This window comes from Molothrus ater, chromosome 23 (genome assembly GCF_012460135.2).
Source record: "Molothrus ater isolate BHLD 08-10-18 breed brown headed cowbird chromosome 23, BPBGC_Mater_1.1, whole genome shotgun sequence".
In the NCBI taxonomy this organism is placed as follows: Eukaryota; Metazoa; Chordata; class Aves; order Passeriformes; family Icteridae; genus Molothrus; species Molothrus ater.
In genome coordinates, this window is record NC_050500.2 from 5512719 (window position 1) to 5575033 (window position 62315).

Sequence of the window (62315 nt, forward strand, 5' to 3'; positions counted from 1 at the left end):
AAGAAAAGCATGCAATGCATTTGTAACCCAAACCAAAGGTCTCCAGGCCTGCCTGCAGCTGGAGCTGACAGACCCTGGGCTGCTGTAACTCTTGGACACAATAAATTGCGTTTTGAGGAGCCCCCGGCTCCCGCATCCCTCCCCAGCCGCTCCCATGGCCGCCGCCGCCTCGCCCCCCGCATCACCCCGGTGCTGCCGCCCCGCCGGCTCAGCCGCAGCCGCCGCCGGTCCCGCCGGGCCCCGGGGCTTCGTTAGGGCTCATTAACGAAGATCCCGTCTCGCTTTTCCAGGCTGTCAGCGCCCATTACCGTCCGGGACCCCTCGGCCCGTCCCGCGGGCTGGGAACGGGACGGCAGCGGGAGGATCAAAAGCCGCGGGTGTCCCGCTCCAGCGGGGCAGAATAATTTAATAGAGAAGCTGATAATTTATTTTTACAAGGGGTTTTTTCTTGCTCTTACGAGTTTGTTTTTTTTTATTTTCTTTGCAATTACCAGTCTCGATTCAGCCCGTAAATCTCTCTGCCAGCCCTGTCCGCTCCCATTCCACCTCCACCGCCAGGAAAACTGGGGTGTTGTTTTTTTTTTTTTTAATTAAGCCCCAAAGTTTTTTGGCAAATTCCACTTTTTCTCTTTCCAGGGAAGTGAAGATTTACTGGAAAGGCCGGGATGGGCAGGAGGGAGGTGGCAGGAGGCCGGTGTGTTACCACTGCTCTCTGCTGGACCCGCTGCATTTCCCGCAGCCAGAGCCAGGCACTTCCCGGCTGGAGCGAGGCAGGAGGAGGAGGAGGAGAAGGAAAAAAAACCATGGTGATGAGGCAACACCTTCCCAAGCATCCCCAGCCAGGGAAAATCAGGTGGTGGGGAGATCCATGGCCCTGGGGACAGCAGTGCAGTGCCCAGAGGTGCCACCCTCTCCTCGGCTTTGCCACCCTCTGCACACAAGTGCCAGCCTTTCCCCGGCACGCTCCCTCTCCCTGGCCTTGGCACTCCTTCCCCCTCGCCACCATTTCCATCCTCTCCCCGCCATTCCCACCCTCTCCTCGGTGCTGACACCCTGTCCTTGGCATTGCCACCTTCTTGCCAACATTCCCACCCTCTCTGCAGTGCTGCCACCCTCTCTGCAGTGCTGCCACCCTCTCCCAGTGCCATCACCCTCTCCCCAGTGCCATCACCCTCTCCTCAGCATTCCCACCCTCTCCCCAGCATTCTCATTCTCTCCCCAGCATTCCCATCCTCTCCCCAGCATTCCCATCCTCTCTCTGACATTCCCATCCTCTCCTCAGCATTCCCATCCTCTCCCCAGCATTCCCATCCTCTCCCCAGCATTCCCATCCTCTCTCTGGCATTCCCACCCTCTCCCTGACACTGCCACCCCCTCCCCTGCATTCCCACCCCGTCCCTGGTTCCCTGTGTGCTCCCAGGCTCAGGTTCCACTGGGGAAGGTTTATTTGTACTCAAAGGACTGGACTGGGTGCACTGGGAGCAGCTCCACAGGGTGAGAGTCCAGCTCAGCCAGAGCTGGGATTTCTCTGGGAGTCTGGGTCCAAGTGAAAATCCCTCAAGAGAAAATCCCTCAAATGCAAATCCCTCATGTCTGTGAACTCCTGGGGCCTCTCTGAGGCCACACTGGGGCCTCAGGGGCTGCTCTGCTGTGCAGCATCCAGGGAGCAACAGGACCTGAAAGGATATTAAATACACTGATATTTAGTGCCCCAGCCCTAAATATCCCAGAGCTAAACACCCTCATGTTTAATGCCCCAGCCCTAAACACCCCAATGTTAAATACCCCAACAGCAAAAAAAAACCCAAAAACCCAAGCTAAACACCCTGACATTTAATGGCCCAGCCCTAAATACCCAGTGCAGTGCCTCAGTTTTTAATACTCTAACACTGTGTACCCCAAAGCAAAACATCCCCATGTTTAATGCCCCTAAGCTGAATACCCCAATGTTTAATGCCCCAAAACAAAACACCCCAGAGCCAAACACCCCAATGGTTTCATAACCCAGCATTAAATACCCCAGAGTCAAACACCCCCATGTTTCATAACCCAAAGCTGAGCATCAGATGTTTAATACCCCAGAGCTGAATTCCCCAATGTCCAATGCCCCAACCTTAAATATCCCAGAGCTAAACCCTCTGATATTTAATGCCCCAACCATAAACACCCCAGAGCCAAACACCCTCATGTTTAACGCCCCAGCCCTAAATACTCTCAGCTAAACACCCTGATATTCAACACCCAGAGTTGAACACCAAAGGTTTGATATCTCAGAGCTAAGCTCCCCAGTGTGTAATGCTCCAATTCCAAAGAACCCACACCTAAACATGCCCATGTTTAATGCCCCAGCACCAAATGCCCCAGAGCTAAATTCATTAATGTTTTAAGCATTGATCTGAACGCCCCAGTGCTCAATGCCCCAACAATAAATAAAGTTACTTGTCCCAGTGTTTAGCACCCCAACACTGAATGCCCTGATGTTAAATACCCCAGAGCTAAATTCCCCTTTATGCACCCATCTAAATACCCCAATGTTAAATGAGCTGGTGCTAATTACACCAACTCTTAATGGCTCAGTGCTAAATGCTCCAATATTTCATGTACTGATGTTTAATGTCACAGAACTAAACACCCTCATGTTTAATGTCCCAGAGCCAAGTGCCCCAGTGCAACATTCACCAGCATTTTAAACACTGAGGGTAAATACCCCGGGATTAAACACACCAGTGTTAGTGACTGATGTTTTCATGCTGCAGCACCAAATGCCTGGGGCTAAATTCCCCCATTTTAATGCCCCAGAGCTCAATGCCCTATTGCCAATGCCCCAACCCTAAAAGCCCCAGGGCTGAATGCTCCAATGCTTCATATTCCAGTGCCAAAAGCCCCAACACCAAGAGCCCCAGAGCTAAACTGATGATTTCTGTGTTGATCAAAAGGCCCCAGTGCTCAGTGTCCCAACCCTAAATGCCCCAGAGCTGATTGTCCCCGTGTTTAATGCCCCAGTGCCAAATGCACCCACTCTAAAAGTCCATTCCCCAAATGCTCCAATGTTTTATGGACTGATGCTGAACGTCCCAGCCCTAAACACCCCGGAGCTGAACACAGCAATGTTTAACACCCCAACCCTAAATACTCAGAGCTATACATGCTGATATTTGATGCCTCAGCCCTACATACCCCAGAGCTAAATACCCCATTGTCTATTGCCCGGTGTTCCCTGGTGCTTTCTGCACGGATGCTGAATGCCCCAGGGTGAGAATGTCGCAGTGTAAGACATCCCAGAGCTGAATATCCCGCCAGGAAACACCAATTCCCAACTGGGAAGCACCAATTCCAAACTGGGAAACTCCCCAATTCCGAAGTCTTTTGCTGAAAGCCCCCGCCCTAAATGCTGCAGGCACTAAATCCTCCAGACATCGACACTAAACCCCCAGAGCTCAGTGCCTCGGGGTTTAATGTCCCAGGGCTCAGTGCCCTGCTGGTAAATGTCCCGATCCTTAGTGCCCTTTTCCTGAACGTCCCGGTGACAAATTCCCCAGGCACTAAATTCCCCAAACCCTAAATACCCCGGAGCTAAATGTCCCAGAGCCAAATGCCCCGATGCCAAATTCCCAAGGCACTAAATTCCCTGGTATTTACAGTATATTTACTGTTGGGACAGTAAATATTCCAGAGCTCAATGCCCCAGAGCTCAGTGTCCCGATGCCAAATTCCCCGATGACTCAATGCACCGATGTTTAATGCACCAACATCAAACATCCCGGAGTCAAATGCTCTGATGCCAAATTCCCCAGGCACCAAATTCCCCAGGCACTAAATACCCCAGGCACTAAATACCCCAAACTCTAAATACCCCAATGCTAAATTCCCCAGGGACTAATTGCCCCAGAGCTCAAAGCACCGATATTTTATGCACCAACATGAAATATCCCGGGGGCAAATGCCCCGATGCCAAATTCCCCAGGCACTGAATTCCCCGAAAACCAAACACCCCAATGCTAAATGTCCCGGAGCTGAATGTCCCAGAGCCAAATTTCCTGATGCCAAATTCCCCAGGCACTGAATTCCTCAGGCACCAAATTCCCCAGGCACTAAATTCCCCGGAGCTAAATTCCCTGGTGTTTAATGCACCGACAGGAAATACCCTGCAGCCAAAAACCTCGGTGCCAAATTCCCCAGGCACTAAATTCCCTGAACGCTAAATGCCCCGACATTAAATTCCCCGAAGTTAAACGTCCCAGATGTTTAATGCCCCAGAGCTAAATACCCCAACGCTAAATTCCTCAGGCACTGAATTCCCAACGCTGAATTCCTCAGGCACTAAATATTCCAGGCTCTGAATTCCCAATGCTGAATTCCTCAGGCACTGAATTCCCAATGCTGAATTCCTCAGGCACTGAATATTCCAGGCACTGAATTCCCAATGTTAAATTCCTCAGGCTCTGAATTCCCAACACTAAATTCCTCAGGCACTAAATATTCCAGGCTCTGAATTCCCAATACTACATTCCTCAGGCACTGAATATTCCAGGCACTGAATTCCCAATGTTAAATTCCTCAGGCACTGAATTCCCAGCACTAAATTCCTCAGGCACTAAATATTCCAGGCACTGAATTCCCCGGAGCTCAATGCCCCAGTAACTTTCTGCTCATCCTGCTTCAAACCAGTGAAAAAATTCCCAGCACAACAAAAAGCAGAAGTTCCATTTGGGGATATCCCCCCCATCCCAGAGTTTAATCAATTTTCAGGTTAATTGGGGGGGTTTAATTAACCCAATGATGGTTTGAAGCTGTACAAGGTAGGGACAAGGTGCATTCCCAGGGCTGGTTTGGAACCCAGTGGGATTTGTGCTGAATTCCTGGATGGAACCCACAGGATAATAATGAGCTGATAAATATAACAAAAAATAAAAATAATTTTAAATAATTCTTATTATTGAATTTAAAATAATCTTTTTTAATGCTGCTAAATCAAGGATTTCAGCTGCAGGGAAGTGAATGGATCCACCAAAGCAGCCAGTGCTGGTGGGGCTGGGGTGGTTTGGGATGGACGGACGGATGGTGGGGCTGGAGCTGACACCAAGTGGATGGAAATTGTAATTCCTGCTCTGGGAGCAGAAAATGGAAGATTTGGGGGAAAAACGAGGGGCAATCACAAAAAAAAAACCAAAACAAAAAGAAAACCCAAACAAACAAAAAAAAACCCAAAACCCAGAAAAACCCAACAACAAACAAAACCAAAAAACTCTTCAGACCAGAAAAAAAATTGTGCCAAAAAGGCCAATTTTGAGCATCCAGAAGAACAGGGTGGGGGGGTGAGAGGGGGCTGGGATGGGATGGGACAAAGAGCCCACGTCAGCACGAGATTTCCTCTGGAAAAATACCCAAATCCACAGCAAATAAACGGAATAAAGCCCCAATATTGCCTTGGAATATTTGTGTAACCTTGGCCTTGTCTTTTGTGACCGTTCCTGGCTTGGAACGGGGGTGCTGGCGATGGGGAAGGGGCTCTGGGCGTGTTTGGGGTCGTGGCAGTGGCCTTGGTGTGCCTGGGAGGGACAGAGGGGACCCTGTGGGTGACGCTGCCAGGGAGGGGACACGGTGACACTGGGGATGGCACCCCGGGGATGCACCGAGGATCTGCAGCCCCTATCTCAGAAAAAATCAGAATTTTGGGCCCCAAAAAACACCTTTGTACCCCCAAAAAAGCCTCTTTTTCTCAGAAAAGGGCATTTTTTTCCTGAAAAAAAAAGGCCTTTTCTTTCCTCCAAAAGCAGCATTTTTTCCTGAAAAAAGGCATTTCTCTCCAAAAAAGGCACATTTTTCCCTCCAGAAAATCACCTCTTCTTCCTCAAAGCATGTTTTATTCCAAAAAGCCCATATTCCTGCAAAGAAAACACTTTTTTTTCCCCACAAAAGGTTTTTTCCCCAAAAAAGTACTTCTTACCCCAAAACTTTTCTCAAAAACAATTTTATTTAAAAAAAAATAAAGCTCTTTCCCCCCCAGTTTTTCCCATTAAAGCCTTTTTTGGCTTTATTTTTCTCACCAAACCCCATGTTTTTGTCTCCAGAAAGACCTTTTTTCCCAAGAAAAAGCTGTTGTAAAAAACAAAAACAAACAAACAAAAAAAAAACCCTACTTTTTTTTAAAAAAGCTCTTTTTTTTTTCTGAAAAAACCACTTTCTTTACTCAAGAAAAAGGGGTTTTGTCTCTCAAGAAAAGCGTCTTTTCCAAAAAACCCTCTTAAATTCCGAAAAAAGCCCTTTTTATTTCCAAACCCATTTTTTCTTGTAGAATGCAGAGAATTTCTTTGTAGAGCTCTAAAGTCCCATTTTCAGCCTTTTCTTTTTCCTGTAATAAAACGGCTCTTTTGGTTTTTTGTAAAAGCACTTGTTTTTTCCAGAAAGTCTGTTTTTTCCAAGAATAATAATAAAAAAGCCTCTTTCTCCCCCAAAGTTTTTTCTTAACAAAGTCCACTTAAAAAAAGAGTAATATTTTTTCCTCTCAAAAAAGTGCCTTTTTCTAAAAAAGAAAAAAACAAACCTTCTTTTTAAAAAAATAAAAGCACCTTCTCTTTTTCCTGAACCCCCTTTTTCCCCTCAAAAGGTTTTTTTGTTTTTTTAAGGAACCTTATTCCAGGGAAAGGTCATAATTTTTTCTACAAAATTCCTTTTCTCTAGGAAAAAAAAGCATATTTTTCCTCTGAAAAAAGTGCCTTTTTCTAAAAAAAAAACAAAACAAAACAAAACAAAACAAAACAGAAAACCCTCTTTTTTAAAAAATAAAATCACCTTCTCTTTTTCCTAAACCCCCCTTTTTCCCCTCAAAAGCTTTTTTTTTTAAGGTTTTCCCCTCAAAGGCCTTTCTTCTTTTAAGGGACCTTATTCCAGGGAAAGATCTTTTTTTTTTTCCTACAAAACTCCTTTTCCATAAGAAAAAAACCCTTTTTTTCTCCAAAAAGGGGGAAATTAAAAACAAATTAAATAAATTTAATAGAATTTAATTTAAATTTCATTTAATTAATTCCGCAAATTTAAAAAAAAAATCTTTTCATAGAAAATTCGATTTTTTAATAGACTTTTTATAGAAAATCCGAATTTTTTCCTTTAAAAAAAAATAAATAAAAATGTCTTTTTGCCTGGAGGGGCCGGGCAGGCCGGATATGATCCGGCTCCGCTCACATCAGAAAATATCCGGCCCCATTGTTCGGGGCAGCCGCGCCGCGTCCGCGCTTTGTTCCCTCGGGACCCCTTGGGATCCACATAAATATTTGGAGAGCCCCAAACGCTCGGGAAGAAGGACGAGAAATTTTTTTTTTATTATTATTTTCTCTCCCCTCCACCACCCCCCCCCCCCCTTTCCAAACCTTTATTTTTTTTTTGGGGGGGGGGGGGCAAATGTGACTTTTTGTACCTTGGGACGGAAATTTCCGGCTGGAAACCCAACCCTGCTGCCTGGTGGGAGGTTGAATGGGAGCCCTGCTGGGTGGGAACAATATGGATTTGGGATCAAAAGCTTTTCCCGGCCGCTTCCCCGGAGCGAAGCGGATCCGCCGTGGCGCGGGGCCCGCGGGATGCGCGGAGAGCGGCGCTCCCGGGATTTCGGGGGGTTCCATGGGGAGAAATGTGGGATTCACGCTCTGATTCCCACCCTCTGGAGCTGGGAGAAGCAGGGGAAAGGATGACAGGATAATGAGGTTGGGAGAGACCTCTAAGATCATCAAATCCTATGCCCTAACACCTCATGGTCTTGTAGCACAAAGTGCCGTGTCCAGGATTTTCTAAAAAACTTCCAGAGATGTGTTTAAACCTTCAAAATAATTCTTGTCTCATTTGCTGCGCCTGTGTTTGTTCACAAGTGGAATTGTTTACCTGAAGGGAATTGATCAATTACCTGAAAAGAATTGATTAGTTACCCGAAGAGAATTAATAACTGGATTCTGATTCCAATTATCCAATGGATAATTGGATTCTGTGTGAGTGTTTTGATTCACCGGCCAATTAAATCCAGGTGTGTGGGTCGGGACTGTCGGCTGACGGTCACGAGATTCAGTTTAGATGTAATGGGATATAGTATAGAATAATAGAGTGTAATCAAGTAATTAATTAGCCCTCTGATATCCACGGAGTCCTCCTCATCATTTCTCCCTGCCACGGGGTCGCCTTGCTCCGATACAGAGCTGCCCCCTGATGGGGCTGGGATGCAGGACAGGGCATAAACCCCACCCCAAAATGTTTGGGATCCAGGGATGAGGGGCAGGACATGGAATGGGGGATCTATCCACCAAGGATAGGGATGCAGGAGTGAGGGGGGGAATGGGAAATGGGGATCCAGCCCATCCGTGGGGAATGGGAAATGAGGATCCATCCCATCCATGGGGAATGGGAAATGGGGATCCATCCCATCCAGGGGGAATTTGAAATGGGATCCATCTCATCCAGGAGGAATGTGAAATGGGGATCCATCCCATCCATGGGGAATGGGAAATGGGGATCCATCCCATCCTGGGGGAATGTGAAATGGGGATCCATCCCATGCTGGGGGAATGTGAAACTGGGATCCATCCCATCCAGGGGAATGGGAAATGGGGATCCATCCCATCCCAAAGGAATGGGAAATGGGGATCCATCCTATGCTGGGGGAATTTGAAATGGGGATCCATCCCATCCAGGGGGAATGGGAAATGGGGATCCATCCCATCCAGGGGGAAGGGGAAATGGGGATCCATCCCATCCAGGGGGAAGGGGAAATGGGGATCCATCCCATCCAGGGGGAAGGGGAAATGGGGATCCATCTCATCCAGGAGGAATGTGACATGGGGATCCATCCAGGGGGAATGTGAAACTGGGATCCATCCCATCCAGGGAGAAGGGGAAATGGGGATCCATCCCATGCTGAGGGAATTTGAAATGGGGATCCATCCCATCCAGGGGAATGGGAAATGGGGAACCATCCCATCCCAAAGGAATGTGAAATGGGGATCCATCTCATCCAGGGGGAATGTGAAACGGGGATCCATCCCACCCCAAAGGAAGCCTCAGCTCCAGGATGAGGGATGCCAGTGATCCATGGCCTCGAACCATGGTGGCTCCCAAGCTCTGTCCCAGGGGTCACCAGCCATGGCTTTTTTTGGGTTGGAAAGGGCAGGATTTTGTTGTGGACAGGGGTGGTGGGGTGGGGTCTGGGGATCTGGGATCCTACAGGGTCCTGGGGCAGAAAAAGGAAAAAAAACAAAAAAAAAAGAGGGGGGTGCAAAGAGAAAACAAAGAGGGGAAGGGGGAAAAAAGCAAAAAGAGGGAAAATAGTAGGGAATGAGGGAAAAGGGGGAAAAACAGGGGATAAAGGGAGGGAGAAGGGGAGAAGAGAATTGAGGGAGAGAGGAAAAGGGGGGAAAGAAGGAAAATGCGGGAAATGGGAAAAGCAAGGGAGAAGGGGGAAGATGGGAAAAGTGGAAGTAAAATATAGGGAAGGGGAATAAAGGGAGGAAAATGGGGAGGAAGAGGGGAAAACCAGGGGAAAAGTGGGAGGAAAATGAAAAAAGCTGGGAGAGGATAAAGGGGAGGAAGAGAGATAAAGCAGGAAAAGAGGAAAAATAAGAAACGAGGGAAAGGGGTGGAAGGGAGGAAAAAAAAGCGGGAGAAACAGAGGAAAAACAAGGGAAAGAAGGAAAAGCGGATGATAGGAAGGAAAAACGGGAGAAAACCGGAAGAACGGGGGAAAGGGGGGGAAAGAGATGAAGCTGGGGGCAACAGAGAGAAACAGGAGAAACGGGGGAGACAGAGAAAAAGCAGGGGGAAATAGAGGGGGGGAAAAGGGCAAATGGGGGAAAGGAGAGGAATCTGGAAGGAAATCCGTGGGGAAACAGGGAGAGCAGGGGTAAAGAGGCAAAGCGAGGCGGGCGGGACCGGCGGGGTCCGGGATCCGCCCTGCCCGAGCCCCGGCGCCTCCTCGCGGCAGCGGCCGGGCAGCCCCCGAGGGGCCGGGACGTGTCCCCAGAGCCCCCAGGGCCACCCCAGAGCCCCCAGGGCCACCCCAGAGCCACCCCCGTATCCCCACAGCTCCTCAGTATCCCCAGAGCCCCCAGTGCCACCCCATAGCCCCCCAGTGCCCCCATAGCCCCCCAGTGGCCCCATACCCCACATTACCCCCATTTCCCCCCAATAACCCACGCAGTGCCCCTATAGACCCCAGTGGCCCCATAAGTGCTCTCGGTGCCCCCATATCCCCCCAGCACCCCCATATCCCCCAATAGCCCACCCAGTACCCTCATACCCCCCCAGTGCCCCCATAGCCCCCCCAGTGCAGCCCCTGAGTGCCCCCCTGACCCCTCCCAGTGCTCCCAGTGGGCTTCCTCGGGGTCCCCCACACAGCCATCACAGCCCAGTGCCCCCTATGTCCCCCAGTTCCTCTCCTTAGCCCTTACAGCCCCCCAGTCTGCCCCAGTGCCTCCACAGAGCCCCCACAGCCCCCTCATAGGCCTTAGAGGCCCCCCTGACTGCTCAGTGTCCCCCCATATCCCCCCCAGTGTCCCCCACATTGCACACAGGGAATGTCCCCCCATATCCCCCCCAGTGTCCCCAGCATTGCACACAGGGAATGTCCCCCCATATCCCCTCAGTGTCCCCACATTGCACACAGGGAATGTCCCCCCATATCCCCCCCTCAGTGTCCCCAGCATGGCACACAGGGAATGTCCCCCCATATCCCCCCCAGTGTCCCCCACATTGCACACAGGGAATGTCCCCCCATATCCCCCCAGTGTCCCCAGCATTGCACACAGGGGAATGTCCTGGGGGGGACGGACCCCAGCTCGGACGGGCTTTGGTGGCCACGAGTGACCCACAAGTGACACCCGAGGGGACCGGCACCGGTGCCACCTCCCCCCGCAGTGCCGACCATGCCCGGGGTGACACGGGACACACCGGGCACCGGGGCCAGCACCCCCGTACAGCAGGTACGCTGGTCCCTCGCGGTGACCCCGGGTGACCGCAGGAAGCACCGGGGATCGGTGCCACCCCGTCCCCGACAGCTCCGGGGCCGGTTCTATCCGGTACCTCCTGCCGGCACCGGGGACCGCCGGACCGGCCTCGGGAAACACCGGGGACGGTGTCAGCACCCCCGCCAAGCCATCCGGCCGGTGTGTGCCCTCGGCATCCCCGCAGGAAACACCGGGCACCGGTGGCACCGGCCGGTGTGTGCCCTCAGCATCCCCGCAGGAAACACCGGGCACCGGTGGCACCGGCCGGTGTGTGCCCTCAGCATCCCCGGGTGACCCCCGGTGGCGGCGGGGGCCGGTGCCATCATCCCTCCAGCGCCGGTGCCGGTCCTGGGGCAGCCCCGAGGTGACTCCGAGCAGCAGCGGGGACTCTGGTCACCGTCCCCCGCTGCCCCATCCCGGCCATCCCGGCCCCGGCACTTTCCGGGGTGACTCCTGGAAGCACCGGGGAGCAGCGGCACCGTCCCCACGCTGCGGCATCCCGCCGGTACCGACCCTCGGGGTGACTCGGTGTGGCACAGGGGACAGGCACCACCACGCCTGTGTCGCTGCGTCCCCCCGGTAGCGGCGCTCAGCATCCCCAGGGTGACCCCGGGTGACCCCGGCGGCGGCAGGGACCGGTGCCACCACTGTCCCCAGGCTGCCGCATCCCGCCCTGCGCAGCGCCGGGCTGACTCGAACGACCCCATGCGACAGCGGCGACCGCTGCCACCAACTCCACGCTGCGTCTTCTTGCCCCAGCCGGATCTCAGCGTCCTCGGGGTGACCCCGGGCGACCCCGGGGACCGCCGCCAGCATCCCTAGGCCGCAGCGTCCTGCCGGGCCTGACTCGGGGCAGCCCTGGGATGGCTCCTGGAAGCACGGACGAGCGGATCTCCGTGGTTCTCCGCTGCCGAGCCCCGCCGGTCCCAGTCCCGGCCCGCTCCCCTCGGGCCCATCCGCGCCCCCCCCCCCTCCCCGTTGTCATGGCGACCCCGCTCACGGCCCCCCCTCCCCACCGGGGTTGCCATGGCGAGCGCGAGCAGCGGGCGCGCGGCGCGGTGGGCGGGGCACGCGGGGCGGGCGGGGCGGCGATTGGCCGGGCGGCGCCACGTGACGCGCGCAGGAATGCAAATGAGCGATGGCCTCGCGCCGCCGCCGCGCCGCCGCCTGAGGGAGGGAGGAGGGAGCGGGCCCGGCCCGGCCCCGCCGGGACCCCCGGGACCCCCGCAACCCCCGCTCCGGGACCCCCCGGCGCCCCCCGGGCCATGGCACAGCCCGCCCGCCGCCTCCGCCTCGCCCGGCCCGGCCCGCAGGTACCGCGCGTGCCGCCGCTACCGGGCCCCGGCGGCTTTGTCTGGGCCGGGGGGTGGGGGGGGGGCGGCTGAGGGGAGGGGGGGGCCGCGCATGCGCACCCGCCGTGCCTCAGTTTCCCCACCCGGGGCCGTGGCCCCCGCCGCTCCCCGCCTCTCGTGGAGCCCCCATTTCCCACCCCATCCGTGTCTCCCCTCCTTCCCTTTCTCCTGAGCCCCCTCCTCTGGTTCTGGACTCCCTTGTTATTATTATTACTGCTATTATTGCCCACTGCCCACCATCATATTCCAGTGCCCCCCCAGTGTTATCTCTGGCCCCCTATACTATATCTGACCCCCTTGTCTTCTATCCCACCCCTTGTCATCATATCCCACTCCCCATCTTCCACCCTCTTTTCTGATTTTGCACCGTTAGTATTATTCCCACCCCCCACCATCATGTTCCAGTCCCTGCTGTTTTATCTGACTCCCCTTTTATTAAATCTGGCCCTCTCTTTTCTTTTCTATCCCACCCCACTAGTGTTTTCCACCCCTCACCAGGCTCTTGCATCCCCTCTCTTATTCTGCACCTCTTTATCATTCCCTATGTCATATCCTGCTGCTCCCCATCCTGCACCCCTTTATTATTATTTTTGTCCACCCCCAATCATATTCTTGCTGTTACCTCTGACCCCCTATATTGTATCTGCCCCCCCAGTGTAATATCTGACCTCCCTCACTTCTATCCAACCCTCCACACACCAACATTTGTGTTTTCCCCTCTTTCCCATTATTTTCCACCCTCTCCTCTGCTTTTGCTTCCTCTTATTATTCCCACCCCATCATCATTTTCCAATCCCTACTCTCTGATCCCTCTCTTTTCTATCCCAACTTCCCACCATATCCCACCCTTCACCAGCACCTTGCATCTCCCCTTATTCTGAACCCCCATATTATTCCCCCTATATTGCTCCATGCTGCTGCTTACTGTCCCATCTTCCCCCTCTAGATCCCATACTGCCCCCACAACTTGTCTGTGTCCCCATTCCATCCCACTCCTCCAGGAATTCCTTACCCCCTCATCATTTGCCACCCCCATTTTGGGCTCAGCTCAGGGAATTCCAGCTCTTTCTGTCCTGGCTGTGGGACCCCCCATGTTCCCCCATCCCAGTGGGTCCCAGCACTACTCAAAATCTTCCCTTTTTTTGTTATTTTGGGTGGGTGGAATGGTTTGGAGGTTTGACCTCTGGGTCAAAAGTGAGCTGTCCCCATCTGACACCCCAAATTCCCTGGTGGGGTTTGGTGTGGGTGAGGACAGGCTTGGACCCACAGTGGGTGGGAGCTGTGGGGGGCTTTGCCCACCCCTGGGGGGTTGACTCCAGATGGGCCTGGTGTGATCCCTCTGTGTCAGTGACCCCGTGTCACCTCGATGCCACCAGAGCAGGAAAACCAGGTCTGTGGCTGTTGGGTGGGAAAAGGGTTCCTAAAGCCCCTGCAGCTGATGGTGAACGTGCCCTGGATGCAGACCCGAGGGTGGGCAGTGTCACAGGCCACATGCACTGCCACACCCGTGGGCACGTGGCTGTCCCACCCTGTGCTCTGCCACAGTGGCATCTCAGGGGACAAAGCCCCGTGGGCTGCACGAGGCCAGGACATCACTGCTGCCACATCGCTCCTGTGCCAGGCTGGGATGGCCTGTGGGGCCGTGCTCTGGCATGGTCACCAAGGCCACCCTCAGTGGCTGCTGTCCATAGTCTCCAGTGTCCCACACTGTTGTCCCTGGTCCCGCTGTGGTGGCACTGCAGGGGCTGTCGGGTGACACGGGTGGAGCGTGGTGGCCGTGGGTGGCTGTCGGTGACCATGGAGTGGCTGTGGTGACAGACGTGCCACCCACAACCCCCCCTCTCTGGCCCCCACAGCACTGTCCCCATCCTCCTCCTGTTCTGTCATGCTGTCTGTCCCCCTCCTGCCATCCATTCATCGCTCTTCCTCCTTCCATCTGCCTTTCCCCTCATCCATTTCCTCTGTCCATTCTTCCCTGCATCCCTCTCCAGTGTCCATCCAGCCTTTCTTCCATCCCTTCCTCCCTTTTGTGTCTTTTCATCTGTCCATACTTCCTCCCTCCTGTCTGCTCTGTTCTTCCCTCCATCCCTTGGTCCCTCACTTTCCTGCTTTTTTTCAGCATTTCCTTCTATCCTTGCATCCTTTCCTCATTCTGTCCATCTTTCTGTCCATCCATCATTCCTTCCTTACGTTCATAGAGCCATCATTCCTTCTGTCTGTCATTTATTCTGTCCTCTTGTCCATCCTTCCATCCTTGACCCCTCCTTGTCCATGCCTTCCATCCTTGACCTCTCCTTCCTTTTGTCTTTCCTGTCCTTCTTGTCTCTTCTTCCTTACTTCTATCTGTCCTTATGTCCATCCTCCCTCCTCCTCTCCATTTTCCTTTCTGCCCATCCATCGTTCCATTTGTCCATCCCTTTCCTTCTCCTGTTTGTCATTCTCTCTTTCCTTCCATTCTTCATCCCTTTCCTGCTTCTACTCTTTCCTAGTTCCATAACTCCCTTGGTTTCTCTCTTTCCTCTCTTTCCCTCATTTCCTTCTCTCCATCCATCTCTTTCCTACTTCCCTCCGTTCCTCATTTCCTTTTGTCTGTCTGTCCTTTCATCCCTCTCTTCCTCCATTCCATCCTTCTATCCATCCCTACCTCCTCACCTCCATCTCTCTGCCTTCCACCCTTCCTCCTGTCCTTTCCTTCCCTCTGTCCATGCTCCCTTTCCCCATTTTCCCTGGGGCACTGACCCCAGTTTAGCAGAGGCGGATGAGCCACAGGGTCTCCCATCATTCTTCCTCTACCCCACCTTCCTCCTCCTCTGTGCTTCCAGCATCCAGGCACGATGGATCCCCCCTCACTGTGTTCCTCCTCCCCAGCTCTAGTCTGACCCTCTTCCACCATCCCGGCCCGGCCCCACCATGGAGAATGAGCAGCTCCCGGCCCCAGCTCCCGCCAGCAGCGCCGGCGGCACGGCCCCAGCGCCCGCCAGCAGCGCGGCCCGCGCGCCCGCCCGGGCCCCAGATCTCTGTCTACAGCGGCATCCCCGACCGCCAGACCGTGCAGGTACGGGGCTGGGGGCACCCGAGGGTTGGGGGCCAGCGGGGGGGTCGTGGCCACATTTCCTCCCCAAAGGTGATCCAGCAGGCGCTGCACCGGCAGCCCAACACGGCGGCGCAGTACCTGCAGCAGATGTACGCGGCTCAGCAGCAGCACCTCATGCTGCAGACGGCTGCCCTCCAGCAGCAGCACCTGACCAGCGCCCAGCTGCAGAGCCTGGCCGCCGTCCAGCAGGTACGGGCACCCCGCGGGCACGGGGGGTGGCTCGGGGCTGGCACGCCCCTCACCCGCGGCTCTCCCCCAAGGCCAGCCTGGCGGCGAACCGGCAAAGCAGCTCCTCGGGGGGCAACGGCACCCAGCCCGCCCCGGCACAGCAGCCCACGGTGAGTCCCTCAGCCTCCGGGCACCCACCCGCCCGCCCGTGCCCACCCGTGCCAGCGCCCCGACCTTGTCCTGGTGCCCCGTTCCAGATCAACCTGGCGACGTCGCCGGCGGCGGCGCAGCTGCTGAACCGGGCGCAGAGCGTGGGGCCCGGCGCGTCGGGCATCGCTCAGCAGGCCGTGCTGCTGGGCAACACTGCCTCGCCCGCCCTCACCGCCAGCCAGGCCCAGATGTACCTGCGGGCACAGATGGTAAGGGTGGGGCTGGACCCAGGACCATTGGGGTGCCCACCATCCTGCTGTGGGCTGATGGGACCCACAAAGTGCCCATGGCCATGCTATGACACTGTAGGGGTGCTCATTGCTCTGTGTGGCATGCCTGGGACCCATGGGGAATCCATAGGGTGTTCAGAGTCTATGGGGTGCCCCCCACCCTCCTGGGGGTCCGAGGACCCCACAGGGTGCCTGTCACCCTGCTGTGAGGTGTGTAGACCTCGTGAGGTGCCTTCACTCAGCTGAGGGAGCCTGGCCCCCATATAGGGTGAACCCCATCCCACTGGGATGCCCAGACCCCACAGGGCACCCAGAGCTCTGTTGGGGGTACCCAAGCAGGTGCTCTTTGCCTTTGGGGGGGCGTTGGGGCCCCCTAGGGTTCCCTCCCCCACAGTGGGCGTGCCTGTTCCTACCCTACATAGATAGAGAGATACCCATGTGCCACCCTGTAGGGACACAAAGGAGGGACACACACAGGGTGTGCCGCCCCTGACATGGTGAGCCGTGCACCCACTCTCCCTGTCCCCAGCTCATCTTCACACCCACGGGCCCCGTCAGCGCTGTCCGGCCCGAGAGCCCCGCGCCGGCCCCTCCGCCGGCCCCGCCACCTGCCCCACCACCCACCACCCCTCAGGTGAGTGTCCCCACCCCTGCCAGCCCCCCGCAGTCTGCCCGGGCACCCCTGACCCGCTGCCGTTGCAGGTGCACAGCCTGGCCCTGCGCCCTGCCGGCCCCCACCTCCCTGCCCTGGCCATGAAGCCCCCCGGGGGTGCCCCTCCCCGGGCTGGCCCCCCCCGGGGGCCCCCGCCCGACCCCCCCCGCCGAGCACCTCAAAAAGGCTGAGGGGCACGAGGGCCGCGCCCATGCCCTGGCCCGCACCACCGCCCCCGCTGCCACCCACCCGCTCGTCACCCCAGGTAAGGGGCTGCTCCGGGGGGGGACACCCCTGGGTGCTGGGGAGTCACGGGCTGTTCACTCTGAAACCAGTGATGGCCCACACTGGTGTGTCCTGCAGCTGTCACCTGCCTCTGTTTGGGACCTTGTGGGTCCATCCCCTCACTGGGCCCTGCTTGGGAGGGTCTCAGCACCCATGGGATCCCAGGGTCCTGTGGGGTGCAGGGGGCTGGGGCAGTGAGGGTGTGAGCCAGGGGACTCTGTGGAGTGCTGGAGCCTGGGGTGCTGCACTGGCATGGCTCCCAAAATTGGAGACCCCCCCCCCAGGACAGCCTGAGCACAGCTTCCCACATCAGCAGCAGGAGCTGGCAGAGCTGATTGTCCGAGGGCACCAGAGGGAACAGACACAGAGTGAGCAGCAGCCTCCTGGGGGTGGGTCCCATGGGGCTGAGGTGCTGGTGCTCAGGGGGGGATCTCTGTCCCCGTTGCTGTCCCCACAGCCTACGCCCCGCTGCAGCCCCCCCAGTTCCTGCAGCAGCCGCCGAAGCCGATGCAGCCACAGCCGCAGCAGCAGCAGCAGCAGCAGTTCGTCATCCAGCAGCAGCAGCAGCAGCTGGGCCCCCGTGGGCAGCCCCCCTCGGGCCCCCCCAGCACCCCCCAGCTCCAGCCCCTGCCCCCTGCCAGCCCCGGCCCGGGCCCCCAGCCCAAAGCAGGGGTCCCACAGGGAGCAGGGGGCGAGGGTGGCCCCCCCAACGGGCACCCCGGCTGCCACGCTGCCCCCCGCAAGTTCCAGCACGCCTCGGCTGTCATCCTGCAGCTGCAGCCCGCCGGCCCCACGGTGAGGGGCCCCCACACCTCCCCACAAACCTTCAGCAGGAGGGGCCCCCACAGCTCCCCCAAAGCCTCCCCCCAAACCCTCACAGTGAGGGGCCCCCAAGCCCCTCGGTGGGAGGAGGGAAAGAGGAATGGGGGCACTGGAGTGGGAGTGGGGGATGCTGGGGAGTCAGTTGTGTGCACACGCGCGTGGGTGTGCAAGTGCACAGTCCCTGCACACGGGTGTGTGCGTGTGTGGTCCTGAACTGTGCATGGGGGCCCAGCTGTCACATCAGTGTGCAGGTGTACAGGTGTGCACGCTCAGGCCACGCTGCATGTGTGTACCTGCTCCATGCACACCTGTGCATGGGACTGCCCCATCCATGGCACTTTCATGGCTGTGTGTGCCTGGTCCTGTGACATGGAGAGCATGTGGCTGATCCGTGTGTGTGTGCATGTGTTTGAGCTCATATGTCTGACCGTGCATGTGTGTCCTGGACCCACACAAGTGTGTGTGTGTGTGCACAGCTTTGCCAGATGCATGCACATGCATGTGTGCATATGTGCATGTGTCTGCTCCCTGCATGTGTGTGCACACTCAGCTCCACGCACATGAGTGCAGACGTGCTTGCCTGGCCCATGTGTGTGCACCTGTGCTTGACCCATGTGTGTCTGGCCTGTGCATGTGTGTGACACTCATGCCAGCCCCGTGCACGTGTGTGTTTGTGGGGTGTGTACAGGCTCCTTGCACACATGTGCGTGCCAGATCAGGTGTGTCTGGACACGTGTGCCCATCTGTGACACACGTGTGTGCATGTGCATGCCCGCTCCAGGCACATGCTTGTGTGTGACCCATGCACGGATGTGCACGCTCCAGTCGTGCAGGTGCACGTCCCTGTGCCACCCGCACACGCACCTGCCCCGCGCCCTGCACGTGCGTGTGCACACTTTACCCCTGCCCATGTGTGTGCACACCTGACCCTGCCCCACACGTGTCCCTGCCACCACAGCCGTCCCTCGGGGTCCCCGAGGGCGCCCGCCGGGACCCGCTGCCCGTGCCGAGGAGCGCCGAGAGCCCGCCTGCCGCCCCGCCGCAGCCCCCCGCCCTGTCGCCGCCCGCCGCCCCCCCGGGCCCCGACACCCCCGAGGGCGAGCGGCCCCTCACGCACGGTAAGCGCCCGCCCCGCTCCCACAGGCACCCACTCGCGGGGTGCTGCACCCCAAGCCCTGATGCAGCAGCGGCCGGTGAGGCCGGGCAGCGCTGCGGGGAGCTCGGGCAGCGCTGCGGGGAGCTCGGGCAGCGCTGCGGGGAGCTCGCTCAGCCCGGGGCTGCGGGCCGGGTGCGGCGCCCGCCGCTGCCGCAAGGGGGGGCGCGCACGCCTCGCTCACGCACGGAGGGCACCCGAGGGGCGGGGCCGTGACCACGCCCCTTTCTGTAGGCGCGGTTGTGGCGCGCGGCAGGGGAGGCGTGGCCACATCTGGAGGCTCCCCCCCGACTGTGTGGTGGTGCAACGGGGTGGGGGCGTGGCCACGCCCGTGCAGTCACGCCCCTTGTGGAGCGAGGCTCCGCCCCCGATGGCGGGGGCGCGGGAGGCGGGGCCTTGTTCAGGAGGGCGTGTCCGAGGCTCTGGGCGCGCGCGGCGGCAGCACCCGCCAATGGGCGCGCGGGGGCGTGTCCGCGGCAGGCCCCGCCCCCGCCGCCGCCTTTGTCCCCGCTCGGCCCTGGCCCCGCTCCCGGCGCCGCTCCCGCCGCAGCCCCGGCCCGGGCCCCCCGCCATGGCCCCCCCCGACCCCCTGAGCGCCCGGTGAGTGAGCGCCGACCGCGGCGGCCAGGCCCGGCCCGGGGCGGCGGCGGCGGCGGCTCTGACCTCACTTCCGCATCCGCCCCCGGCCCCGGTCCGGCCCCGCGGCCCGGGCGAGGGAGGGGCGGGGGCAGCGGGAGCCGCCGCCGCCGCCGGACAAAGGTGATGGGGGTGCCGGGGCCTGTGCGGCCCGAGGCGGCCTGGAGAGGAGCGGGGCCGGGGCCCGTGGGCCCCGAGGGGCTGTGCTGGGGCTTTGCCGAGTGCGCTGGGGCTCGCTGGGATCTCACGGGCGCAGATCGGGCCCTGCCGCGGCGGTACCGGGATGTGCCGCGGCCTGAGGGGGTGGTTCGGGCCTCTCCGGGGCCTCACTGGGCCGTGCTGGGGCAGATCGGCGCTTTCCGGGTTGGATCGAGCCCTGTTGGGGCCTTTCTGGGGCAGATCGGGGCTTTCCGCCGTACACGGAGCCCCGCCGGGGCAGACGCGGCCTTGCCGGTGCCTCACAGCGCCGCGCCGGGGCTGTCCCGCTCCCCCTGCGCTCTGCGGCTGTGTCCCGACTTCTCCGGGTATTTTGGGGGCCCTTTCCCCCCTTTGGCACCCCCCGGGGCCGGCTGGGCGGCGCTGGGAGCGGCAGCAGCTGCTCCCCGTTCCAGCTGTATGGAAATCGCGGCCCCGCGTCAGCGCGGCGTCAGCGCCCGCCCCTCACCGCGTGTGCCCCGCTGTCCCCAGAGCCCCCCGAGCGCCTCCATGCGCAGCCCCGCATTCCCGGGATGACCTCGGGCTCCGGCAGCGCTGCCGCCACCGTCGCCGGCGCCGCCCCCCACAATGGTGAGAACAAACCGCCCCAGGCCATCGTGAAACCCCAGATCCTCACGCACGTCATCGAGGGCTTCGTCATCCAGGAGGGCGCCGAGCCCTTCCCGGTAACGTATCCCGCTCTGCCGGGGCTGGGCTCGGGGGGAATGGGGGGCACGGTCAGGCGTGAACCCCCAAATCCATCCCCTGCTTCGTCATCCGGGAAGGGGCTGAGCTGTTCCCGGTGCTCCCTGTGGGTTTATCCCGTTACCGGGTGTTTTGTCATTCGGGAAGGGGCTGAGCCCTTCCCGGTAACGGATCCCAATGTCCCTGCCCTTGTTGCTGAATTTGGGCGGTTGGGAATGGAGCACCCACCATCGTGAAGCCCCAAATCCTCACCCGTTTCATCGAGGACGTCATCCAGGAAGGGGCAGAACCATTCCCAGTAATGTATATCTCTCTCTGCATCCTTATCCCTGAATTTGGGGGTTTTGGGAATGGCGCATCCAAACAATCATCACCCCCCCACTCCCCCAAATCCTCCACCCACGTGTTGAGGGCTTCATGACTGAGAAAGGGGCAAAAATGTTCCTGGTATGATATCTCCCCCTCCCCACCCCCTCTTTCTGGGACAGAGGGATGTTGGGAATGGGCATCCAGGCCTTTGTGAACCCCCAAATCTTCCCCACGTTATTGGGTTTTTCATCATTCAGGAAGGGGCTGAGCCGTTCTGGTAACGTATCCACCCATCCATATCCTTATCCCTGGATCTGTGTGTGTGACAGGGGGGCTTCTGGATTTGGGGGGTTGGGAATGAGGCACCCAGACAATTGTGAACCCCCAGATGTTACACACGTTAGTTATTCTGTAATTCATTGTCCAGGAAGGGGCAGAACCATTCCTGGTGATGCTTTCCCCTCTCCCTGTCCTTGCTTCTGGGTTTGGGGGCTTGGGAATGGGGCAACCACACCACTGTGAATCCCCAAGTCTTCACATCTGTGAGTTCCTTATTGTGCAGGGAATGGGCTGAGCCATTCCCAGTAATGTATCCCCCTCCACCTGTCCTTGTTCCTGGATGTGGGAAATTGGGGGAAGGGCTCCTGCATTTGGGGGGCTGGGAATGGGATGCCCAGACAATCATGAGCCCCCACATCCTCACCCATCTTACTGAGCATTTCCATCATCTGGGAAGAGACAGAGCTGTTCCAGTAACATACCTGATGTCCTTCCTGGAGCTGAGGGGTTGGGATTTGGGGGGGTTGGGATTTGGGGGGGTTGGGATTGGGTCACTTTGACAATGATGAACCCCCAAACCCTTGCCTGTGTTACTGAGCACTTCAGCAGCCAGGAAGGGATAGAATCATTCCTGGTAACGTATCCTCTTCTCCTTATCCTTGCTCCTGGATTCGAGGGGTCAGGATTGGGTCACTCCAAGAATAGCTGGACCCCAAATCCCCACCCTTGTCACCATCTGCCCCCAGGGAGGTGCAGAGCTGGTAACATCCCCGTGGGTGTGCGGGGTTGGGATGGGCCCTGGCAGCCCCGTGGGCACACCCAGGGGTCGCTGGGGCACAGGTGCAGCCGGGTGTGTTGCACAGGTGGGCCGCTCCTCGCTGCTGGTGGGGGCCCTGCACAAGCAGTATGCACAGGAGCTGCTGCCAGACAAGCTCCCAGCACAGGACAACACCACCACCACCGACTCGGACATGGAGGAGCCGTACCTGCAAGGTAGCGCCCGGGCCCTGGGATCCCCCCGAGCCCCCCGGGACCCCCCCCGAGTGCCCCCCCGGCTGAGCTGGCTGGTTTCTCTCTCTGGGTGTCCCTCCACGCCCCCCAGAATCCAAAGAGGAGGGGAACCCCCCCAAGTTGAAGTGTGAGCTCTGTGGCCGCGTTGACTTCGCCTACAAGTTCAAGCGCTCCAAGCGCTTCTGCTCCATGGCCTGTGCCAAGAGGTAACCCCAAAATCCACCCAACCCCTCCTTGGTGTGGTAGAAATAACCCCAAAACCCATGCTGTCCCTCCATGGCAAGGTAGAGGTAACCCCTAAAATCCACCCAGCCCCTCCTTGCTGTGTAGAGGTAACCCCAAAACCCACCCAACCCCTCCTTGATAGGATAGAGGTAACCCCAAAACCCACCCATCCCTCCATGGCAGGGTAGATGTAGCCCCAAAACCCACCCAACCCCTCCACGGTAGGGTAGAGGTGACCCCAAAATCCACACAGGCCCCTCTACAGCTGGATGGAGGTAGCCCCAAAATCCATTCAAGCAGGGTAGAGGCAACCCCAAAACCCACCTGACAGAGCAGATGTAACACCAAAACCCATTTGGACCCTCTTCAGTGGGGTAGAGGTACCCCAAAACCCACTTGGCAAGAGTAGAGGTAGCCCCAGAAATCACCTGCCAGGGTAAAGGTAACCTGAAAATCCTTTCAGCATGGGAGGGGTAACCCCAAAATCTGCCTGCTTGGGGTTGGGGTAACCCCAAAACCCACCCTTCCCCTCTTCTTTGGTGGGGTAGAGGTATCCCCAAAGTTCCCCCGGTGGGGTGGGGACCCCTCCATGACCCGTGGCTCTGTGCAGGTACAACGTGGGCTGCACCAAGAGGGTGGGGCTGTTCCACCCGGATCGCAGCAAACTCCAGAAACCGGGAGGGCCCCCCCACGGGCGGCGCCGCAGCTGCAAAGGGACCCTGCCCCCCCTGAGCAAGGACAGCAAGAAACAGGTGAGGGGACACGGGGCGGGCACTGAGGACAGGGTTGGTCCCCGGCTGGGTTTGGCCTCGGGGCTGGGATTTGTTCCCAGATTTGGGAATGTGGGGCAGGCTCCAAGCCTTGGGTTTGTCCCTGACTTTGGGGGCACAGGGTGGGCACTGAGCACAGGATTTACCCCCAGTGATGGGGACACGGGGTGGGCACTGAGGCCAGGGTTTGGTCTCAAATGGGGGGACATGGGGTGGGTGCCAAGCCTGGGGTGTGTCTCTGAATTTTGGGAACGTGGGGTGGGCGCTGAGGCTGGGGATTGTCCCTGAATTTGGGGGCACGGGGTGGGTGCTGAGGCTGGGGTTTGTCCCTGAGTTTTGGGAACATGGGGCAGGTGCTGAGGCTGGGGTTTGTCCCTGAGTTTTGGTGACACGGGGTGGGCACTGAGGCTGGGGTTTGTCCCTGAATTTTGGTGATACGGGGTGGGCGCTGAGGCTGGGGTTTGTCCCTGACTTTGGGGGCACGGGGCGGGTGCTGAGCCTGGGGTTTGTCCCTGAGTTTTGGTGACACGGGGCAGGTGCTGAGGCCAGCACTGCCCCCGCAGCCCCCGGGGTCTGTCCCAGCGGGGTCGGTGACGGCGTCCTTGCAGCTCAACCACAGCCAGGAGGATTCCAGCCGCTGCTCGGACAACTCCAGCTACGAGGAGCCGCTGTCGCCCATCTCCGCCAGCTCCTCCACATCGCGGCGCCGGCAGGGGGAGCGGGAGCTGGAGCTGCGGGACATGGAGCTGCCCGACCGCGACCTGCCCGGCCTCGGCCACCGCTTCCTGCCCAGCGAGCCCAGCAAGTGGAACGTGGAGGACGTTTACGAGTTCATCCGCTCGCTGCCGGGTGAGGAATGTCCTGGCATGGACGGGGAGATACCCACAGACACCCAGCACTGTGGTGATCTACTCAAGGATAACCCCAACATTGTGGTTTTGGGGAGAGATTTATTCACAGAGAACCCCATAGATATATTTTTGAGTGGGATTTACACACAGATAATCCCATAAATATATTTTTGGGGGATGACTTACTCACAGATAACCCCATCAATATTTTTTGGGAGGATGGATTCTAGTCACAAACCCATTAATATTTTGGGGGGAGCATGGGGACTTACAAATAAACCTCAAGGATAATTGGAGGAAGCCATTTACATGTAACTCCCTAAATAAGATTTTTCAGGGGATTCAAGCACAGAGAGGCCCCTGAGTGTATTTTTGGGGTCTGTGAGAGGCTTTGCTGATGCTGCCCCTCCCCACAGGCTGCCAGGAGATCGCAGAGGAGTTCAGGACACAGGAGATCGACGGGCAGGCGCTGCTGCTGCTCAAGGAGGATCATCTCATGAGCACCATGAACATCAAGCTGGGCCCTGCCCTCAAGATCTACGCCCGCATCAACATGCTCAAGGACTCCTGAGGGGGGGGCACGGGACCCCACTCCCCCCACGGGACCCCTGACCCCCCCCATGGCCCCGGGGAGGGGGTGAGGGGGGGGGGGAGACACTTGTGAGCACACCCCGGCCCCCCTGCCCCCCCGGGGGGTGTAAATAGCCCGTAGCTCTAGAGCCCCCCACACCCCCCCAGCTTTGGGGGGTCACCCCCCCTTCTCCAGCAGGGAGGGGGGTCCCCACGTGTCCCCCCCGTGTCCCCCCAGGTCAGCAGAGCCAAGCAGGACGGTTGCCTTAACGTGTGCTCCCTCCCCCAGCTGGGATTGGGGCCCCCAGGGAGGTTTGGACTCCCCCCAAAGGGGGTCAGGGAGAGGTGGGGGGCGCGGAGGAGGCGTCACCCCCCATTCACACACACCCCCCACACGCTGGGCTGGGTTTGGGGGCACCCAAGCAGAGGACAGTGGTGGGCGTCCCCCCCCCAGGCAGGTAAGGACCCCCCCACTCCCCCCTCAGCCAGCACGATCTTTTTAAGAAAAGAAAAGGAAAAAAAAATGGAAAAAAACACATGGTCCCACCCCCCCTTTTCCTGTTTTTTGTTTTTATTTTTAATAAACACTGAAAAAAAAAAACAACCAAACCTGGGACTTTCCCAGTTTTCTTCACTTCCCACCTCCAAATTTCTTCCCCCTGAAACTAAGGCAGGAACTCAGGGCTGTCTCCAAGTGCCACCAAGGCTGGTGGGACTTCTGTGGGCAGTGGGGACAGGGCTCATTCTGTGTCACCTGTGTGCCCTGGGCATCCCTCCTGCCCCCCAGCTGGAAGGTGGGGACATCACTGTGGTGACAGTGGCACCCTCCACACCTCCAGGTGACCCCCAGGTCCCAGTGCTTAGGGGGACACAGGGTCCCCAGGTCGGGGAGGTGGTGGCATGTCCCTGGAGATGTCCTGGCACTGTGACACATCCCGGGAGCTGAGGGGCCTGGAGAGGGGGCCCTGGCTGTAGCCCCTGTACTGAGGTGTCGCCAGAGCTGGTGGCTGTGACATGGCCATGGTGCAGTGTCCCCAAGCACTGATGTTGATAAGAGTGTCCCAAAAGCTGATAAGCACAGTGGTGAGGTGTCCCCAGAGCCGTGGCCACGGTGGTGACAGATCCTTGGAGCTGGTGACCACGGAGATGGTACCACTGTGACATGGCCCTGGGGCTCTGTGCTGACCCCAGAGCTGTGGCCACCATGAGGTGTCCCTGGAGGTGGTGACAGGGTCCTGGAGGGTCCCCAGGTGGCCACAGCGAGGTCTCACCAGAGCCGTGGCCATGGTGAAGTGTCCCCAGCAGTGGTGGCCAGAGTGACCTGTCCCCAGAGCTGGTGTCCCCAGCACTGGGTCACCCACAGCCCCACCAGGACCAGGAGCTCTGTGCCACCCCTGGCCCTGGGGAAACTCTGGGGACAATGTCCCTGCTGAGGACGAGCCACAGCTTCCCCCTCCCCTCCTGCAGCCCCACAGGGACCAGGCCCCCCCTGTGTCCCCAGATGTCCCCACAGAGGAGTCCCCTCCCCCCAAACACAACCCCCCAGTTTCATTAATTCCCGTTCTGCTCTTTTTGTCTTTTTTTTTGTTCTCTTTTATTCTCTTTTTTTGGAAAGGGGCTGGGCTGGGGGGGGTTTCATTCCTTTTCCACGCTGTGAGGCCGTGGCCCACCCAGCTTCTCCAGGAACCACAATGCAGGACAGGGGGTGGCAACAACAGGGACAGGGGCAACTTTTTGTCCATTTTTTCCTCTTTTTTCTTTTTTTTTTTTTTTTTTTTTTCCCTTTTTTAATAAGGTACCAACTAGCTCTAGGGAGGCCTGGCCTGGCTGGGCAGCGAGGAAAATAAAAAAGCCCCAAAATTTGGGGGAAGGGGAGAAAAAAGGGGGGGCTAAGTGTATAAGAGGCGTATTTACACAGTATTAACATGCTGACAAAAAAGGTTACAATATTGATATCGTACAACATTGAGGGGAGAAATAATGGGGGGGGTAAAAAATAAGGGGAAAAATAATAGGGGGGGGTAAAAAATAACAGAGGGGTTAAAAATTAATAAAAGGTAAATAAAACACCCTGGAAAAAAAAAAAACCAACAAAAAACCCCAAAGAAACGCTGAGTTAAGGCTTAAAAAGTGTATAAAAAATAACACAGTTAATATCCAAAATGAACCAAAAAGTACAGAATATAGATGAGTTTGGGGGGAGTGCCCCCCGGCTCTATACAGGGGGTATGTACAGGCAGGCACAAGGCAAAGCAGGGGGACCCCCAGACCCCCCAAAACTGGGGCTGCGGAATGGGGGGGCCGGCACCGGGGGGACGCAGCTCTGCCCGCGGCTTCGCCCTCGAAAGGGACCCCAAAAGAACACAAAAAACCCCCAAAATGGTTAAAAATCAACCCCAAATGGAGGCGCTTGGGCCCAGAGTCTGTGGGGGGGGTGGGGGGGGGTGGTGGGACTTTCCCCCACCCCCCCAGCTGCTTTTTGCTCCATCCACGGTTCGTTTTTGGGGTGAATTTCTGGTCTTTAGCAGCACCAAGTTCTTGGCCAATAAATATATATATATATATATATATTTGTATCCAAAAAATGGGGGGTGGGGCCTGGCAGGGGGGAACACCCCCAACCCCACTGCCCCGCCCCCAAAGAAACCAAACCGCAGAGATTCAAAGTGCTCTGAAACCGTCTTTGGATGTCACCAAACCTGCGGGAGCCGGGCAGGAGCACGGCCCGGGCGTGGCCCGCGGCGCTGGGGGTCTCGTCCTCCTCCTCCTCCTTCTTCTCCTCCTCTTCCTCCCTCTCCTCTTCCTCCTCCTCATGCTGGGGGGGCGCTGTCCCCTCCCCGTTTAGATGAGGGAGATCCGTACGGGGATGCCGGGTGACTCCGTCCGCTGCGGCGAGTGCTGGCTGACCAGGTGCTCCACCACCGTGTGTTTGGACATGTGCTTCATCAGATAGGTCTCCTGTGGGGGGCACAGGGGGGTGAGCGGGGGGCTGGGGGCTCTGGGCACCTTTGGGGGCATCGCCCGTGCTCACCGAGGTGTAGGCACGGCCGCACATGCTGCAGCAATAGGCCTTGGCATGCTTGATGGCGTGTGCAGACAGGTGGATCTGCAGCGAGGCCGAGTCCGTGTACGCCCGGTAGCAGTTGGGGCACTTGTAGGGCTTGTCCTTGTTGTGCTGGCGCTGGTGGGACTGAGGGGACACAGGGAGTCAGGGGGGGACCACGGTGACCCCGTGCCCCCTGCCCCGGGGCCCCCCACACCGACCTGGAGGTTGGAGAGCTGGGTGAAGGCCTTCTCGCAGCCGGGGTGCGGGCACTTGTAGGGTCTGTCGCCGGTGTGGATTCTGGGGACACACACATTGTCATTGTCACCTCCCCTCCCACCACCAGTGCCAATGCCAACCCCATCCCAACACTGGAATGGGGGGTTACAGTGGGCACAGCGACATCTGTGCCCCAGGAGGTGACAGGGGAGAAGAGGGGGAGACATGGGGTGGGGGGGTTATGTCACAGACATCTTTTATGGAAAATCCTTTCCTTAGGATTTTTCCTCCTGAGAAGCTGAGAGGCCTCAGGAACAAAATGTACCCAATGGTTATCTGCTGCTGTGGAATGCAACAGGTGCATCTGGGATTGGGCTCATGTGGTTGTTTCTAATTAATGGCCAATCACAGCCCAGCTGGCTCAGACTCTCTGTCCGAGCCACAAGCCTTTGTTATGATTCCTTCTTTTTCTATCCTTAGCCAGCCTTCTGATGAAATCCTTTCTTCTATTCTTTTGGCATAGTTTTAATATAATATATATCATAAAATAATAAATCAAGCCTTCTGAAACATGGAGTCAGATCCTCATCTCTTCCCTCACCCTCAGACCCTGTGAACACGGTCACAGGGTTACAGTGGGCACAGTGACATCTGTGCCCCAGGAGGTGACAGGGGAGAACGGAGGGAGACAGGGCTGAGAGATGGGGACTGGGAGAGGATGGAAGTGCTGGAAACTGGTGAGTGTGGAGGAGATGGACTGGCATGCATGGACAGATGACATGGTGGGGTCAGATGAAGGTGGTGGGTGCATGGGGTGGTGGTGGTGGGGATGAAGAAAGTGGTGGGGAAAAGCACAGTGGAGATGGCTGAGCATGGTGGGGGCAATAAAGGTAATGAAGCTGATGAGCATGGTGGTGATGGTGAACGTGGTCAGAAAGAAGGCAGTGGAGACAATGGAGGTACCAGAGATTTGGAAGGTGGTGGAGATGTTGAGCACAGTGGGGATAATGAAGACTGTGGTGTCAGACTAGCATGGTGGGGATGATGATGATGATGAAGGTAGTGGAGATGATGAGCATGGAGGAGCCCATGGAAGTGCTGAAAATGATGAGTGTGGTGGGGATGATAAAGGCAATGGGGACAGCCAGCGTGGGGGGGAATCAATGAGCACAGTGGGAGCGATGAGTGTGGTGGAAACCATGAAGGTGCTGGAGATGATGGGGGATGATGACGAAGGAGATGATGGCAGCAGGACCAACAAGCAGGGCAGGGCCATATAAAGGATGTCGGGAGAGACTGGTGGGTGTGGGGTGCCCCTCCCTGGCCAGCAGGAACAAGTGTCCCCAGCCCCTGGGCGGGGCCCTCACCGGGTGTGCTGCTGGAGGTGGGAGAGCTGGCGGAAGGACTTCTCACAGTAGGAGCAGTGGTAGGGTTTGACGCCCAGGTGGATGCGCAGGTGCTGGGCCAGGTAGGAGGCGTTGGCGAAGGACTTGGAGCAGTGGGGGCACTTGTGGGGCTTGGCCTCTGTGTGCGACTTGGAGTGGATCTGCATCTCCGACTTGGTGAAGAACGTCAAGGGGCAGACCTTACACCTGGAGGGTGTGGGGGAGAACCCCGCAGGGACCGGGCTGGGGTGGGGGGGCTCCCCGCCATGGCCCCCGGCCCCCACAGCGGGCAGGGGGGTGCCTACCTGTACGTCTTCCCCTCTTTGGCCGTCTCCCCTGAGGCCAGGATGGGGTAGGGCACCACCAGCACCGGCGGCCCCGAAGGGTTTTCCGCCTTGATCTTCTTGCGGCCCCGCTCGGCCTTGGGCGCTCCCAGCAAGCCGTGGCCCTGGATTGTCTTGATGGAGTCGAGGAGGGGGGGGCTGGTGATTCCTGAGATTAGGGTGGGCGAGGAGGCGATGAGGCGGCTCTGACTGGTGGAGGTGGGGGTCGAAGGGGTGGTGGTCCCTGTTCCCGGGCTGGATTCCGAGGTGCTGACGGCCGGTGCACGGGACGCCAGCCCCAGCCCTGGTGGGCAAAGGGATAGAGCATTAGTTTTGAGGGGACCCACATCCCCCTCTGCCCCCCAGAGCGGCGGGACCAGTGTGACAGTACCTGTGACGGTGCTGGTGGCCGGCCGGGCGTGCAGGGCCACGTCAGGCTGGGGCACGGCCTGGGGGTGCAGCCCTGGCACCTGCTGCAGCTTTGGCAGGGACATGATGGACTGGCTGCTCTCAGCAGGAGAGGGGGGCACCAGGAGGGGCTGCTGCGAGGCCACCGAGGTGGGAGGCAGGTGAGGGGGGCGGATCTTCTCCGCCATCAACTGCTCCTTGATTTTGTTGATCAGGACCAGGTTGTCCAGCTGAGGGGGCAGAAGGCAGACAGGTGGGTGAGGGCAGAGGAACTGGGACCCCTGGGACTCCCAGCCTCCCCCTCCACACCCACTCATCCTCCCTCCCCCCAGAATCCCAGGGCAGGGGTCCTACCTGGCTGGGCATGGTGGGGGGGGGAGGCCAGAAGTAGGGGTTGTTGAAGCGAGGCTCCGCCATCCTGGGGAGAGAGGGGGGCGGTTATGGGACACGGCTGGCTGCCACACATCCCCCTGCCCTTCCACCTTGGACCCCCCAAAACAAACCATCACCCCCCCCCAAGAAGCAAGACCCAAACTATGAGCAAAGGCAGGGAGCTGGCAAGGGGGGCAGGACTGGGGAACCCCCCCCCGAGCATCTCCCCCAATGAAAATTCCTGTAGGATCAGGGGGACACCAAGCACCTGCCTGCTCAAAGACCACAAAACACTGGGGAGTGCACTAGGACACTATTTGGAAAAGGAGGAAGTTGAAATTTGGGGAAAACCCCCAAGTCTCCCAAGCTCTGGAAGGGAGCTTCTATTTCTCCCATCCAGGAAGGGATTAGATGGGACACTGCCATGGAAGAGGGTGAGCACAGTAGCACATTGAACCCAACAGCAATCCCAGCTGAATCCCCCTAAAATACACCTCCAAGGCCAAGTGAAGTGCCTGTGACACCCAGGAGCAGCTCAACAGGAACACCAGGAACCAGCAGGGCTGGGAGATTTATGGAGACGCTTGAAGGTGTTGGGAAAATTCATTCTAAATCCATCTTTGGGTAATGGGAAACAGCTGGAAGGAGGCAGCAAGAGGATGATCCCAGCAGAGCAGCCCATAGCATCACCAGGCATCAGCACCCCAGCAAATCCCATTATGGGGCATGAGGGTAAGCATCTGTAGGATCCTGATGGGATGCATGGGAGGGGATCCCACAGGAGCTCTGGCTCCAAAATAAACCAGGCCATGGCAAGGAATCCAGGAGAAACTAGAGCGATGCCTCCAGCAACGTGCATCCCCAGAAGCTTTGGGGGTAGCAGGATTTGGGGATGATGAGCCTTCCTCCTCTTCCTCCTCACACCTGCTGCCCCAGGTTTCAAACACGCTCTGAGCTCCCCATAGGCTTGTGGGCACCACCACCCAGAGAAAGGGAATCCTGGTCCCACCAGAATGTAACATCCCAGCAGCTACCCCAGCCTGAAGAAGCTGTGGGATGGACCGTGCCCATTTTGGGAGGAAACCAAGGCAGGGAGGAAGGAACCACCTGCCCCTTGCACTACAGAGCAGCCTGGCACAGGATGAGGTGTGCTCCAGGGTATCAAGGAATGGCAGCAATTTCCCATGGCAGACCTCAACACCACAGACTGCCCAGGACACCACCCAGGCATCAGCTTCGGGAATTCCCCTTCCCAGTCTTGAACCACTCCAGGTCACCTCCCGCTGCTCAAGCACCGAATTTTAGGGTTTGGAAGTGACAGCAGGTCCAGATCCCAGCGGCACAGGGGGAGCCACAGAACAGGAACTCGCTGGGGATGTTAAATGCACCTTCCCAAGCACGGACGCAGCCGCTGCCAGCTCCTTTGTGTAATTATATTTGTACCCACAGGCCGCCCACAGCGTGCATTTACCCACTGGCTACGTGTGTGTGTGTGTGTGTATATATACACACATATATAAGATCTCTTGGGATGATGGGCACGGGATGAGGGATGCCAGTGCCAGCATGAGGGGCTGGACACCGAGAACCAGGGACAAAAGCAGAGCTGGCAGCAGGGAATGCCTTGTACAGAGACAGGCAGGGAGCAGGAGCTCAGGCAGGAGGGCTCAGAGCCCCCCAGGCATGACCAAGCACCCCGGCAGCAATCCCCCACCCCAGAGCAGCCGTGGGAAAACAGGAAACTGGAGCTATGATTAGAAAAGGGTTTTTTGGAGCTGATCCCCCCATCTCAGCAGGTGCCCCGTGACCTCTGTCCTTCCCATCCGTCCATCTGTCCATCCTCCTCCCTGTCCCGACAGCACGCCGGGCTCCAGCGGAGCCGGCAGCAGCACCCAGACGGATCAAAGCCACCAGTGTGGCCCCCAAACCATCACCAGGACACAGCACCAACCCTACATCGGTCCCAGGATCCTTCCTGCAAAGCTGGAGAGGCACAAAGGGTATTTTGGGGAGAAAAGCACAAATATCACGTGTTTCCCCACCCCCACCTGAGGAGGGCTTACTAAAGAAATGAGAAATTATTTGCAAAACCACCACACTCGGAGCTGGATGAACAAGAGGGAAGAAATGGTCGGCGTTGCCAAAATAATTATAAAAATCCCTGTTCCTGTCCCGATTTAATGTTACAAATTGTGCAGTGTTTCGTCGGGAGCGGCGTCCCGTTCTCTGGGGCTGGGAAACGGAGTGGGAGCGGGAAGAAGGCAGATGGAAAAAAAAGTATATATATATATATATATATATAAAAACTCCCTTTTTCTCTATTCTCAGCTAACTATGAAAAATGGAAGCTGACATGCAGCAAAGGTGGAAAAAAAAGCAAATCCATTAAAATGGAAATTATGAAGGGTAGGGAATGCTGCGGCACGTCTCCCCCCAGCACTGCAGGGCATGGGAGGGTGGTAGGGCTCTCTGTGCCCCCCCAGTTTTTTTGGCTGGGCAGGGGGTATCTCTTGGGTAACATCTCCAGTGGCGTGGGGTCCTGTGGTCCAAACCATGGTGGGAAGAGCCCCTGACATCCTCCACAGGCACCAGATTTGGCTGCTGAGGGGTTGTCGAAGGTTATCCCCAGGGACAAGGTGGGTGCCCAAAGCATGGTGGAGACCCAAGCAGCCCAGCCAGAGGAGAGGGATGTGGGAAAAGCAAAGCAGGAAGATGCACGGAGCCCCAAAACCATGGGCTGAAACCCAAATTCCCCAGAACAGCACAGCACCCGGCATCACCGCTCAGCCGGGCCAAGGGGGGAAGCAGCAGCACCCTAAAAAGAGACCAAAATCCTCCAGGCCTCCGCACCCAAGGGGAGGGAAGAGCGGGAGAAGCCGGCAAGCCAGGGCTGGGGGTGGCGAGGGGAGAGCGGGGGCGGTGGCAGCGAGGGGGCGGCGGTGCCGGGGCCGTCGGGGTCGGCGGTGGTTGGTACTCACAGGGTGGCCTCTGGAGCCAGGTGGGCGCAGCTGCCTGGGGAGACGTGTCGCTGAGGCTCCAGATTGATGGGAGGTAGATGATGGCACGGGTGGGCACGAGCTCACTAGAGCCTTCCAACTTCCTACCCAACTGCCGCTAAGTCAAGCTACAGTTCTCTAGGGAACGCCTCTACCTTGGCAGCCCTCTCTGTCTCGCCTTCGCTGAAATAAAAAGAAACAAGAGATTTCTTTTCACGCCACCGCCGAGAGAAAAGGGGCAGCTCCCAGGGACCGGTGAGCGACCACCAACCTGGTACAGCCTGAAAGTGGGGGGTCTGGGAGGAGAGGGGAGGGATTCGGGGTGACCAGAGCAGCACTTGGTAGCTAAACGTGTCCTCGAGCGAGCAAGACAGCGAGTTTGGTGTCCCCAAGTATCCCAGCAAGAGCATCAGGGCAGAGGTCCCACCCCCCATGGCAAGCGGCGAGTGCAGGAAAGCCGGCGGCGGCCAGAGACGGCGCATGGGGGAGAACCGAGCCGGGGCATGGATGTACCCTGAGCGCGCCCCACCAAACCCCAGCACGTCCTTCCCAACACAGCCCACTCCAGGGATGCTCCTTGAACCAGGGAACCCAGCTCTGCCTTCCACCATGCCTCAGTTTCCCCCCCAAAACACAAGGCCGTGGTTGCTGTCTCCTCTTAAGAACAAGTTTCCCTGGGGTTCAGCTGGAGCAGGAGGAGTTTTGGAGGGAAAGCAAGTGCCCATCCACAAAACCTGCATCCCAAAGCCACCAGGGTAGGAAGCAGCATCTAGCACCATCCTCAGGGAACACACATCCCTCCTGCCCAGAGTGTCCTCATGCAGGAAGGATTCAGCCCAGGGCGAAGGGGGCAGAAGGCAGGCATGGCTGCGAAGCAGGAACGCCGGGCGAGCCCCCTGTGGCTCGGGGAGGGGGTGGCCTGCACGCCACAAGAATTCACCCAAGATGGAACCAATTAAACCCCCGGCTTCCGCCCCCCGAAGGGCCCTGGGCTGGGGCTTCTCCTTCTGCATTTCCAGCAAAACCAACCCAAAATGAGCCCCCAGCCTGGACCGAGGGTCCCCGCGCAGGAAAAGGGGTGCACGGGGCAGGGTGAGGAACCAAGCACCAGTGGCAAGCGGGAGGGGAGGCAAAGCCAGGCTGGAGACCCCCACACAGTGCCCAACTCGGGGGTGGAGGAGGGGGGACCAGGGTGGCAGCACTCCCAAAGGATGGGGGCCAAGGCAGTGTGACCCCAAATCCACAGTTTGGGTCCAGTGACCCAGCAGAGGGGACACGGGGACAGCCCGCAGGGAGACCCAGAGCCCATGAGGTGACACACCAGACACGGGGCACACATACCCCACAAAACACACCACTCCCCAGCCTGAGGGGGCCCTGCTCCCCCAGACCTCAAATACATCCACCTGCCCCAAAAGAGACCAGCCAGGCACCCTGCAAGGCAAAGGCAGCACCGCAAACCAGCCTGGGGCAAATGCCCACCCCCAGCAGCACGGGGGGGTCACTCCTGGGTGACAGCACGCAGGGAAACCGAGGCACAGGCAGGGGATCGCCCTGAGGAGGGAGTGAGAGCACCGAATCCAACATGCACTTGTCCTGACATCGCGCCCAATGACCAAAAATCCACATTTTGAAGGGAAAAAGCAGAAGGTGGGGGGGTTGAGGGGGAACGTTATTATTTTACGCATATAAAGGCACATTACTTAAAAGGGAAATATTGTATCAAGGGGTCCACACATATGCTGGGAGCGGGGTCCCCTCCCTGCAGAGGGGGTAGGCAAGGAGTCCCTCACACCCCCAAAATACCCCCAAAAAACACCATGCCCCCGCTTATACAGAAATATATATACACATATAATATCTGGATCCTGGTGTGCACATATATATATATTATTTTCATAAGCACACACATCATCCCATGCATGCACACCGTTGCATTAGATGCTATTTTAAGCTGTAAATGTACAAAAGCAGGGCTTTTTTTGTTGGTTTGTTTTTTTTTTTTTTTCCTCCCTGTGATCCCCCTCCATCCAGCCATCATGCCCACCTCTGCGAGTACTGGCGTTGCTTCCCCTTATCCGCGTCCATCTCCAGCTCTAGCTGAGACCGGGTGCTGCACGTGGGGCGTTTTTCTACGGGGGGACAAGGAGGAGGACAACTTCACACACCCCGAACCCCCCGCCAGCCCCCGGCGCGCGAGATCCCACAGCGGAGGAACAAAAGCGAAGCGGCTCCGACCTACCCGACCCGTGGGAACGTGGGGTTTTGCCTGAAAATAGAGAGAAAACAACAAAAAAAAAAAAAAAAAAAAGGAAAATAAAAACAAAACAAAAACAAAAAAAAAAAACAAAAAAATAAAAAATAGTGGGTTTTTTTTATAGCCCTGCTCACCCCCGAGGCGTTGGGAAAGCTGAGGGATGGGGAGCTGGCTGGAAAACTGGGGGTGAAATCCATCCCCTTGCCCTGGACCCTCCGCCTCTTGGCAAATCGCACGCCGTGAGGGACTTAAAAAAACTTTTTTACCTCTCTGCTAAAATATCACTTTATAATCTCAAAGGCCTCAGGCTCGAAGCCGCTTTCACCTGCTCCATCCTCCCCAGGTTAAAAAACCCGGCTGCTATCCGAAGGACCGCAGGCTTGGGGGGGAAAAATAACCCAACAAGGAGCATCCTCCAGCCTTGAAGGGAGAAAAAGAAATCAAAATCATCGAATTCATCATTCCTGGGTTCAAATCCATCACTGTGGCCACGCCAGCTCTAAGCTCCCCCCCCCAGGCCCCCCGACGTGGCCGGGAGATTATGGATGTATAAATAGTATATGGCTAAATATATGTTGGAGAGGGACAGACAGACCTCTGGGACACAGCCACAGAAATTTGGGTCCCTCGCTAAAGCTGCCGCATTCCTGCCAAAAACGCCATGAAAAAAATATCTCCCCCCTCCATTAGACCTTCCAGCCAGCGAGACCACTTTTCTAGACAAAACCAGTTAATGCAGAAAACAGCGAAGAAAAGGAGGAGAAGAGGAAGAAGAAAAGGAATTAAAATGGTGAAAATTATAATAATGGTGATTATGATGATGGTAATGATAATATTCAGCCCCTGCGCTGCTTCTGCCACCTCCTGTAAGCAAAAAAAGTCAGAAAAAAAAGCCAAGAATGCATTAAAAAAGCAAATCTCCCCCCCCCAAAACATGCAACATCCACAAAAATAGGTACGTTCGGCTGCAATTAACTTTTCCATTAGACCATCCAGAGGGAAAGAAAAAGGAAAAATCCTGGTAAATGGGTATTTTCCTCGATGCTCCCCCCGCTTTTCCCCCCCTTTTTTTCTCTCTCTTTTCCTTCTTCTTCCTGCTTGGAGGGGGGTTGGCGGAATAATGATGATAATAATGAAAAAAAAAAAGAGGTGGAAAAAGGCGAAGTTTGGTTAAGTGAAGTTGAAATCCTCAACCTGGGAGGGGATTTGCGGAGGGGGGGGGGGGTTTGCCAGACAAAAAGGCCGGGGGATGGGGGTGGAAGGGGGGGTTTGGGGAAGGGGGGGTGGGCCGGCTGGGTGCTCCCCCCACCCCCCCTCCATCCGCCGCCTCTCCCACATTCTCAGACGTTTTTATTAAAATTCGCAGACAAAAGGCAAACAAAAATGGCAGCCCCGGCTTATTTTTAAAACGCTAGGACGGGGACGCCATGTTCTGCAGGGCTGAGGGGAGGGGGAAGGGGGGGGGGTGAGGGGGGAAAAAAGGAGGGAAATTTTTTTAAAATATTGATTTAGATGAAAAATGAATAAAAAGCAGCACGGGGGCGGGGGGGGAAGGGGGGAGTGTGTGAAGGTCCCCCTTTTCCCGCTCGCCCCCGGGGTGAGGGGGGTTTCGGGGGGTTTTGAGGTGTTTTGGAGAGGGAACGGGGGGGTGGAAAGGGAGGGATGAGGGATATAAAAAAAAAAAAATAAAGCGAGGGGGGGGAAGGTAAAAAAAAAAAGACACTTCCTATACCGACAGCCATGGTGCCCCGCCGTCCCGCCGGCTCCGCCGCACGGAGGAAGATGGAGCCCCGCGCCGCCCCCCCGCCGCCGCCCCCGCCTCCGGCCCGCCCGGCCCCGCCGCCGCCACCGCCCGCCCAGGGACGGGCTGGGCTGAGCTGGGCTGGGGCACCCCGGCCCGAAGGGCTCCCCGGGGCCCGCAGCCCCCCGAAAGCGCCGCAGCCCCGGGAGAGCTCCGCGGAGCTCCGCAGCCCCGGCTCCCTCAGCCCCCGGAGGGGTCCCCGGTGTCCGCAGCCCCGCAAGCCCTCTTGGTTCCCCAGGCCCCCTCAGCTCCCCGCAGCCCCGGCAGGGCTCCCCATAGCTCCGCAGCCCCCGATTCCCTCAGGCCCGGGAGGACGCCTCAGTGTCCAAAGCTCCCCCAGACCTCCTCAGTCCTGTCGGGGCTCCCCGGTTCCCTCAGCCTCCAAAACCTCCTCACCCGGTCATTCCCCTCGGCCCCGGCAGGGCTCCCCGAACCTCCTCAGCCCCCCGAGCCCTGTCAGGGCTCCCTGGTTCCCTCAGGCCCCCAAATCTCCTCAGCCCTCTGGTTCCCGCAAGTCTCCTCACCCCCCAGATCCCCTCCGTTCTCAGCCTGCCCCACGCCCTCAGCATCACCAACCTGCCCAAATTCTGCAACCCACAAATCTCCTCAGCCCACTCAGTTCACCTCACTACCCTCAAAATCTCCACAGACACCCATTTTCCCTCAGCCCACCCAAAGTTCCTCAATGCCCTGTATCTCCTCAGTCCTCCTCTGACCCTGCCAAGTCTCAGATCCCTCAAATCTCAACTGCATGGTTCCCTCACTGCCTCCAGGACTAATCAGTGTCCTCACATCCCCAAATATCCTCGGAATCCCCCAAAATCTCCTCGAAGCCTCCAAATCTCCTCAGCCCCCCAGTTCCTCTTATGCCACCCAAAGATCCTCAAATGCCCAGATCCCCCTAGACCCTCAGTTTCAATCAGACCCCCAAATCTCAGAGATCCCCCAGATCTCCTCAGACCCCCAGTTCCACTCAGATCCCCCCAAAGTTCCTCAGATCCTCCAGATCCCTTCAGTTCCTTCCATTCTCCTCAGCCTCCTCCAGCCCTCCCAAATCTCCTCACACCCCCAGTTCCCTCAGCACCTCCAGGACTCCTCAATGTCCTCACCTCCCCAAATCTCCTCAGACTACCCCAAAATCCTCAGGCCTCCCAAATCTCCTCACCCCCCCAAGTTCCCTCAGCACCTCCAGGACTCCTCAATGTCCCCACCTCCCCAAATCTCCTCAGACCACCCCAACATCTCCTCAGGCCCCACAAATCTCCTCAGGCCCCACAAAATCTGATCAGATCCCCCCAAAATCTCCTCCTCTCCCCTAAAACTCTTCCACCCCATTCCCCTCAGCCCCTCCAAAAGCTCCTCATGCTCCCAATTCCTCTCAGGCCCCCACAAGCTGTCACCCCTCCATTTCCCACACAAAGCTCCTCAGAACTCCTGATTCTCTTCAGCCCCCTTGGTTTTCCTCAGCCCCCCTCAGTTCTCCTCAATCCCCCTGAAATCCCTTAGCCTCCCAAATCTCCTCAGCCCCCTGCAGATCCCAGCCCTTCCTAGTTCCCCTAATACCTCACCCCCCCCAGTTCCTCTAGACCCCCAAATTCCCCTCAGTTTCCCCCTCTCAGCCCCTCTCTGAGGCTCCACAGCCCCTCAGGGACACCCCCAGTCCTCCCTGTACCTCCTCATCACCCTAAGGATCCTCCCCATTTCCCAGGGGGTCTCCAGCCCCTCTCAGGGTCTCCCCCAATTTCAGGGTCCCCCCAGTTCCTCTGTGGGTCTCTTACAGCTCCCCAAATCCACAGACACAGCACACAGGGGAAGGAAGAGAAAATCCCGTCCATTCCTCTTCTCCTAGTCCAGGGGACTTATTCTGGAGCTTCTGAGTTTTCACTTTTAAAATTACTTAAAACAAACAAACAAACAAACAAACAAACAAACCAAACACAAAATTAAGGCTCTTTTTCATGCTTTCCCAAAATGTTCTGTCACAGAGGAGGATGGAGAGGAGAGGGATGTCCTGAAAGGAAGTGTTGCCTTCGAGAGAGGTGGGAAATGGGAAAAGATTGGGATGGGATGGGATCCCAAGAGGTCTCCCCCACAGAGTGGACATTGCTTTGCAGCTGCCTGGGGTGTCAAAACCCCTGGAACAGGTTCTGGCCACAGCAATGGAGCTGGGACAGAGGCACCATCCCCTGTGGGACCTCTGTCCCTTGCCCTCCCCACATTCCCCCTGCTCTGTCACCCACCAGCTGGGATCCCCCATCACCCAGCACTTCCCCATCCTGGAAGGTCCCCAGATCCATTAATTATCCATGACTCAACCGAGAACCTGAGCCAGCAGCTCCAAAACTCCCTTTTTATCTGGTTTTTGGATATTGACACCCAGAAGTTGCCACCCAGCATTGGTGTCACCCAAAAATGGAACACTGGGAGAGCCTGGATCCCCCCCAGAGCTCCCCTGATGTCTGAGTTCACCCTTGCTGGGTTAATTTCCATCAGGACTTTCACTTCTGCTGTGGGATTTTTTTCCCCCTGTGATTAAGAAACTGGTGGTTTTAAACCTCGGCACCAATTTAGGCATTTTCTGATTTTTTTTTTGCAGGGGGAGTGGAGTTATCCAATCCCAAATCTGCACTGGGAGGAGACAGCGTGGGTCACTGCTGAGCTTGTGGGATCCACCAAGGATTGGTGAACATCTCCTGGGATTTTCCTTGTTGGGACTGGCTGGGATAAGTGACACTCCAGGCTTTTTTTCTGACCCTACTTTGGGTGGATTAATCTTGGGTGTGGGAAAGGGGCCCCTTTCCTGGGAAGGTGGTTGGTATGCAGGGAAAAAAAAAAAAAAAAAAAAAAGAACAACAAAACCCATGCCCAGCTCCATCCCAGGCTGGAAAATGAAGGAAATTAGTGCTTGCCTGCCGAAAAAATATGATTCCAAGGCTGGTTTTGCTCCCAGGATAGATCCAACCGTGATTAAAAGGAACGGAAGGCAGCAGTGGAAGGAAATCATGCTGGAATCACCACCACAGGGTTTCTGCAAAGCCACGGGGCCGTTAGACCTGCACAGAGCAGTGTGTCCTTCCTATTCCACCAGCACCAGATCCATCCAGGAGCTCCAGCTGACTCAGCAGAGAAAAGGAGATTTTTATGGGTTTCAAACTGGGATTTTCCGGTGAGAAATGTGATTCCTGAGTGGTGACACTGGGATCCCCTAGAACTTTTCCAGTGCTCCCAAAGCCTGTGTCCCAGATCATGGCACACACATGAAAAGGGAATTCTTTGGGAAACACCTTCATCCCACCCACCTACTTGTCTCCTTCCTCAAAAATCCCATGTTTTACATAAAAACATGGTTGAAAGCACCCACCAGAGTGGGCTCCCCTGGGATGGGTGGGCACAGGAGGCATTGGGAATGCCAGTATTCCCAGTGCCAGCTATCCAGATGAGGAAAAATGCTCATTCCAGGCTTTTTGGCATTAGCAACCCCAAAAAGTAGGTTTTTCTCCCTGGATTGGCAGCAATGGAGAGTACAAAGGGCACGGTCTGATGCTGGTGTGAAGCAAACATGGAGGTTTTGGGCTGGAAAAAAAATCCCCTGAGGTGCCAGAATTTCCCATCTCCCTGCAAAGGGGAGAGCCCTTGGGCTCTAATTAGGTAACGAGTTAATTAGGATTAATTAGTTACTGTTTGCAAAGCACTGCGGAGATGAGAACTGGCAGTGTGGGGTAGCTTCCTGCTTCCTCTATGGAGGAGTGCAGGATCCTCCTTAGGAAGGGGGGTCCATAAACAAGGTTGGGATGAAACCCAGTGGGGTGGTGCACTCCGGGAGCAGGCGGGATGCTCCCGGCATTCCAGCAAGGATGCGTTTCCGTGCCAGGATGGAATCACACGCACGCCAAGAGCCGAGCAGGCACGTCCCGGCGTGCCCATCCCGCCGGCGGCGAGGGGGAACATTCCAGCACTGCGGCTCCTCGGGGCCTCCCTCCCATCCCACCAGCATTCCCGGCACACGCAGCACACGTGGGGAGGAGACAGGTTTTCCCTGCCCGCCGGCTTGGCTGGATCACCCAGGCTCTTGCCACATTGTGGGATCCTGCAGCCTGCTGGAACCGCAGCAGGGAAGGGCCGTGTATCCCATAAAAAGATTGGGAATCGAGGCACGGTGGAGTCCCCCCCCCGGCTCACACAGGCTTTACCAGGAGGTAACAAAGCCAATTTACTAATTAACTGGGATTAATTTCTCTGTTTGCCCAAACCACCCTGTGGTTTCCCTTCGTTGCCCAATGATCCGCCAGGATGAGTGTTGGCAGTGCTGGCTGAGTGCCACGTGCTCTGCTGGGATGATGCTCTCCATTGCCCCAAATTCCTGGAAATTTCAGCCAAATGCTCGGGATACAATTAAATAACCCATTAACTACATGGGATGGGATCCCCTAGCCCTGAATCTGAATCTGGGGTGAAAAAAAGTATTTTTCCTTCTTTCCATGGTTATTTGATATCATTCCAGCTGTTCCTCAGTCCCCAGAGGGTCCCAGAGGGGAGACATGACCTGAATTCCTAAAGCAGGAAAACAAGCAGGAAAAAAAACAAGACCGTGTGGGTTTGTTATATTTTTTTAGCTGTTTCCAAGCTTTTGGGGCCTAGCAGGAAGAGGGGCAGAGCGGATTCCCTGGAAGGGGATGGGGATAACCAGGAGATGGGGTGTACCTGGGTTTGGGGGGAGGGAAGGGGGGTGCCAGCAGTGGGAGGGGGGTGATCCAGCGGTGAAAACCAAGCAGTTTGTTCCTGTTGGCTGTTGGCCAGACAGGCACGCCTCTTCCCAAATATGCAGCTCAAGTTTCCCTCAGGAACTGTGTCCCCTTCCCCACTGCCCCCTCCATCCTCCAGCCCCCCTTACCACCACCCCAGGGAACCCAGGGGATAGAAACCTTGTTATGGGACAGGCAGTGCTGCCACTGGTCCCAACTGGTCCCACCATGGCCAAGCATGGCGATAACACAGTAGATGTCTGCCACCCAAAACTCCTCTCTGTGATTTTTGGCTAAATTGGTACATTTGGGGTGAAAGCAGTGTTCTCTCAGCAATAGGTTTGTCAGTGTCAGCTGTGGGGTCACCTGGCTCTGGTCACTGGTGGGTGCAGGAAACTGGGAGGAAGAGAGGGATAGAGGGGTGGGAGTACAGGGGCACAAAAGGATAGACAGGATGGATAAACAAATGGAGAGACAGAGGGATTAAGGGCTGGACAAGAGAAATGGGTGGATGGGAGAGCGATGGATGGATGGATGGATGGATGGATGGATGGATGGATGGATGGATGGATGGATGGATGGATGGATGGATGGATGGATGGATGGATGAAGGTTTTAAGGACTGCATGGGGAGATGGGTGGACAAGGTAACAAGGAGATCTGGAGGGATTGATGGAGGGCCAGAGGGAGGGAGGAGTGGATAAAGGGAGACACAATGGGAGGCATGGATGATTGGACAGAGGGATGGACAGAGAGATGGGTGCATGGACAGATGGGTGAAGAGAAAGACAGGACAGACGAATGGATGGACAGAGAGATTAAGGTCTGGAAGGGAAGAAGGTTGGACAGGGGACCGAGAGGTAGGTGGAAGGATGGATGGAAAGATCAGAGGACAGAGGGACAGAACGACAGATGGACAAATGGATGGATCAAGGGCTGGACAGGGAGATAGCTGGGTGGAGGAGAACGGGATGGACGGAGGGGCAGACAGGGATAGAAAAGGGGTCACGGTGGGAAAGGGTCAGTGCCCGACTGTCCGGACAGACGGACAGCACACGGCTGCCGAGGCCGTGGCCCCTTTAAGCGCCCCCCCGCGGGCGGCAATGGTACGCGCCGGCGAGGCCGCGCCGCGCGGGGGACAATGGGGTGGGGGCGGGCCCACTGTGGGCGCGGGGGGGGGGGCGGGCAGGAAGTGCCGCGCGGCCGCGCCCCCTCTTGCTCGCCCACCCCCGGCCCGTCGCGGCGGGGCCGCTCTTGAGGCGGCGGCGGGACAGCGATCCCAGCGGCACCGCGATCCCAGCGGCACCGGCACCGGGGCACGGCACCAGAACAGCACCGGGCACCGGCTGGGTGAGGGCACCAGCGCCGGCGGCTGAAGGAGGCGCGGGGTGGCATCGGACGGGGTTGGCGGGGACCGGTCTCGAACCCGGGCTCGGCCGCGAGCGGGGGGCGGCTCGAACGCGGGGCTCCGGTGCAGCCCCAGCCCCGAGCCCCCCAAATCCACCCTCAGCCCCGAGCCCGCCACGGCCAGCCCCGCCACGGCCCCCGAATCCGGCCTGAACCCGAGCAACTCCAATACAGCCTCAATCCTGACTGCCCAGAGGCAGCCTCAGCCCCAGACCCCAACCCAGCCTCAGCCCCACCCGCCCCTGTGCCCCTCATTCAGCCCCATCCCTGCCCCCCACCACTCTGCAGGCTCAGCCCCACCCCCCAATATCCCCGGTACCCCCGGTGCCCCTGTCAGACCGGCTGGCATGCTCTGTATCTCATTCACCCCCAGCCTCACTCCTATTGCAACCTTATTGTGTCCCCTCCCAGCGTTGCTCTGATCACCTCTATCCCAAATCCACCCCAATACATCCTGATGCTCCCATTATCCCCATTGCATCCTGATCCTCCTAATGCAACTCCTCCAGCCCCCTTCCCATTGTATCCTGACCCCCAGTTCCCCCTCCCTGCACTGCAACCCTATTGCAGCTTGGTCCCCCACTGTAACCCCCTTATCCTCCTGTTGTGGCTTGAATCTCCCATTCCCCACAGTGCAACCCTCTGAGCACCCCCATTTGCATCCTGACCCCCTCTGTTCCCCCTGTTTGTAAATCCTCCAGCCCCTTATTGCCTTCTGACACTCTCATTTCCCCCACTGCAGCCCCTCCAGCCCCCATTGCATCCCAAACCCCACCTTGCTCCCTAATGGGGGGATGCAAACCCTGCACCCCCCCATTCCCACCTGACCCCCATCCCCCTTATTATCATCCCCACCCCTACTCCCCCATTCCTTCCCACCCCAAGTTCCCTCTCTCACCCTTAACTTCCCCCCACCCCATACCCTCATTCAGCTTCTCCCCCTACAACTTTCCCCTGAGCCCTCTGCTCACCCTCCCAACCTTCCCTCCCGAGCTCCCATTCACCCTCTCACCTTCATCCCAAGGCCTCCACTCACCCTCTCCACCTTCAACCTTCCCCCATCCCTTTTACCTTCCCACCTCAAACCCTCTCATTCACCCGCTTCCCATCAGTCCAAGGCCTTCACTCACCCTCTCCCCCACAACTGCTTCTACCCCAAGTCCCCCTTTTACCCTCTCCCCTCTGAGGCTCCCTCATTCATCCTGTCTCCTCCACCCAAAGCCCCCCATTCATCTTGTCTCCCCATGGTCCCCCTCCCCACAATCCCCCATTCACCCTCTCCCAGCCCCCCTAACCCTGTGCCAGTCTCCCCAGGCCCCCTGACCCCGTGCCCCTCTCCCCTGACTCCGTGTGCCCCTCTCCCAGCCCCACTAACCCCATACCCCTCTCCCCAGTCCCCCTGATCCGGTGCCCCTCTCCCCTGACCCCGTGTGCCCCTCTCCCAACGCCCCCTGACCCCGTGTTCCCCTCTCCCCTGACCCCGTGTTCCCCTCTCCCCAGCCTCCCTGGCCCCCCTGACCCCATGCCCCTCTCCCAGCCCGTCTGACCCGTTCCCCTCTCCCCAGCTCCCCCTAACCCCGTGCCCCTTTCCCCTGACCCCATTCCCCTCTCCCCACCACCCCCTGACTCTGTGTGCCCCTCTCCCCAGCCCCCCCTGACCCCGTGCTGCTCTCCCCAGCCCCAGCCATGGCCTGCAGCCTCAAGGACGAGCTGCTGTGCTCCATCTGCCTGAGCATCTACCAGGACCCGGTGGGGCTGGGCTGCGAGCACTACTTCTGCCGCCGCTGCATCACGGAGCACTGGGTGCGCCAGGAGCCGCAGGGCACCCGCGACTGCCCCGAGTGCCGCCGCACCTTCCCCGAGCCCACGCTGGCCCCCAGCCTCAAGCTGGCCAACATCGTGGAGCGCTACAGCGCCTTCCCCCTGGACGCCATCCTGGGCGCCCAGCGCAGCCCCTTCCCCTGCAAGGACCACGAGAAGGTGAAGCTCTTCTGCCTCACCGACCGGGCCGTGGTTTGCTTCTTCTGCGATGAGCCGGCCGTGCACGAGCAGCACCAGGTCACCAACGTGGATGATGCCTTCGAGGAGCTGCAGGTGGGTCCCGGTCGCAGACATCTTTTATGAAAAGTCCTTTCCTTAGGATTTGTAATCCTGAGAAGGTGAGAGGCCTCAGGGACAAAATGTAAACCATGGTTATCTGCTGCTGTGGAATGCAACAGGTGGGTCTGTGCTTGGCCCATGTTGGTTGTTGCTAATTAATGGCCAATCACAGCCCAGCTGGCTCAGACAGAGCATCCAAGCCACAAACCTTTGTTATCATTCCTTTTTCTATCCTTAGCTGGCCTTCTGATGAAATCCTTTCTTCTATTCTTTTAGCATAGTTTTAATATAATATATATCATAAAATAATAAATCAAGCCTTCTGAAACATGGAGTCAGATCCTCGTCTCTTCGCTCATCCTAAGACCCCTGTGAACATGGTCACAGGTCCCTGTGGGGTTCCCTGCCCCAGGTGGCTCCTCAGGGCTGCTGTGTCTGGCTGGTCCCTCTCACTTCCATGGTAGTGCCCTTCTCTTTTGTCCCTGTGCCCATCCTGAGCCCATGGGCATCGGTCTTGTGGCTTCCTCCCATGTGTCTGTCCCTGCACCCCTTCTTCTGTCCCTGCACCCTTTCTTTTCCCTCTCAGGGTCAGTCCCGTGCCTGCCCTCTGTATGTCTGTCTGTCCCTGCACCCCATCTCTCACCTTTAGGGTCAGAGCACTGTGAGTGCTCTGAGGGTGACAGGGACAGCCCCAGCACCAGGACTGCTGCTCCCACTGCCTGCCCGGAGACCCCAGATGGTCCCTGGGGTCCCCTCCAGGCTGGTGTCACTCTGTGAGGCCACTGCAGCTGTCCCTGCTCCTGTCCCTGCTCCTGCCAGACACTCATTATGGAAGCAGAGGCTTCTTCCTGTGGCTTCTTCCAGTCCATCTGTCCCTGTACTGCTTTTCCTTCTCAGGTCAGCACTGTGCCTGCGTCCTGTCATTCTGTCTGTCCCTGCACCCCTCCTGTCCCCATGGAGGTACAGAGGGGTCAGTCCCATGACTTCCTCTGGTCTGTCTGTCCCTGCAGCCCTCCTGTCCCTGTGGGGGTCATCCCTGTGCTGTTTTCCTGTCTGTCCCCGTGTCCCTACACCTCTTCTTTTCTTGTCAGGGTCAGTCCTGTGCCTTTCCCCATCAGTCTGTCTGTCTGTGCACCCCTCCTGTCTCCATGGGAGTCATTCCTGTGACTTCCTCCTGCCCACATGTCCCTGACCCCTATATTTCCCTGTATTCCTTCTTTTCCCCACTGGAGTCAGCGCCATGCCTCCCTTCTGTCTGCCTGTCATTCACCCCTCCTGTCCCCACTGGGGTCAGCTCCATGCCTTCCTCCAGTCTGTTCCCACAGCTCTTTTGTCTGTGTTGGGGCCAGCTCCATCCCTCCATCCATCCATCCATCCATCCATCCATCCATCCATCCATCCATCCATCCATCCATCCATCCATCCATCCATCCTTCTGCCGTTGTCCCCCTGGGATCCCCCTTCTCCATCACCACTGGGAGTCCTTGGGAACCCTCAAGTCACCCCATGGCTGAGCTGTCCCCCAGGTAGGACCTTCCAATCCAGGACCTGTTACCCCCCCCCAGGCAGGACCCTCATTCCACATGTGCCACCCATGGCCTGCCCATCCCACAGCCCCGTGGTTGCTTTGGGTGTGAAAGCTCCCTGTGGGATCCCTCTTTTCCCCCAAATCACCTGTTTATGGGTTTTCCCTCCCTGTCCCCAGCGGGAGCTGAAGGAGCAGCTCCAGGGGCTGCAGGAGAGCGAGCGTGGCCACACGGAAGCCCTGCAGCTCCTCAAGAAGCAGCTGGCTGAGACCAAGGTACGTGTGAGGACACCACTGTCACCCCTGGGGACCCCCCCTTTTCCCCAGCCCTTCACAGCCCCCCCAGAGCAGAATTGGGGTCAACCCCATTGCCACCCCAATGACACCCCAACCCTGACCCTCACCAGCCTGCTTTTGGAGCTTCCAAACACTCCAAACTGGACAATTTCATGGATTTGCCCCATTTTTTCCTTCTGTGGTACCCCAATGGGGCTGCTCATCCCTCTGTCATTTCCTGCAGGGCTGCTTTGATTTATCTTTTTAATTAATTTAATTAATTATCTCTTCACTCAGGGGTTCAATTTTCTCCCCGTCCCCACCAGCAAATTATGTGGGGTTTTTTAGGTTTTAGGGTGGTTTTTTTTTAGTTTTGGTTTCTTGGAGGTTTTTTAGGGGGGTTTAAGGTGTAATTTGAGGGATTTTAGAGGGTTTTAGGGGATTTTTTAGGGTTCTTAAAAGATCTCTTTAAAGATTCTTTAAGAATTCTTTAAGAGCTCTATAAAGTTTTTTGTGAGTTTTTTTCAGGGTTCTTTTGGAGATTGTTTTAAGGTTTTTGGAAGGTTCTTGTAGGGTTCTTTAGGTTTCTTGGGGAGATTCCTTAAGGTGTTTTTTTAGGATCTTTGGGAGGTTCTTTTAGGTTCTTGAGAAGGTTCTTTTAGGGTTATTTTATGGTTCTTAGGGGATTCTTTTAGGGTTTTTTGTAAGGTTTTTTTTGGGGGAGGTTCTCCTAGGCTTCTTTTAGGTTTTTTGGGGAGGTTCTCCTAGGCTTCTTTTAGGTTTTTTGGGGAGGTTCTCCTAGGCTTCTTTTATGTTTTTATGAGGAGTTTCTCCTAAGGTTCTTTTAGGTTTCTCGAGGAGATTCCTTAAGATGCTTTTTTAGGCTCTTTGGGAGGTTCTTTAAGGTTCTTCAGAAGGTTCTTTTACTGTTACTTTAGGGTTCTTAGGGGGTTCTTTTAGGGTCCTTTGTAAGGTTTTTTAGGGGAGGTTCTCCTAGGCTTCTTTTAGGTTTTTTGGGGAGGTTCTCCTAGGCTTCTTTTAGGTTTTTTGGGGAGGTTCTCCTAGGCTTCTTTTAGGGTTTTATGAGGAGATTCTCCTAGGCTTCTTTTAGGTTTTTTTGAGGAGCTTCTCCTAGGCTTCTTTGGAAAGCTTTTTGGGTAGTTCTTCTAGCATCCTTTCAGTCCATTTTTTAAGAGCACACTACCAAACCCACCCTTGCAGCCCCCGCAACTCCCCCATCCGATACCCTTGTAGACATTTCTTTGGGGATTAAGGAACTCTTGCATTGACCAGCTGAGCTTTGGGCGCCCCTAACCCCACCTTGCACCCCAAGTCCTCAGCCAAGAGCCTGCGGGGGACCATCGGGGAGGCGTTTGAGCGGCTGCACCGGCTGCTGCGGGAGCGGCAGAAGGCCATGCTGGAGGAGCTGGAGGCCGACACGGCGCGCACGCTCAGCGACATCGAGCACAAGATCCAGCGCTACAGCCAGCAGCTGCGCAAGGTCCAGGAGGGCGCCCAGATCCTGCAGGAGCGCCTGGCCGAGGCCGATAAACACGTCTTCCTGGCCGGCGTGGCGTCCCTCTCGGAGAGGTGGGTGGTGGTGAGAGGATGGCGGGGTCCCTGCTGTCACCCCCGCCTTGGCACCGTGTGTTCTGATTGGAATTATTACCAATATAACCAGATGGAACGTGCCTGGGCTCCTCTGGCCCTTGCTGCTTGACCAAAGGTGGCAGCTGTGGTGGTTTCACCCCAGAGACACCTTTGGCTGCCTGGGTGTGTGGTGTTTCACCTCAGAGACACCTTTGGCTGCCTGGGTGTGTGGTGTTTCACCTCAGAGACACCTTTGGCTGCCTGGGTGTGTGGTGGTTTCACCCCAGAGACACTTTTGCCTGGCTGGATGTGTGGTGTTTCACCTCAGAGACACCTTTGGCTAAGCTGGATGCTGCAGCTGGGCGCTTGGGACAAGTCCAGGCATGCAGGAGCTCAGGTTTACCTCTGGTGGAGAAGCTTTAAGGCGAGGTGAAGGAAAATGAGTCAGGTTCTAAGCTTTATTCTGGCCCACAGGCGTCTGAATCCAGCACCAGCTCCAACAGAACTCCCTGAGCCCGTGGTTGCTGTTTCCTTTAACCCTGGGGAGAGGGGGAGGGAAGGGGCAGGGATCCCACTAGCCAGGTAAGGGTGGGGGAGTCTCAGGGGACAAATGACACCTGGCTGGCCCAATGTCCCCCAGGGCTGAAAGGCATCTTTTGAACTCTGCCAATCACTCTGCCAGTATATTGGAATTAAATGCCAATAGAGCCGGGTGGAACGTGCCTGGGCTCGTCTGGCCCTTGCTGCTTGACCAAAGGCGGCAGCTGTGGTGGTTTCACCTCAGAGACACCTTTGGCTAAGCTGGATATTTCAGCTGGGCGCTTGGGACAAGTCCAGGCATGCAGGAGCTCAGGTTTACCTCTGGTGGAGAAGCTTTAAGGCAATGGTGAAGGAAAGGAGTCGGTTCTGCTGGAGGGTTTTGATCCAGAGCTTTATTCTTGGCCCTCTGAATCCAGCAACAGCTCCAACAGAACCTCCCAAATTCAGTCGTTGCTGTTCCTTTTAACCCCAGGGAGAGGGGCAGGGAAGGGGTAGGGATCCCACCAACCAGGTAAGGGGAGGAGTCTCAGGGGACAAATGACACCTGGCTGGCCCAATGTCCCCCAGGGCTGAAAGGCATCTTTAGAACTCTGCCAATCCCTTCTGGAATGCCAGGATTGACAGACAGCACTCAGCAGGGGGCAAGGGAGGGGGAAAGGAGAGGTGATTGGCACACCTGGGGAAGGACTGGGAAACTGAGGCAAGCTATGACATCACACCACACCATGTTCTTCTCCACAGGCTGAAGGGGAAGATCCACGAGACCAACCTGACCTATGAGGACTTTCCCACCTCCAAGTACATGGGCCCACTGCAGTACACCATCTGGAAATCCCTCTTCCAGGACATCCATCCTGGTGAGGGTGCGGGGATGGGGGAGTAGCAAGGGATGGGGAAGGTCACTGGGGACAGGAACATGCCAGTGAGGGATGGAGAAGGGGACACATCACATGTCACTGACAAGGGATGGGGACATTGCTGCCAGGGGTCTGGGACATCAGTGATGAGGAGCAGGGACACACCAGTGAGGGACAGGGAATTCCACTGTGGAGCTGGGGCTGTTTAGCCTGGAGAAGAGGAGGCTTAGAGGTGACCTTATTGCTCTCTACAACTTCCTGAAGGGAGGTTTAGGTTTTTTTGGGGAGGTTCTTTTAAGGTTCTTTGGAAAGCTCTTTGGGTAGTTCATTTAGGATCCTTTTAGTCCATTCCTGAAGGGAGGTTGCAGACAGGTGGGGTTGGTCTCTTCCACCGGGCAGCACTGACAGAGCCAGAGGACACAGTCTCCAGCTACGTCAGGGAAGGTACAGGTTGGATATTAGGAGGAAATTTTTCACCAAAAGAATATTAAAGTACTGGAATGCTCTTCCCAGGGAGGTGGTAGAATCACCATCTCTGGATGTGTTTAAAAAAGCCTGGTCAGGCAGTTGGTGCTATAGCCTGGTTGAGGTGTTAGGGCATAGGTTGGGCTCGATGATCTTAGAGGTCTCTTCCAACCTCATTATTCTGTGATTCTGTGTGACAAGGGATGAGCATGAGGACAGGACACCCCAGTGAAGGATGGGGAAGGGGACAGTGATGAAGAGCTGAGACACACCAGTGAGGGACATCACTGACAAGGGTTGAGCATGAGGACAGGACACCCCAGTGAGAGATGGGGAAGAGGACATCGCCTGGGAGGAACGGGATGTCACTGACAGGGGATGGGGACGAGGGTTAGTGCAGCCCTTGCATCATTGCTGCCAAGGGTCTGGGAAATCAGTGATAAAGAACAGGGACAAACCAGGGGGGACAGGGGACATCACTGACAAGGGATGAGCATGAGGACAGAACACCCCAGTGAGAGATGGGGAAGAGGACATCACCTGGGAGGGAGCGGGATGTCACTGGCATGGGATGGGGACATTGCTCCAAAGGGTCTGGGACATCAGTGATGAGCAGGGACACACCAACGAGGGACAGGGATGAGCATGAGGCCAGGACACCCCAGTGTGGGATGGGGCCAAGGCCACCCTGGTGACCTCCCCATGCCGGTCGTCACCCCGGTGGTGCAGAGCACCTGGGCTGGCTCCAGGGCTGCACTAACCCTCGTTCCCCCCCTGTCCCTGCTGTGGCAGTGCCAGCAGCGCTGACCCTGGACCCTGGCACTGCCCACCACCGCCTCATCCTGTCGGACGACTGCACCATCGTGGCCTACGGCAACCTGCACCCGCAGCCGCTGCAGGACTCGCCGCGCCGCTTCGACGTCGAGGTGTCGGTGCTGGGCGCCGAGGCCTTCGGGGCTGGCGTGCACTACTGGGAGGTGGTGGTGTCCGAAAAAACCCAGTGGATGATCGGCCTGGCCCACGAGGCCGTGACCCGCAAGGGCAGCATCCAGATCCAGCCGAGCCGTGGCTTCTACTGCATCGTGATGCACGACGGGAACCAGTACAGCGCCTGCACCGAGCCCTGGACGCGGCTCAACGTCAAGGGCAAGCTGGAGAAGGTGGGCGTCTTCCTGGACTACGACAAGGGGCTGCTCATCTTCTACAACGCCGACGACATGTCCTGGCTCTACACCTTCCGGGAGAGGTTTCCCGGGAAGCTGTGCTCCTATTTCAGTCCTGGCCAGAGCCACGCCAACGGGAAGAACGTGCAGCCGCTGCGGATCAACACCGTCCGTATCTAGGGGGGTTTTTGGGGTGTCCCCCGGCCCTGGCGGGTGTTTCCCCACCCCAGGAACTGGTCCCGGTGCTGGGCAGGATCTGGCATTGCGCCTGCTGCTCTCGGTCCTGTGCTTCCAGGGAATCCCAGTGCGGGGGGCTGGGATACGGCAATAAAGGATTTGGAGAGAAGGGGCTGGGTGGTGGAGAGCCCCAGGGTGGGGGGGCTGGGCTGGGGGCACCGTAGGGTGACGTGGCAGGGGTGTGTCACTGTGCCAGGGGTGCCACACTGTGCTGGGGGCACTGTGGCACTGTGCCATGGTGGGCTGTGCCATGGCAGGGGTCTGTCACCGTCATGGGGGTGCCACACTGCTGGGGGCATTGTGCACTGTGCCATGGCAGGGGTGTGTCACCGTGCTGGGGGTGCCATGCTGCTGGGGCATTGTGCCCTGCTCTATGGCACTGTGCCATGGTGGGCTGTGCCATAGCAGGGGTGCCACACTGTGCTGGGGGCATTGTGGCACTGTGCCATGGTGGGCTGTGCCATGGCAGGGGTCTGTCACCATCAGGGATGTCATGCCCATGTGTCAGGGGTCACCATGCTGTGGGACATGTACTGTGACACATGTGCCACATGTACAGCCCTGTGCCATGCTGTGCCATGCCATGCCATGCCACGCGTGCTGTGCTGGGCCAGGCTGTGCCAGCCCTGTGTGTATGGGAATGTACAGGGGGTGTGTGGGAGCTGGGCTGTGTAGGGTGGGCTGTACAGAGGGGCTGATCTGTGGGGAGTGGGCTGCACAAAGGGGGTGCTGTGTGCCTGGGTGTGGTACAGAGGGGGTGCTCTGTGATGTGTGGGATGGGCTCTATAGGGATATGGTCTGTGGGGTTGTGTGTAGGGGCTGGGCTGTGTGGGGCTGTCGTATATGGAGGTGGCTCCATGGGGGTGTGGTGTATGGAGGGAGCTGTGTGGGGCAGTGGTCAATCAGGGTGGGATGTACAGTAGGGTGACAGAAGGGGCTGATCTTTAGGGCCTGGGCTGTGCCAGGACTGTGGTGCAATAGGGGAGATGTATGGCTGTACAGGGGATGAGCTGTATATGGAGGTATGGTGATGGATAGGGCTGAGCTGTTTATAGGAACGCGGGGTAGGGGGTGATGTGTAAGGGTGGGGGGGATGTGTAGGGGGTGTCACACACCAGTAAAGGAGCACTGGGGGGGTGTTTAGGGGGTGTCACACACCAGTAAAGGACAGCGGGGCACTGGGGGATGTGTCACACACCAGTAAAGGAGCACTGGGAGGGTGTTTAGGGGGTGTCACACACCAGTAAAGGACAGCGGGGCACTGGGGATTGTGTCACACACCAGTAAAGGAGCATTGGGAGGGTGTTTAGGGGGTGTCACACACCAGTAAAGGACAGCGGGGCACTGGGGATTGTGTCACACACCAGTAAAGGAGCACTGGGGAGTGTCACACACCAGTAAAGGAGCACTGGGGAGTGTTTAGGGGGTGTCACACACCAGTAAAGGAGCACTGGGGGGTGTTTAGGGGGTGTCACACACCAGTAAAGGACAGTGGGGCACACTGGGAGCAGTCCCCTTCCCCGCCCGCCAGGCGGCGCTGTGGGACCCGGCCCGTGCGCTCCGCGCGTGCGCCCAGGGCGGACAATCGAGCGCCGAAAGGCGGAAGGGGTGCGCTGCCATCTTGCCCCGGGCACAGCCCCTCCGGTACCGGGGAACGCGGGGGGCACCGGGGGAGCGAGGGGCCTGAGGGGGCACCGGGGGGCTGGGGGAGCGAGGGGCCTGAGGGGCTCGGCTGCGGCAGCGAGGGGACACCGGGGCCTTGGAGAGGGCTGAGGGACTCAGGGGGCTGAGGCGTCCCGGTGGGCCTGGGAAGGAACTTGTTGGGCGCTGGGGGCTGTGGGACTGGGGTGTCTGTGGGTTTGGGGGCGGGCTGTGGGGCACTGAGGGTGGGGGGCTTCGGGCGGGTTGTGATTTATGAGGGGCCGGGGAGATGGAGAGGGCTGGGAGGGGCCTGGGGGGCTTCAGTGCTCTCTGTGGGCGTTGAGGTGCAGGGGGCTGTGAGGGTGGAGAGGGGTTTGGGATAGGGGTGTCTGTGAGCTTGGGGGTGCTCTGGGTGTTGGGGGGCGAAGTGTGAGGAGATGGGGCCGCTGAGGGGAATGGGGGGTGACGGGGAGAAGCCTTGGGGGGCCCCTGTGGGGCTCGGCCTAACTGTGAGGGGGGTGTGAGGCACCCGAGAGGCTCAGGATGGGGGGGATGTCTCCTGTGAGGCTCCGGGTGGGCTTGAGGCTCTCCTGTGAGGCTTAGAATACATTTGGGGATCAGAATGAGTTTGGGGGTCTCCTGTAAGGCTCAGAATGATTTTGGGGATCACCCCGGGCCCCCAGGGTGGATGTGGGGCAGTGCCCTGTGAGGATGCCAGTGGGGCACCCCATGTGAGCCTCGGCTGTCTGGGGGGGTTCCTGTGGGTGGCTCCGGGACCCCCGGGTGACCCCAGCCCGGGTCGCAGCCATGGATCCGGGCGCGGGGGCGCGGAAGGAGCGGCCGAAGCCGCGGGAGCCAGCGGCTCGCCTGGAGAAGGCCAAGCAGAGGTCGGCACAGCAGGAGCTGAAGCAGCGGCAGCGGGCGGAGGTGGGAGCGCGGGAATGGGGAGGGACCCGGCCCAACCCGCGGCCGAGCCCCCTTTGCCATCCGCCCTTTCCCAACCCCAGATCTACGCCCTGAACCGGGTGATGACGGAGCTGGAGCAGCAGCAGTTCGACTCCTTCTGCAAGCAGATGCAGGGATCCGGGGAATGACACACAGCCCGGCCTCTGCCCTACCCCCCCTTTTCTAATCCCCCGGTATTTATTATCAAATCGCTCTTTTTGTATCAATAAAATCTCTGCTGGTTCTCTGTCTCCCGGCTCCTGCTTGCTCCGCGTGCGAATGGCCTGAGGCCAGAGCAGCTGCAGCGCCGGTACCGGCTCTAGCCACGGCCCCACCCCTCCGTTCCCTGCTTCAGGGAAGGGTCCTGCCCTCCCGGAGCTGGGGTTTATCCCGGGGGGACGCAGCAGGAGCCGTTCCCTGCTTCAGGGCAGGGTCCTGCCCTCCTGGAGCCCGGGTTTATCCCGGGGGGACGCAGCAGGAGCCACATCCCGCAGCTGCTGCTGCCGGCAGAGCCTCCCCGGGGATCCCGAGCGTTTCTGCAGCACCAGGTTTGACCTTCGCTTCCTTCCTCCACCCACACCCTCTGCTCCAGCCGCTGCTGTCCGGCAGCCTCCGGCTCTCCAGAGACTTTGGATCAAGTCCTGCTCCCCCCCTTTCCCTGCCTCAGCGGTGTCACACTGTGGGGGTGAAAATAAACCACGTTTGGGATGGTGTTTCCCTGTGCAGGGTTAAGTGGTGAATTCCAAACTCCTCCCAGAGAATCCCGTGTTGGAAACCCTCTGGAAGTTTGATCAGCATCTTCCTCCTCCCAGCCAGGGAGGGCCCTCCTTATTTTTGGAGTGTGAACCTCCCTTTGTAATGAATTCCCACTGGGCAGTGTGAGAGATCCCTAAACTTCAGGTTCCTGTGCAGAGAAGGGCTTGGGGGTCTCTTGTAAGGGCAAGCTCTAAATTTCCTGTTTCCCAAGGATTTGGAGGTTTCTGCTGTTGGGGGGATGGGGGTTCCCTCAGTCCCACAAAGGATTGGGATTTTGGGGTTTCCCTCAATCCCCACAAAGAATTGGGATTTTGGGTTTCCCTCAATCCCCACAAAGGATTGGGATTTTGGGTTTCCCTCAATCCCCACAAAGGACTGGGATTTTGGGGCTTCCCTCTATCCCCACAAAAGATTGGGATTTTGAGCCTTCCATCAATCCCCACAAAGGATTGGGATTTTGGGCCTTCCCTCAGTCCCACAAAGGATTGGGATTTTGGGGTTTCCCTGGATCCCCACAAAGGATTGAGATTTTGGGGTTTCCATCAATCCCCACAAAGGTCAGGGATTTTGGGATTTCCATCAATCCCCACAAAGGATTGGGATTTTGGGCATTCCCTCAGTCCCACAAAGGACAGGGATTTTGGGGTTTCCATCAATCCCCACAAAGGACGGGGATTTTGGGCCTTCCCTGCAGCTGAGCCTTGCTCTTTTTTTACCTTAGCAGCTCCTTCTGCCACCCGGATTCAGGTGGGAAGCGCGAAGGGAGGAAGCAGCACCCGAAGCAAGGACGAGGAGGACAAGGATGAGGATGAGGATGAGGAGGGCTTTACTAGGCTCTAGGGAGGGCTCAGGCCTTGCAGCTCCAGAGGGCGAAGGGGAAGACGATGTAGGACGTGGCCCAGGCCAGGCAATAAACCGCAGCCACCGCCGTTGGTGCCAGCAGCACAGCCACCACCCCTGTGAGCGGGAGAATCCTTGGCCATCTGCTCTCCCTGCCCTGCACCACCATCCCGAGAGGCTCATCCCCGTCCTTACCTCCAGCATAAACCAGTTTTTTCCAGAGCTGTGACTCCAGCACCCTGTCGTGGGGGTAGCAGCCGCAGTCGGCCATGAACAGGGTCATGGCGGCCGCGGCCACGCGCAGCAGGGCCACGTGGCCCCCGCTGAGCAGGAAGGTGCTGGCCAGCAGCGCCGAGGCGTAGGGGCAGGGCAGCCCTCGGTAGGTGAAGGGGATCCCTGTGGGGTGTCAGCAGTTCCATGTTGTTGTTGTTGTTGTAGTGTGTTTTTATACTTTGTAATACTCTGTAATAGTTTTGGTTTTGTACCCCCGTATTTTTTCCCAAACGGTTTACCCCAGATTGTACCCCCTCCTTTTACCTGTGTAATCCCTTTCCTTTGCTGAGATCATCCCCAAATCCCCACCCTGGCTCTCTGTCAACCACTCAGCATCCCATCCCCTCCATCTAGAACTCTCAGTCCAGGATGTCAAGTGATTATCCAGAGGCCAGGGCTCAGCCCCCCAAGTGTTTCTCCATAAACTGTCCTAAATGTCCATTTCTTAGTGTCCATACCTTAATTTTTCTTATTGGTTAGTAAAATGTTATCTATTTAGCTTTCCACCTCCCTTTAAATGTACCCTTGGCACCTCTCCCGTAGCTCTCAGCAGGAGGCCCCTGAGGTTGTAGGGGCTCCCTTGGATTAACCCCTGCTAAAAGTCCACCCCTTCATCTTCATGTTCCAGCATCTCCTTTGCTGCAGGCGATCAGCCTGGCTGCCTTTGGTACCCTCGGGGTTCAGCCTGGCTGCCTTTGGTACCCTCAGGGATCAGCCTGGCTGCCTTTGGTACCCTCAGGGATCAGCCTGGCTGCCTTTGGTACCCTCAGGGATCAGCCTGGCTGCCTTTGGTACCCTCAGGGATCAGCCTGGCTGCCTTTGGTACCCTCAGGGATCAGCCTGGCTGCCTTTGGTACCCTCGGGGTTCAGCCTGGCTGCCTTTGGTACCCTCAGGGATCAGCCTGGCTGCCTTTGGTACCCTCAGGGATCAGCCTGGCTGCCTTTGGTACCCTCAGGGATCAGCCTGGCTGCCTTTGGTACCCTCAGGGATCAGCCTGGCTGCCTTTGGTACCCTCAGGGATCAGCCTGGCTGCCTTTTGTCCTTCTGTCCCCCTGGGGATGGGGATCAGCCTGGCTGCCCTCTGTACCCCTGGGGCTGGCCGGGGTCCCCTCAGTGGCACTCAGAGAAACCAGAACACAATGTGGGGGCTAAAACCCCAAGCCCCCCACCTCCCCAGGGGCTCACTCACCGCTGGAGAAGAAGCAGAGGCGGGCAAAGACAGCCAGCACATAGGCCAGGCTCAGCAGCCCCCCCAGCACGCCCTGGGGCTGCAGCAGCAGCGCCGTGCCCAGCCCGAACGTGGTGAAATCGGCAAAGTCATCCAGCTTGGCACCTGTGGGGGCAGCGAGGGGCAGGTGCCAGGTGGGCGCCGGGCACAGGGGACGCCCCTGGGGTCAGCCCTGGCCCGGGGGGATGCACTCACCCAGTGCCGAGCAGGCGTCGAGCTGCCGGGCCACGGCCCCATCAGCCAGATCCAGCAGGAAGCCCAGGAGCAGCAGCCAGCAGGAGTACTGGTATTGCCTGGGGGGGACACCCCACTTCTCAGCCCCTGCTCCCCTCTTTTTCACCCCATTTCCCCCTTGTTTACCCCATCTGTTGAGGGTGGAGGTAAGCCCAGCCACCAGGTTGGCCGCGGAGAGAGCAAAACTGGGGTGATCTCCACTTTCCATCCTATCTTTGCCCTATTTTCCCTTTTTTTCCAGCAGAAGCAGGGTGATTCCCACTTTGCAACCTGCTTTTTCTTTTTTTTTTTACCCCCTTTTCCCCCCCCACCCATTTACTTTGATCCTGAGGTTGGCTATGGAGGGAGCAGATCCAGGGTGACCCCCACTTCCCCTTCCCAACTATTTTTCACCACATTTACACCTTTTTCACCCTATTTCCTCCTTTTTCATCACATTTCCCCCATTTTCCAGAAAAAACGGGGTGACCCCCACTTCCCAACCCTCTTTTTCACCCCTTTTCAGCCCATTTCCTCCATTTTCCCCCCTCATCTATTGATGCTGCTGAGCCCAAAGGTGAGGAGAGAGCAAAACCAGTGTCCCCCACTTTGCATCCCCCTTTTACTCCCCATTCCCCTGTTTTTCCAGCAAAACCAGGTTGGCCCCCACTTTTCTTCCCGATTTTCACCCTATTTCCATCTTTCCAGCAAACCAGGGCAAACCACACTTTTCTACCACCTTTGCCCCTCCCAGAAAAACCAAGGTGACCCCCATTTCTGTGCCTCTTTATCACCGCATTTCTCTTTTTATCCCGTTTTTTCCCCACCTACTGAAGCTGCAGAGGCAGGAGAGGAGCCTGCCCGCCAGCTTGGCCTCAAGGGGAGCACAGCCAGGGTAACCCTCCCATTCCCTAGCCCCGTTTTTCCCCCCGTTTTTCCCAGTTTTCCCCACCTGTTGACGCTGCAGAGGATGGAGGAGAGCCCCGCCAGCAGGTTGGCCACGGAGATCCCGTTGGCCGCATTTTTCCGGAGGAATTCCAGCGCCCGGCCCCGTCCCGCCTGCTCGCTCAGCACCAGCTTCTTGGTGGACTGGAAAATACCTACAAAGCCCCCAGCGTGTTCCAACCACGGAGGGGCTGCAGCCCCCCCAAAAACATAGCAGGGTTGGTGCAGGGATTCCCCCTCCTCAAACCAAAATCCCCCAAAATCTGTTTAGGAAGCAGCAGGGGATTGATTTGTGCAAGCTCTGCTGCTGAGCTCCCCACCGGCGGCCAAAAAAAATGGAATAAAAGAGGCCAAAAAAGCAAAGAAATGAATAAAAGAACCGTAAAATATAATAAAATAAAGACAAAATTAAGCCAAACCCAAGCTTAGACTAAAAGCCAACCCCGGTTTAAGCTCTATGGATCTTATATACCTATCGGGCTAAGCTTTAGGGAAAGAATTTAAGGGTCCTGTCCTTTGCCCCCCGCCTTTGCCGTGTCCCAAAGCCAGGCAGATCCTTCATCTGAAAGAAAACAGGACGTCAGAGCAAGACAAACCCCCCCGAGCCCCCTCAGAGCCCCCCCAGAGCCGCTGCATCGCCGGAATGCCACCAGGAACAGCTCCCCAGGTGGGGAAAACCAGGAAGAGCCGCGGGAGAGGAGCCCGGGAGGTGTCGGGGGTCGGCGGCTCCGAGCCGGGAGCGACCTTTGGACACCGCGCCCGGAGCCGCCGGCTCGGGCTGAGCCGGGAAAATCCCCCCTGAGCCCCGCACGGCCGCTCTGCTGCCACCGGGGATTTTTGGGGCCGTGCCGGGTGCTGCTCCCCACCTTTATCCCTCAATTCGGGGTGAGTTTGGGATGTTGGAGAAGTGAAATTTTGGGGATTTGCCGTCCCTTTCCCAGCGGCAAGGCAGGCTCGGGGCCCCGGGAATGTTCCGGAGCTGTCGCAGCACCGGCTCCAGGCACCTGCGAGCGGCACAGAGCCGGGCACAGCCGGGGGCCCCGAGCTCGCCCGATCCCGGCGTTTCTCACCCCAAAATCCAAGTTGGATTGGGATGGGAGGGAATTCCTTAACCCTGCGCCGCTCCGGCTGCTTTTATCACTGCTTTGGGGGGGAAAGCAAGGTGGTTTTGGTTCTTCCCAGGTGCGTTAGGAGGGGGTTGTGCCCCCAAGGCGCAGGGAAAAGGGGTTCAGCCGCAGCAAATGCAAAGTTAACCTATTTGGGGGGGGCAATGCGTGTATTTTACGGTTTTCTGCCCCGATAACCCTAATTTCTCTACTAACCCCCGCCAAATGATGATTTTTAGGGATGGGGGACACCTCGCGAAGGGGCCGAGCGGCATCCAGGTGACACTTACCGACCGGCGGTGACACCATCCACATGGCGGCGGCGGCTGTGGCAGCAGCGACAGTGACGCCCCGGCCAGGGGAAACTGAGGCAGGGGCCGCTCCGTGGGGCTCCGCGCGGTGCCGCGTTATATAAGGAAAAGCCTCTCGGGCTGAGTCACCCGGCGGGGGTGGGTCCGGCCAGAGGCCACGGACACGGACACGGGGGGTTCGCAGCCGCTTGGCACCACCGGCGAGGGAGGAGCTGCCCCGGGGGGCCGGGGGGCCATGCCAGGCTCGCGGTGCCCCTGCCAGCCTCCCGGCGCCCCTGCCAGCCTCCCGGTGCCCACGCCAGGCTCACAGCACCGGTGCCAGGCTCGCAGTGCTTGTGCCAAGCCTGCAGTGCCCATGCCAGGCTCGCAGCGCCCGTGCCAGGCTCGCAGCACCCACAACAGCAGGACCAGGCTGGCAGCACCCATGGGGCACTGATAGCACCTGTATCACACTCACAGCTCGGGTGTCTCACTGATAACACCTGCACGGGCTCACGGCACCCTTGTCACTCTGGTGACACCTGGCTCAGTGTCACAGCACCGATTCCAGGCTCACTCCTCGCCTTCTGCAGGTGTGGACCACCTGTGCCATGCTCACAGAGCCTCTGCCAGCTTTGTAGCCCCTTTGGCAGGCTCACACCACCCACACCCAGCTCATGGCACCCATCCCACACCCCCAGCACCCATCCCACACTCCAGCACCCATCCCGCACTCATGGAGCACATGCCAGGCTCTCAGGGCCCATCCCAGGATTGCACCATCCGTGCCAGGCTCACAGCACCCATATCCTGCTCACAACACCCATGCCAGGCTCACAGCACCCATATCCTGCTCACAACACCCATGCCAGGCTCACAGCACCCATATCCTGCTCACAACACCCATGCCAGGCTCACAGTACTCACACCATGCTTTGTATTGCCCATACCATGCCCACAGCACCCACCCCACACTCACAACACCCACCCCACACTCACAGCACCCATGCCAGGCTCACAGCACCCATCCCTCTCTCACAGAACCTCTGCCAGGTGTGCACCACCTGAATTTGTGCCACACTTGTAGCACCCACAGCAGCCTCACAGCACCCACAACAGTCCAACAACACCCACACCAGTCCCAGGACACCCACACCAGTCCCATGACACCCACACCAGTCCCAAACACCCACACCAGTCCCACAGCCCCACACCAGTCCCACAGCCCCACACCAGCCCCCTGGCACTGCCACGCTCCTGTCCCTGCACCCCACTGCCAGCACAGGGTGATTGCACCCAAAAGGTGCCACCACCCAGTGCCATCCCACCAACAATTCCCACCAGTGGCACGGGGGGGGGGGTTCAGCTGGTGCCCCCCACCCTCACCCCTTGCACTGGGTCCCCTTTTCCACCACCCTGGGCCTGTGCCAGGTGACCCCAACTTGTGCAAGGGTGTCACGAGCTGGGGGAACTGGGCCTCCCCCTGCCCTGGAGCAAAGGGCCGGCGATAGCGAGGGGCTGCCGGGGCGGGCGACGCCGGGGCCACCGGCGGGAGAGCAAAGGTCCCCGAGGACACGGTGACAAGGAGCCCATAAAACTTATACAGCCCTGCAGCTGGAATTTTCCACCCAGATCCCAGCGGGAATCGGGGGGTGCTGCAGAGCCCCAGGGTGGGGGGATGGCTCTGGGGTGCCCCACTGGGGGGTCCCGGGGTGCCGGTGGCAGCGGGGGTGCCATGAAAGGGCTCTTTGTTCACGGTCACGCGCCGGTGCCGGCGGTTGCGAGGCGACGGCCGGGCCAGGAGGGCCACGGCCATGGGCACCCGGCCCTGGGGCACCCCGAGGGGGCTGTGCCACTGCCTCGGGGGGGCCCAGC

The 62315-nt window shown here is 57.9% G+C and overlaps 5 protein-coding genes across 6 annotated transcripts; 3 read left to right on the forward strand and 2 right to left on the reverse strand.

Moving 5' to 3' along the window:
* Positions 1-12133: 12133 nt before the first annotated feature.
* PHC2 (polyhomeotic homolog 2) lies at positions 12134-25105 on the forward strand. Its single transcript, XM_054517157.1, is given in 17 exon segments — positions 12134-12292; positions 15200-15322; positions 15324-15386; positions 15456-15614; positions 15686-15763; positions 15851-16012; positions 16563-16667; positions 16736-16846; positions 16848-16950; positions 17428-17765; positions 18751-18910; positions 20269-20462; positions 21933-22062; positions 22172-22286; positions 22916-23057; positions 23639-23924; positions 24343-25105. Coding segments are annotated over 16 exon segments (2382 nt in total). The 5' UTR covers positions 12134-12292; positions 15200-15241; the 3' UTR covers positions 24498-25105.
* A 960-nt stretch (positions 25106-26065) lies between these two features.
* ZNF362 (zinc finger protein 362) lies at positions 26066-37103 on the reverse strand. 2 transcript variants are annotated; one of them, XM_054517161.1, is made up of 10 exons: positions 36459-37098; positions 35485-35511; positions 35290-35374; positions 30229-30292; positions 29858-30104; positions 29449-29770; positions 29126-29350; positions 27761-27839; positions 27528-27686; positions 26066-27454 (listed from the first exon to the last, which is right to left on the reverse strand). In XM_054517161.1, exons 1-10 carry the CDS (start codon positions 36481-36483, stop codon positions 27338-27340), a joined length of 1350 nt encoding a protein of 449 aa, XP_054373136.1. In that variant the 5' UTR covers positions 36484-37098; the 3' UTR covers positions 26066-27337. The 2 variants fall into 2 exon arrangements, with proteins under 2 accessions (XP_054373136.1, XP_054373137.1); XM_054517162.1 differs by having other exon boundaries at positions 27340-27454; positions 29126-29316; positions 36459-37103.
* A 6157-nt stretch (positions 37104-43260) lies between these two features.
* On the forward strand, positions 43261-52311 carry LOC118695079 (E3 ubiquitin-protein ligase TRIM62). Its single transcript, XM_036396472.2, has 6 exons — positions 43261-43392; positions 45128-45543; positions 47255-47350; positions 48684-48940; positions 50222-50337; positions 51595-52311. Exons 2-6 carry the CDS (start codon positions 45136-45138, stop codon positions 52143-52145), a joined length of 1428 nt encoding a protein of 475 aa, XP_036252365.1. The 5' UTR covers positions 43261-43392; positions 45128-45135; the 3' UTR covers positions 52146-52311.
* A 1408-nt stretch (positions 52312-53719) lies between these two features.
* On the forward strand, positions 53720-55032 carry SVBP (small vasohibin binding protein). Its single transcript, XM_036396269.2, has 3 exons — positions 53720-53846; positions 54649-54770; positions 54851-55032. The coding sequence occupies exons 2-3, from the start codon at positions 54651-54653 to the stop codon at positions 54935-54937; spliced, it is 207 nt and encodes a 68-aa protein (XP_036252162.1). The 5' UTR covers positions 53720-53846; positions 54649-54650; the 3' UTR covers positions 54938-55032.
* Positions 55033-56347: 1315 nt separating this feature from the next.
* On the reverse strand, positions 56348-60625 carry TMEM269 (transmembrane protein 269). The gene is made up of 6 exons (XM_036396302.2): positions 60441-60625; positions 59052-59199; positions 58082-58179; positions 57848-57991; positions 56580-56780; positions 56348-56501 (listed from the first exon to the last, which is right to left on the reverse strand). The coding sequence occupies exons 1-6, from the start codon at positions 60463-60465 to the stop codon at positions 56392-56394; spliced, it is 726 nt and encodes a 241-aa protein (XP_036252195.1). The 5' UTR covers positions 60466-60625; the 3' UTR covers positions 56348-56391.
* Between the last annotated feature and the right edge of the window lie 1690 nt (positions 60626-62315).

What these genes read in the sequence shown, in the direction of transcription:
- ZNF362 (XM_054517161.1), bottom strand. Translation starts at nt 36,483, where the DNA reads ATGGAAAAGTTAATTGCAGCCGAAC. An exon ending in CCCACGTTCCCACGGGTCGG is followed by an intron (nt 35,375 to 35,484) that starts GTAGGTCGGAGC and finishes GTCCCCCCGTAG; the next exon opens with AAAAACGCCCCACGTGCAGC. An exon ending in AAAGAGGGGAAGACGTACAG is followed by an intron (nt 29,351 to 29,448) that starts GTAGGCACCCCC and finishes CACACCCTCCAG; the next exon opens with GTGTAAGGTCTGCCCCTTGA.
- LOC118695079 (XM_036396472.2), top strand. Translation starts at nt 45,136, where the DNA reads ATGGCCTGCAGCCTCAAGGACGAGCTGCTGTGCTCCATCTGCCTGAGC. An exon ending in ATGCCTTCGAGGAGCTGCAG is followed by an intron (nt 45,544 to 47,254) that starts GTGGGTCCCGGT and finishes CCCTGTCCCCAG; the next exon opens with CGGGAGCTGAAGGAGCAGCT. An exon ending in GTGGCGTCCCTCTCGGAGAG is followed by an intron (nt 48,941 to 50,221) that starts GTGGGTGGTGGT and finishes TCTTCTCCACAG; the next exon opens with GCTGAAGGGGAAGATCCACG.
- SVBP (XM_036396269.2), top strand. Translation starts at nt 54,651, where the DNA reads ATGGATCCGGGCGCGGGGGCGCGGAAGGAGCGGCCGAAGCCGCGGGAG. An exon ending in AGCAGCGGCAGCGGGCGGAG is followed by an intron (nt 54,771 to 54,850) that starts GTGGGAGCGCGG and finishes TCCCAACCCCAG; the next exon opens with ATCTACGCCCTGAACCGGGT.
- TMEM269 (XM_036396302.2), bottom strand. Translation starts at nt 60,465, where the DNA reads ATGTGGATGGTGTCACCGCCGGTCG. An exon ending in ATCCTCTGCAGCGTCAACAG is followed by an intron (nt 58,180 to 59,051) that starts GTGGGGAAAACT and finishes TGTCCCCCCCAG; the next exon opens with GCAATACCAGTACTCCTGCT. An exon ending in CCTCTGCTTCTTCTCCAGCG is followed by an intron (nt 56,781 to 57,847) that starts GTGAGTGAGCCC and finishes GACACCCCACAG; the next exon opens with GGATCCCCTTCACCTACCGA.